The following is a 72089-nucleotide window of genomic DNA, read 5'->3' as shown; positions in this document are numbered from 1 at the left end:
GTGTCAGTTTTACGTAACAGCTGACAACCCAGTCTAACACCCACGGTCAGAGTTAGCTACGATCACAGGTGTTTAACCTGTTATATGCCACTGTCAGCGTGACCGCAACATTTAAGTTTCCCTCTAGGCGTCTCTCAACTACAATCTGTCCCCCTTGATTTTCAACTATAGGGCATAGCCACCCCAAAATGGTTCCATTAGAAAATGCATCTAATCCCCCCCAAAAATTGCATCACATGGCCCCACAAACATACAAACTAACATTTTATAGCCTACAAAAGGGCTCCAGTGAGAAAAATAAACATCAGTGCTTCCATCTACTCCTGGCCTGGGACTCTATCTTAGGGTACATTCACACGCGGTATGCCCGCCGTGCGGACATACCGCCGTGTGCTGGAAGTGAGGAGGAGGTGACCCCTCCTCCCTCCATAGGAAATAGCGGCACATGGCCACACATCCGCCGAAAGATAGAACTTGCTCTATCTTTTTGCGGTGTGCGGCCCGGATCCCCGCCGTGCCGCTATTGCCGTCTATGGGGACGTACATGCCCCACAGACGGCAGTGTGAATGAGCCCTTAGACTTCAGTAACCCTGCTATCCTGCCTACTACCCGGGCTCCTGGTTCTTCCATATGGGTGAGATCTCTCTGATTTATCTTATCTAATTTTGAGATTCTCTCTTTTGTGTGTGTTTTTGCATTATGGCTGCTATATTATGTCTCTCCATCCATTGGTTCTGATGAGATGGAGAGTGGCCTTGGTCTGTGGTATGTTTTAATCGTTTATTGTGCTTAAAAACGATTAAAAGTTACGTTTTATTTAATCATTAGGTCTGTCTTTCACCCTTCTTCTATATAATTTTTGGCTGGTGAAGTCATATCCATCTATGATTGTGTTGTGAACTGACTTTGATCGACCTCTCTTGGTATGTCTAGTTCTCCTTCTTGTACTGCTAGTTTATTTTTTAGGTCCCCTAGGGTACTTTAACTCTATGGGGTCTGTTCACTCCTGCCACACACTGCAATACCACTGTCTCCAAGACTTCTCCTGAGCTACACCGATTCTCTGGTATGCCCTACCCTGGACTATCATACAAACAGGGTGTACTGATACCGGGCCCGTTGCCAGTCAGAGGCCCGCACCTGAACCCTGCGCTGTGCTGATAACTCATTGCAGCACGGCGGGCAGATGTTTTAAATTGTGACAGCCGCGGGCCTTCCCGTTACAGCTCACGGACTGTTTTGCATATGGTCCGTTCACTGGATCAGGGGGGCCCGGAGCTGTCACAATTCAAAATTAAAACGGGCCCGATCCGCCCATCGACCGCATCCATCGACGCCGAGCAGGCTTAATGACGTGTCTGCCTGCGCCGGGTCTGCTGAGGTCTATGTCCCGGGACCTGACCTGGCAGACGCGTCATCAGCCGTCGCCTGCGCCGGATCCCTAGATGAGAGAAGAGTAGCGAAATAAGGTAAGAATTATATTTTTTATTTTGCTTAAATATATGGGGCCCTGTTTCTATTTTTTTTTTGGGGGGGGGGCATAGGTGAAAGTTAGGAAATGGTTATTTGTGGGGATATTACCTATGGGGGACATTTATTATGGCTTCTGATAAGTGGGGGGACAAAAATGATGGCTTATGGCAAGGGGGGCATTTATTATGACTACTGGTGGGGGGCATTGATTATGGCTACTGGTGAGGGGGGCATTAATTATGGCTACTGGTGAGGGGGGGCATTAATTATGGCTACTGGTGAGGGGGGGGCATTAATTATGGCTACTGGTGGGGGGGGGAACATTAATTGTGGCCACTGGTGGGGGGGGACATTAATTATGGCTACTGGTGAGGGGGGGCATTAATTATGGCTACTGGTGAGGGGGGCATTAATTATGGCTACTGGTGGGTGGAACATTAATTATGGCTACTGGTGAGGGGTGGGACATTAATTATTGCTACTGGTGAGGGGGGGACATTAATTATGGCTACTGGTGGGGAGCATTAATTATGGCTACTGGTGGGGGGGACAACATTAATTATGGCTACTGGTGAGAGGGGACATTAATTATGGCTACTGGTGAGGGGGGACATTAACTATGGCTACTGGTGGGGGGATGACATTAATTATGGCTACTGGTGAGGGGGGCATTAGTTATGGCTACTGGTGGGTGGGACATTAATTATGGCTACTGGTGAGGGGGGGACATTAACTATGGCTACTGGTGGGGGGGGCATTAATTATGGCTACTGATGGGGGGGCATTAATTATGGCTACTGGTGAGGGACGACATTAATTATGGCTACTGGTGAGGGGGGACATTAATCATGGCTACTGGTGGGGGGGACGACATTAATTATAACTACTGGTGAAGGGGGGACATTAATTATGGCTACTGGTGAGGGGGAGGACATTACCTATGGCTACTGGTGGGGGGGGGGACATTAATTATGGCTACTGGTGAAGGGGGGACATTAATTATGGCTACTGGTGAGGGGGAGGACATTACCTATGGCTACTGGTGGGGGGACGACATTAATTATAGCTACTGGTGAGGGGGGGACATTAATTATGGCTACTGGTGAGGGGGGGCATTAATTATGGCTACTGATGGGGGGGCATTAACTATGGCTACTGATGGGGGGGGCATTAATTATGGCTACTGATGGGGGGGGACATTAATTATAGCTACTGGTGAGGGGGGGACATTAAATATGGCTACTGGTGAGGGGGGGCATTAATTATGGCTACTGGTGGGGACGACGACATTAATTATGGCTACAGGTGCAGGGGGGGCATTAATTATGGCTACTGGTAAGGGGGACATTGATTATAGCTACTGGTGGATGGGGGGACATTAATTATGGCTACTGGTGAGGGGGGACATTAATCATGGCTACTGGTGAGGGGGGACGTTAATTATGGCTACTGGTGAGGGGGGACGTTAATTATGGCTACTGGTGAGGGGGGACATTAACTATGGCTACTGGTGGGGGGACGACATTAATTATGGCTACTGGTGAGGGGGGGACATTAATCATGGCTACTGGTGAGGGGGGACGTTAATTATGGTTACTGGTGGGGGGACAACATTAATTATGGCTACTGGTGGGGGACAACATTAATTATAGCTACTGGTGAGGGGGGACATTAATTATGGCTACTGGTAAGGGGGACATTGATTATAGCTACTGGTGGATGGGGGGACATTAATTATGGCTACTGGTGCAGGAGGGACATTAATTATGGCTACTGGTAAGGGGGACATTGATTATAGCTACTGGTGGATGGGGGACATTAATTATGGCTACTGGTGAGGGGGGACATTAACTATGGCTACTGGTGGGGGGACGACATTAATTATGGCTACTGGTGAGGGGGGACATTAATTATGGCTACTGGTGAGGGGGGACATTAATTATGGCTACTGGTGAGGGGGGACATTAACTATGGCTACTGGTGGGGGGACGACATTATGGCTACTGGGAGGGGGGGACATTAACTATGGCTACTGGTGGGGGGGGCATTCATTATGGCTACGGGTGAGGGGGGGACAATAATTATGGCTACTGGTGGGGGGGACATTAACTATGGCTACTGGTGGGGGGGGGGACATTAATTATGGCTACTGGCGAGGGGGGGGACATTAATTATGGCTACTTGTGAGGGGGGGACATTAATTATGGCTACTGGTGAGGGGGGCATTAATTATGGCTACTGGTGGGGGGGCATTAATTATGGCTACTGGTGAGGGGGGACATTAACTATGGCTACTGATGGGGGAGACATTAATTATGGCTACTGGTGGGGAGCATTAATTATGGCTACTGGTGAGGGGGGACATTAACTATGGCTACTGATGGGGGAGACATTAATTATGGCTACTGGTGAGGGGGACATTATGTATACATGACTACATTTATGAGAAATTCTCTTCGTACAGGAACATTTTTTTTTTAATAACATCCAATTTTTACATATGGCAAATTAATTCAATTAAATGTAAATGCCCAGATGGGAATACCCCTTAAAGTGTTTGTGTAGTGTACTATTTTTGTATGTAGGTGTGATGTCTGATCTACATGTGAACATTAGGGCACATTTACTAAGAACAGTGCAGTCTGTACTATATGCAGTTTGTCTGTGCATAGGGCAGGGTGCACCAGATTCAGTATTTCTGGTGTGCGTTCTTCATGAATCTGGCGCCTTCTGCACAGCTCCAACAGAATTTGTTTTTTTTGTTGCACTTTTAACAGTGCAACACAATTTTGTCGTACCCTGCATGATAAATCCAGTGCACGGTCCAACTGACCACCGGAATACCCCCTTCAGTGCAGAAATTTGTGTCGCATGAGGAATAGTGCAGCGTAAGTCACAAAGTGTCGCGTCTCAGACACTTCTTAAATACCTCAAACCTGCAAAGTCTGACAGAAAACTGGTGCACGGCCCTTAGTAAAAGTGTCCCATTGTGTACATGTTTATACACATGTATAATATATGAATGTAGTGTGTATCAGTGTGTTTGCTTGTACTGTACCATGGTTTGTGCAAAAACACCCATCCCCCCCCCCGCACGCTATAATACCCCCCTCTGCATTGTACCCCCCTCTGCACTATATAATGCCCATCACCCCCACACTATATAACGCCCATCACCCCCCTCCCACTGTATAGCGCTCTTTCCCCCCCCCCCCCGCCCGCTATTCAAAATGCCCATCCCCCCACCCGCACTGTATAACGCCTATAGCCCCCACACTGTATAAAACCAATCTCCCCTACACATTGTATAATGCCTCCCAAATAGTGTAATTCCAGCCTTGTGCCCCTACACAGTATTATGTGCCACTAAAGTTGCTCAATCTCTTATGCCCTCAGTGCCTGCACATATAGTAGGAGTGAATAGACTGCATGAATAGCAGTCTATTGATATTATCTACAACTATGAGTTATTTATTTGTAGTAGTGAAAATATAATGCTCCTCATCAGCAATAAATACTGCTTTAAAATGGTGAGAGGAGCACTATTACTCTTCTGGAAAAAATTTATTGCGACCTCTAAGCCCTACCATGCTAACGGTCAGATTGAGCCTGATGTTCTTTCCCTTTTTCTCCTTGCTACTCTAAATAAATTCTGAAATTGCCAATGTGTGAAAGCAATTGAAACTAGCACTTTTACTCCTCATCCAGACAGATAAACATACATGAAAATAGTTCTTGAGAGTTGGGCCACAATATGTGCCCTTTACAACAACAAAAAAGTAGCAGATGCATCAATAACAGCTGAACTAAAGTTTTAGAAAAGTCAGACTCTTAGCAATGCTGTTAATGGGAAAACCTCATTTAAGGCAGAATAACAACACTACATACACATATAAGGTAAGGCCATGTGACTCCTCTCTGAAATTGTCACATGCAGTTATTAAAAGGATTGTAAAAATCTGTATGATTTTGTCTAAAGCATGTACATATAAAAAACTGTGTGTGGATCACTGATCTCTGGTTTGTTTTCCTTCAAATCTCTTGAAAACTGACTGCCTGGACTATGTCAGGACTATTTGGGACACTAAACCACCCATAGTTGCTTATGGACCGTTGGCTTCATGCCCCATATAGCCTTTCGAGAACTCTCTTTAGTGCTTCATAACTGGATATCATTGCACCCTTGGAGTGGTTATGTTTCTTTCAGATGCAGACCTTGTTGTTACAACTCTCTGTTGTAAGGAAATGTTTGGCGGATTCCTAACTGGACCTGGGCTGGGATTTATATGCACATACAATGGAATATGTTGTCTTGCTCCTCCTCTACCCCCTGAAAGCAGGAGGAAGAGTGAACATCGGCAGTAGCCGGTGATTGACTGCTGCCAATGTTCTGGGTGTTTCGCAGTGATGTCACTGTCCTTATATGGACAGTTAAATCACGTACGATCAAATACTTTTCATCTGTTTCCTATTGCTTCCAAAGACCTTCGCTGAGTGCATACATAACTGAGCAGGAGTCCTGTGTTTCCTGTAGAATCCGACATATACTAGACAGGCACAGGCAAAAAAAATGCCTCCGCCACTCAGTATATATCTATGGATATATTAAGCGTATACACCAGGAGCTTTTGGTGTGAATGTAGCCTTTTGTCTATTTCTTTTCTACCATTTCTAACATCAAGCATGATAAACCAGGGACACATACTTATAAATCCAGGCACTATGACTGTGGTAATATTCTTATATTTGTTATCCATTTCCATTATTGTCTTCCATTGCCAGTATTAGTCTATGGATATGTTAAGTTTATAACCCAGGAGCTTTCCTGCTGTATACAGGCAGTTTGTTCTTAAGTTGAGTTCAGGGCCGGTTCTAGACAAAGTGGGGCCCTGGGCAAAACTAAAAGTGGGGCCCCAAAATAAAACAATTTTATGACCAGTCACAGTCAGCAAGAGGCTCCTTTAGTATGGTAAAACAAACTGTAATGGAGATAGATAGATGATAGGGAGATTTATGGGCAGCATGGTGGCTCCGTGATTAGCACTACAGCCTTGCAGCGCTGGTCAACATCTGCAAAGATTTTGTATGTTCTCTCTGTGTCTGCGTGGGTTTACTCTGGGTCCTCCGGTTTCCTCCCACACTCCAAAAAATTACTGGTAGGTTGATTAGACTGTGAGGCCCATTGGGGAGGGGGACCGATATTTTCTGAAAGCAAACACTTGCCCCATTTTCAAAATTGCATTTTATAGACATAGGCGCCTTCATGCAATTTTGATTCAAATTGAAACATTTTATTAAAATGTTTAAATGTGCCCTATTGATATGTTCACATGAATAAATCCACATAATATCACTAAAACTGTAATAACTAGATATCTGCTTTTCAGCTAGACATTTTTAAATCCAGAATACTTATATAAAGAAAATCTACTTTCCTAAAACAGTAAGATGTGAGGAGAGCATACATATATATTCACCAAAATATGCAGCAAAGGGAACTGCAGAAAATTCCCACAGATGTATCATTGTATGTTCCTTACACAATGGTAACCCAAATAAATAACTATACAGGCAGTCTCCGGGTTACATACAAGATAGGGTCTGTAGGTTTGTTCTTAAGTTGAATTTGTATGTAAATCGGAACTGTATACTTTATCATTGTAGCTCCAGCCCAAACTTTTTTGGTCTCTGTGACAACTGGATTTTAAAAATGTTGGGTTGTCATAAGAATCAGTATTAACAATAAAGCTTCATTGCAGACATCATTTATAACTGTTATAGCTGTTTATTGTAACCTAGGACTAAAGCACAATAAATTACCAATATCCAGAGGTCCGTTTGTAACTAGGGGTCGTATGTAAGTCGAGTGTTCTTAAGTAGGGGACCGCCTGTATATCCATAAACCCCTCTAATGAGATAATAAAAGTCACGTTTAGATGTGCGCCATTGTATTATCACAATAACAGAACCCTCCGCGCTTCATTAGAATGAAAGTGAGAATGTCATAACATAGGTGTAAATAATGGAGGATGATGGGAAATAAAAACTTTATACCAGGACATGTGTGTGTTTTTGGTGTTACATATAACTTTATGGACATGTTCTGGTCGCGGTATAGTCACATTAGGCGAAGAGGATTGAATGTTCATCGTATCAGTCAATTTTCCCAACAAAAAATAACTATCACAAAATAAAAGGGAATAAGAGAGAAAGGGCCACATTTATCACTTTTGTGCGCCTAAGTGTAGTAGTTGCGCCTAAATTCTGGTGCACTGTTTTCCAGAATTATCACAAGCTACAACCATCTGTGATAAGTCAATTTCCTGCCTCTTATTAATCACTTTACTTTAACACAGTTTAGGCGCAATTTTGGCGCAGTTAAGGCGTAATGTTAGATTAAGGCAGTTACATGTGATCCTGCTACAAGCTCCTCTCTGCTTCTCCCACATCCCAGCATGAAGATAACACTCACAGCAGCACCCAGGTGTGTGACACCCTGCACCCAGTGACCTCCTCAGCAGCACCCAGGTGTGTGACACCCTGCACCCAGTGACCTCCTCAGCAGTGGCTTCTCCTGGAGGGGATCCCCCAGTGCTGATCTCCTGCTGCACCCCTGTAATTCTGCACAGTATCCCCCTCAGACACACTGGTGATACTGTGAAGAATTACATGAGGGACACTTGTCAGTACTATGTGCAACATTCTGTAACGTTCTCTTCTGTCTTGCTTTGAGCTCAGGATTCTGCAGAATGTTTTGTAAATAGAAGGTGATGAACTGTAAATAGAGTCTGTAGCTCCTGTCTGCAGAGTATCTAATGACTGTATTAACTGTACTAGTGTCTGCAGAGTATCTCATGTCTGTATGATCTGTTCTAGTGTCTGCAGTGTCTGGATGAGATTTTCTGCTAGAAATGAGCTGTTCTGCAAAGGGGCTTAGTGCTTTCTTCTCAGTTAACGCCAGCTCCGGGCTGGAGTGTTTTTGCGCCCGTTTTTGCGCCTGAATGAAAAGGCGCAAAAACAACAGAAAAAAACGATTGATAGTGTGTTCTTAGATTTGCATAGAGAAGGGTTAAAAACATGAATATTAGTTGATATTATCCCTTCTCAAAATGTAGTACTACGGTAGTAACATATAAAGTGAATATTTCCATTATCTGTGAGGTGCAGCAGCTCCTGTGTGCAGCTAATACTCCCTGCAGCCTGATGGCTAAGAATCTGGAGATGGGGGAGACATTTCAGGGGGCTGTATCTCTGGTTCTGTGACTCATAGAACCTCACTTCTTTTTTCCTATGAAAGAAGAGAGTCTCCTCATTTATATGAATCTAAAATAGTGTTTCTAAAATGTAGAAAAATGGAGATATTAACTGTTAAACTGCCGTCGGAAGTGATATTTATATATAAAAATGGCACCTGATATTCTCACTTTAAACCTGAATATCTCTGGATCCAGAGCACCTAGAAACAAAATTCAAGATTCATTTGAAAGAAGAGATTCTCCCCTTTCTCCCTGGGGGCCCTGGGCAATTGCCACCTTTGCCTACCCATAGCGCCGGCCCTGGTTGAGTTTGTATGAAAGTCAGAACTGTATACTTTATAATTGTAACCCCAGCCAGAACTTTTTTGGTCTCTGTGACAATTGGATTTTAAAAATGTTGAGCTGTCATAAGAACCAGGATTAACACTAAAGCTTCATTACAGACACCTGTGATAACTGTTATAGCTGATCATTGTAGCCTAGGACTAAAGTACAATAAATTGTAACTAGGGGTCGTACGTAAGTCCAGTGTTCTTAAGTAGGGGACCGCCTGTACATTAAACGTATCCAAAAATTGTCTTATGAATGTATCCTGGCGCTTGTTGCGGGGCTTTTTGATTTCTTTGTACAACCCCCTGTATCTCTGTTTGTAAATAGCTGATTCAGATCTGACTTGACTACTTAAATGGGGTTTACTCACAGATTTATAGCCCACCATGCTCTATCTTAATATCATGCTTTTTGACCTCCGAGAGAATGACTGTTGACCATGAGCAGGATCCCAGATAACACAACTGAGCGCAAAGAGCTATTGTTACATACAACGCTAATAATCCCTTTGAAGGGCACAACATTGTTTAATGTTGAAAACAATGCAATTGCTTTCATTGTAGTTTCAAACCACTGATAAAGTACCTAGAATAACCTATAAGTCAATAAACTGTCAATAGTCTTTTAAAATGCAGGCTACACTACCTAAACAATACAGAATTTTTCTATGCTAATAGAGTGGAAATCATAACTGTAAGGCCATGTTACTCATACTATCATAGTGTACAAGTACACCAGTGTCTGAAATGGTAAGAAATATATAAAAACACAGTATAAAAGAGGACTTCAATATAAACGAGAACTTTAACAACTCTTCACAAGTACCGTAATTTCTTAATTCCTACATACTGGCTTCCTACCTTTGGCTTGGCACAATGAGGAGCTTTTTTGCAGCTCCCACTAGAGGGAGCACAATGAATGAACTGCAGATATTTAAAAGTAATCTACACTCAAAATTCAGCTTAATAAACCAGGGACGCTTATTTATAGACACTGTTACTGTGGTAATCTTCTTATAATTTGCTATCTATGGCCTCTTCCTTCTAAAATCATCTTTTAAAATTAGGCTATTGAGCCGAGGGGCTACCCTAACCCCTCTGTTTCCTGGCTTTATGAGATGGCCCAACAGGCTCATTAGCATTATTGTAAAAGTTGATTACCTCTACGACAGCAGTAGAGCCTTTTAATAGTTTCTCCTACTGGCTTCCCTAAGTATTTGTTTCCTTTTCCTGCAGGACGTCGGGAGCTGCGGTCGTGGTGCCTATGGTACTGCTTGAAGTTTTCTGCTACCATACCATACCTCTGTAAAGAGTATAGTTACACCGCGCTCCAAATGTAATGTGATGTTTGGAGAGAAATGCTGTTCCCCAGTGAGACAGTTGGAAGGACTGCAGTGTGAGGAGTCGGGGGATCCAGGCACTTCTCTGCCTTCCCTGGCATCTTGGCGTACACCTGCCTAGGACTTTTCCCTGCCACAGCTGCCTGGATGTCTGGGGATCCATTTCTGTGTGCGCAGGAGGTATCTCCAAGGGCAGAGGAATTCCTTCTCCATCAATAATGTAGGGGAGAGGGGGCCACCATGCTACATCCACGTAATTTGCTCGCTATTAACAGGGAGGCAGGGGTTAAGCTGAGCTTTGTTCAACATGCAAATATCCTTTTTCAGGTATTTGATTCGGCAGCTTGGAATGGCATTCTGAAGGGGGATGCCCCAATAGCAAAAATCCCAAAAAAGATATCCCTACCTTTTGAGGACATGAGATTATTGCGAGACCCAATGGATAAGAAAGCGGAAGGATTGCTTAAAAAGTCCTTAAAATTCAATGGCCATGTTGAGGCCTAGCATCTCAGCAACTTGTACTGCCCGAAGCCTGGATGCCTGATAAGGCCAGCTGGAAGATCATATTGCTGCAGGTACCCCAAGGCAAGCATCCAGGTTTATGTCAGATGCCTCAGCTGACTTAATCAAGAAGGCAGTTAGATCTGCTTTGCTAGCAAATGTGGCTAAATTGGTTTGGCTCCGACGTTATAATGGAGTTGCTAAGCTTCCCTTTTGAATCAAAATATTATCATCAATGGCAGCCCTTTTGAGGGCAAAGAAGGGACTGTACAGATCTCAAGAGAAGATGAGCCCCTGAAAGATCACAGCAATCAAGAGGTAGAGACCAGGGTTTCCTGTTGAACCCAATCCCTGCCAAAGATAGGCAACCAAATCTTTCACTCAGGCCTAATCAGAAATGACACTATCCCTGTAGGTTAATTACCTGATATTGTCAGGTTACAGACTGGAATTCAGAAATCTTCATCCTCCAAGATTCATTTTCAACAGCTCTTCTTCTGAAAAAGGAGGTATTAGTACCATTACCATCACTTCATATGAGGAAAGGGTTTTAATAATCAATGTTTCTTATAAAAAAAAAAGTAATGGGACTTTCCAAGCAATCTTCAATCTGAAAGACTTAAATTGACAAACAAGCTTCTAGATACAGACCATTTGAATTATGGTCAACATTTTAGAAAAAAAATGTTTCATGGCAACCATGGATCTCAGCAATGCCTACTATCATATTCCGTTCATATCCCTGGCCGTAGGGACTTTTGTATGCCTTTCCCCCTTTTTTTCTTTTTCCCTAGGAAATGCGGGCCCTAGTGATCCTAGTGGCTTCTTATTGACTGAATAGATTCTGGTTTCTGCTTCTACTGGAGATGTTAGGAGAAGATTTCTTCCCTCCTATGTAGATCCTGAATCTCCTACTACAGGGTCCAGTTTGGCATCCGGCAGTTCAGCAATGCCGTTGACAAAAAAGGACTCTCTGACAAGGTAATTTCCACTTGTAAAAAGGTTACCTCGAAAATTACCTGAGGATATGGAAGACTTTCCTGAAATGTGGGACAGTTGGGACTTGATATCTTCAAATATAAATCTTATCCTTGATTTTTTTCAGGCAGGGTTAGATATGGGCCTCAAAGGAAGCCCTTAAAGGACTATTTATTTAAAGCCGCCTCCTCAGCACGTCATCAGTTCCTCCTCTTTCCACTCCTCTTTCCGATATCTCACTTGGCCATCTCGCCGAATTCTCATGCATGTGCAGCTTTTCCCCTCCTGCATGACCAGTGAGGCCGCGGAGGCCGCGGACCGCTCAAACACACACTGCGCATGACAGCCACATGCGGAGGTTGGTTGACCCAGGTGAGAAAACCTCTTTAAGGGTATCAGGAGAACCATTTTACTTCAGTCCCCAGTGGTGTTGCTTCAAATATGTTAATATTTGGGGGGCCTATCCTGGAAGATGGATGAACTGTGTTCCTATAGTGTAAGTACACAGATATATGTTGTGGAACATATATGACAGAAGTGAAGTAAAGAGTGCATTATTTACCACAGAAAGAAGCCACCAAGCACATTCCCATATTGATTAAAAGAAACCTACCATTTGATTTCATGCATTATGAAGCAAACATACCTTGAGAATGCTGTAGCAACACTGATGATATCTTGGTTATGATTATCATATATTGGTTATTCCCTGTGCTGAGTGGTTTTGCTGATAAAACAGATATATAATTATGATAATGAAGCTGTCTCGCTTCTATTGCTCCTTCAGCACTTGGTTCAGCGCTTGTCCTAGTGTTTTTCTCTGCAGGAGAGGATAATGCAATCACTGTTCTCCCTGCCAGACAGAATAATCAATTGCTGCACCATCCCTCAGCTGCTGTGTATGAGTGATCCAGCTCAGGTTGATTAGTCATGCGTGACTAACCATCATTTGTAACTACAATCTCAGTGTCTAATGTGTTGATCTAGACAGCCAGTCTTACCCAACTTTCCCAAGATCCTGAATGTTATAGTTGATTTATCAGCAAAACCACTCAGCTCAGGGATTAAGCAAGATATGATCCTGCATCAGTGTAGCTTCAGCATTCTCAAGGTATGTTTGCTTTATAATGCATTAAATCAAATGGTAGGTTTCCTTTAAACAACATGACAATGTCATGACATTTTAAACTTTTCCTATTCCATAAATACATCATTGTACAGATATACCAGATGTATCTTCCCACAAATGTATGCGAAGGCACACATATGCGGGGTTACACCAAATTAAGCTAGAAAATGACAGAAGTTCATCTCTTTCGGTAACACATAATCCATTTTAAAAATCCACTGGGCTTCTTTGCATAGGATTATGTTAACTCAGTCACCTCATCGCCTGAGTGGTCTCACAATCGCTTGGAATCTGACAGATCAATAATTCCTGTCATGTTTCTCTAGGAAATGTTTTGCGATAGGGGTGTCTTTTTTGTTTGTAACTCGTCTGGGATCGCTGATTTTAGGGCGCAGTTTTCTAATGCTCCAGTGCCAGCCGTGGGAGGACCCTAGGGAGAAGGGAGATACAGTTCCCTTCTTCGCTCCTCACAGCATCGCGCTGAATTAGCATAATGCATACAGGAGCAGAGCTGGCTCCATAGACTTGGGGGTCACCTGACTATTCTAGCTCAACCGAACATGGTCCCTTATTCTGCTTCTAAGTCGGCGTATTGTTTTCCCAACATAATTGAGGGAACTGTCACTGATGAAATGGTACACCACACCTGTTGGTTTTTAAGCAAAATAAAGATAAGTTAACAACGCTCACCTGATAAAGTTCATCTTGGGAAGACTCCCGCTACTGCGGCATGGATCTCCACGTGACCAGCGTGTTTGGAATAGGAAACTTCAAAGAAATCAGTGATCCAGCGCATGTAGTTAAGAAATCTTCCTGGTGTTTTATTGTCTCCAACATGTAAAGTACAACATTTCCTCGACTATAGCACTGCGTCCATAGTATGGGCTGCAATTTTCAGCCTAAGCGTTTCGAGCATGTTAAACGCTCTTAATCATGGCTACAGCATGTCCAAGGACAAGTGGATAAATAATGTTGTGACGGCTGGCATCAGTCAATAATGCTAAAAACACATTTATTGCTAAAAACTAAGATAATAAATCAAATGTGTTTTTAGCACTTTTGTCCCGCATGCCGGAACAGGGGTTGATAAGCATAGATGTCACTGGGCAGGGCGGGTGTTTCCGCTCCTCCCTCCTTCTCACTGACACCAGCCCTCACAACATTATATAGCCACTTTTCCTCGGACATGCTGTAGCCATGATTAAGAGCGTTTAATGCGCTCGAACCACGTAGGCTGAAAATTGCGGCCCATACTATGGACGCAGTGCTATAATCGAGGTAATGTTGTACTTTACATGTTGGAGACAATAAAAAACCTGGAAGATTTCCTAACCACATGCGATGGGTCACTGGTTTTCTTTGAAGTTTCCTACACCACACCTGTTGTAAGAGCAGGTCGCACTGCAGCTCCCACATATGATTGGTTGTGGCTGTGCAATAAATTGATTCAAGGAAACTGTGAACCAGTCTCCTCGGGATGCTAGGAGTTATGTCCAGTGATGTGTGACATGGTCATGTGGCCTAAGGCAACAGAATCATATGGGAGATACTGTAATATCCTGTAGGCTAGTGCTAGGGTTAGTGGAGTCACTCAGAAATCTTGTATGTGCAGTATCCTCGAATATCAGACATACAATAGAGCAGATTTACTTACCCGGTCCGTTCGCGATCCAGCGGCGCGTTCTCTGCGGTGGATTCGGGTCCGGCCGGGATTCACTAAGGTAGTTCCTCCGCCGTCCACCAGGTGGCGCTGCTGCACTGAAGTTCCCTGGAGGCGCGCTGGAATGCCCTGGAATTCACCGGCCTATACCTGGTGAAGGTAAGTGTAATTTTCGCGACACATTTTTTTTCTTAAATGCGGCGGTTTTTCCGAATCCGTCGGGTTTTCGTTCGGCCACGCCCCCCGATTTCCGTCGCGTGCATGCCAGTGCCGATGCGCCACAATCCGATCGTGTGCGCCAAAATCCCGGGGCAATTCAGGTACAATCGGCGCAAATCGGAAATATTCGGGTAACACGTCGGGAAAACGCGAATCGGGCCCTTAGTAAATGACCCCCATTGCCTCTTCCCACAAATGTATGCGAAGGCACACATATGCGGGGTTACACCAAATTAAGCTAGAAAATGACAGAAGTTCATCTCTTTCGGTAACACATAATCCATTTTAAAAATCCACTGGGCTTCTTTGCATAGGATTATGTTAACTCAGTCACCTCATCGCCTGAGTGGTCTCACAATCGCTTGGAATCTGACAGATCAATAATTCCTGTCATGTTTCTCTAGGAAATGTTTTGCGATAGGGGTGTCTTTTTTGTTTGTAACTCGTCTGGGATCGCTGATTTTAGGGCGCAGTTTTCTAATGCTCCAGTGCCAGCCGTGGGAGGACCCTAGGGAGAAGGGAGATACAGTTCCCTTCTTCGCTCCTCACAGCATCGCGCTGAATTAGCATAATGCATACAGGAGCAGAGCTGGCTCCATAGACTTGGGGGTCACCTGACTATTCTAGCTCAACCGAACATGGTCCCTTATTCTGCTTCTAAGTCGGCGTATTGTTTTCCCAACATAATTGAGGGAACTGTCACTGATGAAATGGTACACCACACCTGTTGGTTTTTAAGCAAAATAAAGATAAGTTAACAACGCTCACCTGATAAAGTTCATCTTGGGAAGACTCCCGCTACTGCGGCATGGATCTCCACGTGACCAGCGTGTTTGGAATAGGAAACTTCAAAGAAATCAGTGATCCAGCGCATGTAGTTAAGAAATCTTCCTGGTGTTTTATTGTCTCCAACATGTAAAGTACAACATTTCCTCGACCACGTAGGCTGAAAATTGCGGCCCATACTATGGACGCAGTGCTATAATCGAGGTAATGTTGTACTTTACATGTTGGAGACAATAAAAAACCTGGAAGATTTCCTAACCACATGCGATGGGTCACTGGTTTTCTTTGAAGTTTCCTACACCACACCTGTTGTAAGAGCAGGTCGCACTGCAGCTCCCACATATGATTGGTTGTGGCTGTGCAATAAATTGATTCAAGGAAACTGTGAACCAGTCTCCTCGGGATGCTAGGAGTTATGTCCAGTGATGTGTGACATGGTCATGTGGCCTAAGGCAACAGAATCATATGGGAGATACTGTAATATCCTGTAGGCTAGTGCTAGGGTTAGTGGAGTCACTCAGAAATCTTGTATGTGCAGTATCCTCGAATATCAGACATACAATAGAGCAGATTTACTTACCCGGTCCGTTCGCGATCCAGCGGCGCGTTCTCTGCGGTGGATTCGGGTCCGGCCGGGATTCACTAAGGTAGTTCCTCCGCCGTCCACCAGGTGGCGCTGCTGCACTGAAGTTCCCTGGAGGCGCGCTGGAATGCCCTGGAATTCACCGGCCTATACCTGGTGAAGGTAAGTGTAATTTTCGCGACACATTTTTTTTCTTAAATGCGGCGGTTTTTCCGAATCCGTCGGGTTTTCGTTCGGCCACGCCCCCCGATTTCCGTCGCGTGCATGCCAGTGCCGATGCGCCACAATCCGATCGTGTGCGCCAAAATCCCGGGGCAATTCAGGTACAATCGGCGCAAATCGGAAATATTCGGGTAACACGTCGGGAAAACGCGAATCGGGCCCTTAGTAAATGACCCCCATTGCCTCTTATAGTCATTCTATCTAGGATATAACATTTGTACTTCAATCATATCTTTATAATTGCCTGGGTTACAATTCGGTCAGAACATGACCTTATTTCCAGGAGCGTAACTTGAGGGGGTGCAGAGGTTGCGGTCGCACCTGGGCCCAAGAGGTTTAGGGGGCCCTTATGGTGTCACTTTCCCTTATGAGAGGACTATAACTATAAACCCATACATTATAGTCGGGGGCCTGGCATAGACTTTGCACTGGGGCCCATCAGCTTCTAGTTACGCCACTGCTTATTTCTTTATGTGGGTAAGTAGCTGGTAACCATGGGCACATCCCGATTTGTAGTCTGAGCGTCAGACCATTTATACTTAGTATATTTAGGGACTTTTGTCTGACACTGCACTGCTCACAGATGTTATTTTAACAGATCTTGTTTTAGTATGTTAAAAGTAGAGCACGTCCTAGTCAGAACCATTTTTCATGGATCACTTATAGACGATAGTTGAGAATCTGTAAAAACAGATTGATATAATCTGGTTGTGAAAACAGATGCCCATTTTTCAGGAATGTTTTTGGCATTTGTGTGTAGTAGCTTTATACAGGGGTTTGTGGGCACAGTCACAACTGCAAGCTCTTTTGTTATGGCACTGGCGTCAGTATTGGGGACCTGCTTAAAGTCCATTACATCTAGGACAGTCTGGATGTCTATGATGGAGTAGAGCCCTGGACTCCTCTCCTCCCCCCATCGTTGTGTCTCTTCTTCTATATAGGTATAGACCTGTGATTTCCCCACCCTCTCCCCTCCCCCACTGATGTACACTTAATGCTATGGATCTTAGTTCATTGGGGGTAATCTTACTGCCGTATTTAAGAGATTTCTGGGGGGTGCACCGTACATTTATCTAAGTAGCCTAGACAACTTGATAAATATGGCTGTAAAGTTTGCAGTGGATATGTGACTTTTTAGTTTGGAGCAAACATTTATCCTGGATGAGGAGCAGACTGGCGCCTACATTTTAGTATGTTGTTGTATGTGACAAGTGGAGTGGGTTGGCATAAGGACACAAGTGACACTTGTGTGACATTTTGCAGACAAAAACCTGACCTATCTGCACTTATCCATATCCCCCATGTGTGCTGTACTGCAGTATACACGGTGAGGGGCATTTATTAACCCCTTGCACATTGCAGCAGTTACTGGCACAACTTGTGTGGTACCTTCATTGTAGTAAAGTGATATTCCAATGGGAGAATGACTGAGAGAAGCTGTTCCCATACACCCAGGATTATATGCTATTAGTCTATAAAGCAGTGTGTGCAGGAATCCGCACCATACAGACTACATATCCTCTGTGCCCATCACCCTTCTAGTAACGCCCACCGCCCCGCCCACTGCCGGGATTCCCTATATCCCCTGCCCCGGGCCGGCTGCCCTGTCTCTCTGCCCAGTGAGTTACGTGAGTGTAGTCATGTCTTCAGAGAAAATCTTCACAGAGGGGGAGACCTGCAAATCTTCCTGGCACAACGCCTCTGCTGGCTACAATGAAACGGACACCCACTTGGAAATTATGGGCAAACCGGTGATGGAGAGATGGGAGACCCCCTACATGCACAGCTTAGCCTCAGTGGCTGCCAGTAAAGGTAACTATCTCATCGGGAAGGGCTGGGGCATCATGGCTATGCTTGTGCGACCCCCACTCTATTTACACAGTTGTCTATGGGACCTCTGTTCTCTTGATTAGCAGGGGTCATCACAGGCGCTTGTGCGACCCCCCACCTGCTGAGCACTAGGTGGCAATGTATATCACCTATCCAGTGGGTTTAAAGTGCGAAGCATACCCTTTATATACCCCTTCAATATATGAATGAGAATCTATTGCACAGTACAGCTGATATTGAGCCTTTGAAGTCTCTTACCTTTAGGGTCAGTTCTCATGCTGCAGATATATATATATATGGCTTGCAGAAAACCATGTGCTTGCTACAGTATCATCCAAATATGTTATTCATATTCTAGTATTAACATGTACCCATTAGATCTATTCTCTAGAATGTGCCAATCAATCCAAATATCTTATTCATATTCTAGTATTAACATGTACCCATTAGATCTGCTCTCTAGAATGTGCCAATCTATACAGTATGAATTGTTGTAATGATTTTTAGGAATGAATTGGCCCATGTGGCTGGCGTTTTAGAGTTTCAGCACAAGGTTGTATCTCAGAATAGTTACACTCGGTGACAGCTGTACTGTAGAAAGGGGGAGGGGATCAGGACTCTGCTCTTTTTATAGTCCTTCTAGCACTCCATGTCATATGGCTTTTGGTAAGGGTTAATTATCTGTAAAGCCATATTTACTTTTCACAGTGGAAGGTTGTCTTGAGGACAACAATACAAAGGTGGGAAAATTGAGATTATCATTGTAGCTTCCATCCAGGTTGTCTTGAACTGAAAAAAAACGGGTGCCTGGAGCAGAAGCTCCAAAGACAATCCAGGATAATAAGAATGTTAGACTTAAAAATATAGTGTTATACCCTGAGGTTCCTCGGCCTGCAGGAGGAGGCCTTGTCTGGCAAACTGTTCTGGGATGATGGCCTGGGTGCCACCTCTGGCACCCATGCCATAGGTTTGCCACCACTGCCCTATGATCTTCGGTGCAGGACAGGACTGGAAGCTACCTTGGGCTTACAATGTGACCCTATTCATTTACATTACTTCAGACCCTGCAATCTTTGGTTTTTGGCGATGGGTATCAGAGTATTATTCTCAGCCTTTTGTTCCCATTTGGGTACACCTTGACCAGATTCATGTTTATGCTGCCTTCATAGTTTTCCAATCAATTCCTTTTTCTAGGAGGACGTGTGCTGGAACTCGGCTTTGGCATGGCGATAGCAGCAACTAAATTGGAAGAGTATAACATTGAAGAGCACTGGATTGTTGAATGCAATGATGGGGTGTTCCAGAGATTAGAACAGTGGGCGAAAGCACAGCCTCATAAGGTATAGCATATTAGGTGCTATATGCAGGGTCAATATTATGACAGAGCTGCAGATATTTAATACAATACAATACGATAAAGCTTTATTGATAAACTGTGGTGTACATGGCTCCAGCATATAGAGTATACCAAAGAAAAAAAAAAATCACAGAAAATCAGAAACACATATGGTAACACATCAAATAGTGGTACAATATGGCTTGGGGGGGGGGGGGGGGTTATTAAGTTCAAGGAGCAGCCAAACCATTTATTGTAGAAATCGATGGCTCTTGGTATAAAGGAGTTTTGAAACCTCTTTGTTCAGCAGCTGATCAGCCTGTATCGGTCACTTCTTCTGCTCCTTTGTTGTAGTAGTACTTGGTGCAATGCGTTTCCTGCAATGGAGATAAGCTTGCTATGACTCCTTACCTGCCAAATGCTGTCGATTGGGCTCAGTCTATCACCTTCTGGTGTTTTTGGCCAGCCTATTATATTCCTTCTTTTTAATTGACCCTCCCCAAAAGATAATGGCGTACCATATAATTGCGATAGTTGATTTGTAAAACTGATGTTTATACAGATACTTATAAATTCTACAATGTACATGGTCCCTTTTACTAAGAAACAGATGCCAATGTCTTTAGTTTCTAAGGAGTCAAGGAAAGTGACATCTTCTGGGCACCATCGTTCTTTGAAATGGTGAACCTCAGTAATGCTGCTCTAGCTCTCTGTATTCTAAAACTGTCGTGTTCAGATGTAATTCTGGAGATGCTGTACACAGCTCTATGCCAGACTTGGGTGGTACTTCCATGGCTCTTCATTTCCTGAAATAAGCACAGTACTGCAAACATGCCTTACTGTTTGGGCGGTCCTTTTACTAAACTACCTTAGGTGTGGGCACATAAAACATTTCATTTTCAATTCAAAATACTGGGACAAGCAGGATACCTGCTTCTTTACGACATAAAAATATCCATATTTTTATATCCTATACAGTGCAGCGAAATGGCATGTACTTTCAGGATTCTGGGTCAATGTTCACATAGGATGTGTATTTGAAACTATCGAGTCGTGCTCTCATGAACCCAATTTCCACACTCCTATCTTTCCTAACAAAAATTGGACAAAGTGCAAGGGGGAATAAGGGGAAAGTGAGCAAAGTCATTTACTGGGAATTGCATGGTCAGCATGTACAGAAGTCTTGTGCCGCTTACATATAGATAAAGCAGGTGAGAGTGCACAGAAATTTGCAGATAGTAAGGACTTGACATCCTGTCATGAAAACGATGAGGCCTAGTTTATAGGGTGGCATTAGCAGAATATAATTTGTGATTGGAGGACGCTTAACTTTTGGATACTGTTTACAGATTGTCCCTCTGAAAGGACTGTGGGAAGACGTGGTACCCACTTTACCAGATGGTCACTTTGATGGTAAGAATGTGCCCCCCTGTTTAATTTTGCTCCAACCCATTACGCAACACTGTTGAATGTTAAAGTGTTCTATCTTCTTTTTAGGTATTTTGTATGACACATATCCTTTGTCTGAGGAGACCTGGCATACACATCAGTTCAACTTCATCAAGGTAATGGTTTACATGTTGCAAGTTTACATTGAATTGGTGACCATAAATGTATTAATAGTACATAACAAGAGAACAAACTTTGCTGCCAACCTACCCAATTCCCTGCTATCAAATGCATGAGATGTTTCATAGAACTGCATCAGTCTCTGGCCTCATTTACACACACACATACTCAGGACACAGGCACACATGGCCGTCGTAGAAGTGCCATAGCACAGCGTGCGTCTCCGTACCGTGCAGTCACCAGAAATATGGCTTCATGTGGAGAGGGGTGAGGAGTACTCCCCTTCTCCAGCCACAAACCTTTTTTTTTTTTAGTTTGTCTCGCTGCCTGTGTGCTGGAATAAAACTGCCTAAACACCGAGCAGCTGAACTTAAAAAAAAAAAAAAAAAAAAAAAAAAGTTGCAGGTCTTTCTTGAACCAAGCATTATAAGGATGCATGCCTAATTGACAGATTTATTGCAAGGATGCAAAATGTGCTGTAGAGAATAGGGTTTTAATTTCTGCATGTACATTACAGAATCATGCTTACCGTCTGTTAAAGCCTGGTGGTGTCCTTACCTACTGTAACCTGACATCTTGGGGAGAGTTTCTGAAGACAAAATACAATGATATAGAAAAAATGTTTCAGGTAAGATATCTGTTGAAGATTTTCTTTTGTACTTCTTTACACATGCAGTAAATTACAATGATTGTCATACTTTACAGGAGACTCAGGTACCTCAACTGTTGGAGGCTGGATTCAAGCAGGAGAAGATTAGCACAACAGTGATGGATCTTATCCCTCCTACAGAGTGTCGATACTACTCATTCCCCAAAATGATTACACCCACAATTATCAAGGCTTAAGTAAAGCAAGGGTTCTGTCTAGTAGATAACATGCCTTCCTTTTCACATTGTGCAATAACAGCTCCAACTTTAGGAGCACTAGCCGTTATCCAGATAGTGGTTACCATGTGGTGCAGAGTACTTAACTGCAAAATCTCCGAATACAATATTTGTACTGTTGGTTCTGCCCACATTAAAATGTTAAATTTGTAAAATTAACATTGAACAAAATAAACTTTTTTTTTTTTTTTTTGTCGAGCTCCTGGTTTGTGTTTCTGCATGATAAATTTCCAACTAAATTAAGGTCCAGATTATTTTCTTCTGATGGTACAATAGCTCTATGCTGGGGTTATTTATTTACAGAGTAGGCAATGTATGAATGTGCGGATATTCATGCCTTAATGGAGGGGAAGCAAACCTAAAGTCTATGGACTTTCCTCCCAAAAGTTGTGAGGCTGTGTTCACACATGGCAACTCTACAAAAATGTTCTTCCTTTTCCCATCTCCAAGTTTCTAACACCTGTGGGAATATTGCCTGTAACCACCGAGAAACCATTTGGACAACTGCTGTTGTCTGGCTGGCTGTATGGTACTTCAGAATCTCACAGAACTGTTGCATCCATCTGTTTGAGTAGTGACAGTTTTCTGTTACTTTTCTGTAGTTCCCCAAAGCAATAAAGGAGGCAGAGGCCTGACTAAAGGCATGTGGATCATGCACAGTACAACAGGTGTTGCATTTCCCTTACTTTGCCCCATTTGCTATCACATTTCAGCATGGGAGCTGATCCAGGTGTATTGTGACATAAACATCTTAGAAAGAACACACACCACAGTTCTCAGGTTACAGTTCTCTTTAATGTTCTATACTGTAAGGTGATGAAGATAAGCCGGTCAGTACAGAGGCAAAAGATTGGCAAAAAAATGACCTGATCAAATTTGTGACCAAAACTGATCTAGGCCTGCATCTTCAATAGGCCATACAAAGCATTTCTACGTATAAATAACAGTTAACACACATTTATCTCCGATACCACATTCGGATCCTCTTTTCCCTTTTGATTTTCTTCTGCAGCTGCAAAATACCGTATAGAAGAGCTTCTGCAGTAGGAGGGCAGCCTGGAAATACCACAAGTAAAAAAAAGTTGAAATGAAATGTTATTTACAAGTGCTTTACTTCAGACTAAGCTGTCTAGTGTCCTTCTGTACTGCGCTCAAGGATAATGATTGGTCAGTGCAGCCCAAGGGGAAGCTATAGCCTTCCCATATACAGCATTTTGTTAGGCATCAAAATAATGAAAATTTGCACATAAGAGGTACCAAAATAAACAATCAAGTAAGAGATGAAAATAGAATCTCCAGGTAAGGCCACCCAACATGTGCCTCATCATCAAAAGATAAAAATGAAACTTATTTTTTGCTATCCTCACAACAAAAAAAAAAAAATCAAGCACTTGTAAAATACACTTTTGAGCCAAGCTCAATTACTGGTGGTTTTATTCTTACTAATAAAGGCACTTACTGAAAACTGTGGAAATGTGACGAAAAACTAGTTTTAAATTAAATAAGGCTCCGGCACTCCCGATTAACAATTATGCACACCACCTTGCCAGGAGCCCCGGTGATGTCCGCAAGGTCGCATGCACGTGCGCTTGTCATCCTCAAGTCGCAAGACTTCACCAGCCCTTCCGGCCAGGGCAAGGGGGTGGGCATAATTTTCTTGATCGGGAGCACTGGATCCTCACCTAAATATTTTCTTGCATTTCACCACATTTGCGGCACATAAAAAAATAAGTTTTTTTTTTTAGAAAGAAAACGACTACCAGTAATTGAGCTCAGCTCAAAAGTGTATTTTACAAGTGGTTGATTTTCTTTAAGGATTAAAAGGCTTGCTTGAGGTCTTTCTTTAAGCTTTTTAACTAGATCCCTATAAAACATGTCAGCTGAATAAACATACAATAAAAAATAGCAATGACAAATGTAAAACGTTACCTGGAACGTAGATATCAACAGGGACAATTCTGTCACAGCCTCTGACAACAGAGTAGGAGTAATGGTAGTAGCCTCCTCCATTGGCACAGCTGTGGGACAAAAGAAATAAAGTGTACACCTTAGGCCGGCGCCACACAGGGCGCTTTGTCTGCGCTTGCAAACAAAGTCGCGCCCACCGGGGCGGGCCTCGGCCCGATCGCATCGGCGTTTCCATGGAAACGCCTGCGATCGGGAACGAGCCGCCGGTGTTTCGCGTTAAATTAACGCAAAACACCGGCGGCTCGTTCCCGATCGCAGGCGTTTCCATAGAAACGCCGATGCGATCGGGCCGAGGCCCGCCCCGGTGGGCGCGACTTTGTCTGCGTTTGCAAGCGCAGACAAAGCGCCCTGTGTGGCGCCGGCCTTAAAGGACAACAGGTATATGTCAAAGCAGAAAGTACAGATACAGCGGCTGAGACAGTTTTATGCAGGAAGTCTGCATACATTTTGCATGCAAATTTGGAGACTGAAGATATTGTATAATAGGGGTTCAAAGTTTTGGCCACTTTTCAATAAATCTGTTCCATTAGACCTTTGCCTTGTTTGAGAATTACAGCCTTTCCCAGTTCTCACCATGCTGCCCTCTGAAAATATATCCACACATACACACTAACAAACAGTACAGGCACATGGGCAACTTATGTAAAAGAATGGAAAACCCATTTCAAGATTCTGCTGTGTGAATGAGGCCAATGTCAAATGAAAGTCCGTTATTTAGATTCTTCTGGGTGGAGGACTATACTTCGCTATAGTAAAGTAAAAGCTACTTCAATTGTAGGTTGGCATCTACCTAATTGTTTTGTTTGAATTACGTCATTTGTACAACTTGTGTGTCACTATAAGCAAATAATCTACTTACCTGCCCATTGAAACTACATAACGTGGCTCTGGCATCTGATCATACACCTGTAATGAGGAAATAGACACACTAATGGCTTGCATACAAGACTGGACATGTCTATCTATACGTCACAATCCCTGCAAGTGAAAAAAAACTGATGTGATGATTTAGAAGAGATGCGACAGATACAGTCAGCTCTGACAGCAGATTATCTCCCATCGCAGGCTTGATATTTATCTGTACAATCCTCGTCTATTTGTTGGTCGGCCAAACCTATTGAAATCAATGATTTCAATGAATTAGGGTGGTGGAGAATATATTTCTATACCTGTAGGCTTTAAGGCCGATTCATACTGGAGTGTCAGTTGCGTTTTGTTTCCCTTTTGCTAGATTTTTTTCCTCCAAAGGTTTTATATTAGTTAGAAAACATAACACCTAGTTCCCCAGCATCAGTGGAAAAAAACAAATTGTCAGTTTTTTTTTTTTTTGTGGACCTACATTCACACGAACGTCCGGCACAATGTAGATGAGGAGGAGTGACCCTCCCTTCTCCATAGAGATGCACGGGTGTACACGGGGAAAGAGAAAACACGTTCCATCTTTTCCCCGTGTACGGAGCGTTATGGTGCCAAACGTGTGCGCTCTGTGCGCCCATTGCTGTCTGTGGTGGATGTATGTGCGGTTGCATTAATGTCCCCCAAACATTCGGCCTTAGGCCGGCGCCACACAGGGCGCTTTGTCTGCGCTTGCAAACGCAGACAAAGTCGCGCCCACCGGGGCGGGCCTCGGCCCGATCGCATTGGCGTTTCTATGGAAACACCTGCGATCGGGAACGAGCCGCCGGTGTTTCGCGTTAACACAAAACACCGGCGGCTCGTTCCCGATCGCAGGCGTTTCCATAGAAACGCCGATGCGATCGAGCCGAGGCCCGCCCCGGTGGGCGCGACTTTGTCTGCGTTTGCAAGCGCAGACAAAGCGCCCTGTGTGGCGTCGGCCTTAGCCTTCTATTGCCTTTACTGATCCACGTGTGTTCTAAATTAGTTTTTTTTGGACGATGGATCAGTGGAGGGGGAAAAAAAAAACAAAAAACCTGAAAACACCTATACAAAAGAGTGACTCAGTTTCAGTGTAAATCACGGGTGCATAAAACAGTCTGAAAAAGCTCTTAAAAAGGCCAACTTATTTTTCCATAATTATTATGTTTGTAAATAATTTGCTCTGACAATTTCCAACATAAAATGTGATAATGCAAATGTGAAATAGTTTTCAATTCTCACAAGTGGCATCCACTATATACACAGTTACAATACGTGCCTTTCTCAGGGCAGGCGCCATCTTATTGGTAAGAGTCCCAGCCACAATCATGACATCTGCCTGCCTAGGGCTAGCGCGGAAAACAACACCAAACCTGTCCATGTCATAGCGTGGGGCAGCCATGTGCATCATTTCCACAGCACAACATGCCAATCCAAAGGTCATAGGCCACAGGGAGCTCTGCAGGTAAAATATAAAAAGACAACAGTGACCTTCAATAAACTAAAATAAACAATACCAGCACCCATTATGCGAGGTACCTAAGAAATGATTGTGTGTGTAGCTTAAAAAGGAGTGGGGCTGCTGCTTGACTAGTAACACTTCATACTGAACTGGCCAGTTGCTTGGGAAATTATTTCTTAAGACTGTTGGTTGGTTTCCAGGAGTCAAACACCTATATCGCTAGTGAAGCGAGGTGTCACTTGTAGGGCAAAAACTTTAAGGGTTCACAAATCATTATACCCAAGTTTTCATCGGTTTTACCACCAGTTTTGCGAATAAAAAATAAACAGCAACATGCAATTGATGGAATTTGTTCGACAAAAACCATAATACCTTACCCTTCTTGCCCAGTTGATCAGATCATCAAGCTTAGCGACTATAAATTCTCCTTTGCTGCTCACTGTGGCTGGCTTTGCTGCACTGACAGCACTACTTTTCTGTCTGACTGGTAATGAACTGAAACAAACAAGGCAAGTCACCTGGTTACTATTTGATTAAAATATGGTACATCAATCTGTTGTGACTTCTGCTACCAGTGACCACACAAATGAGTATATTACATATATTATAAAACACACATTGTAAAACACTTTTTTTTCTTTCTAACAGCTGAGGAGGAGAGTGGCCAGCAGAGCTAACTTAATCAAATGTTAACAAAAAATACAAATGAGCTACCACTCACTCAAGGTTCCATACACAGCCAGAATCCAGATGATTGATTTCAATGCAGCCCCCGGTGCACGGATTAGAGCATTCTTGTTGGATAACCGGATACTTCACAAGGAAATCGAAAAAGGTTTAAATCCTACACTCTTTATTCCATCTTAAAATCAGAAAAATTTATTCCATATGATTAAAAAGACATGGTCACATCTTGCATAGTCTCTAAAAAGTCTTTTTAGGAGATTATGCAAGATGTGACCATGTCTTTTTAATCGTATGGAATAAAATGTACCGATTTTAAGAAGGAATAATGAGTGCTGGATTAAACCATTTTCGCTTTCCTTGGGAAGTTAATCAAATGTTACCTGCTTACATAAAAGTGCTTCTGCAAATGGCATTGCACATCTCATTCCCTTCAACCCCTTCCCACTAATGCCCTTTTTCAATCCTGAATGTTTACTTATACATATGCCTTTATAAGGGCTTGTTACCTATGTAATTGTATTTGTCCTAGTTGCAGTATTTCATTCTCCATATCATGTACTGGGAAGCAGGGAAAAAACTCCAAATGCAGTGAATTTGATGGTACGATGCAATTAAGGAGATACCAAATTTATTTAGATTTTACTTGGTTTAGGTGTATATTATGAATGGACTGGTTTGCCCGACCGTATTGCTTGAAAGACGGCTGAACAGCCAATCTGGCAAATGTTCTCCTGGCCAACCATAGCCATGGTTAGTTGCTAGGGGTGTTCACTTGCTGGATTGGCTGTTTGGCCGCCAATCTGGCAATACAGCCGGTTCGTCGAACATCAAGTCAGCGACACGTTTGTTGTGTATTAGGGGGCTCTGCAGAAGCTGAGGTGTGTATTATAATGTTCTGCCACAGCTAAGGATTGTTATGACGTTCTGTAGCAGCTGAGGTTGATACTATGCAGCTGAGGAGGGAAGCACGAGTTTCTTGATGGGATTGTGATTTCATGGCACTATAGAAATAAAGATATTATTTACTCCATATCAGTTTTACTGATTAGTTTTATCTGTATTACTGTTACTCAAAACTAATTGGATCCCCACCATTATCTTTACCTAGGGGCCGCCACCAAACTTAATCCGGCCATGTAATATATATATATATATATATATATATATATATATTAGTCCCAAGTATAAAAGCATATGTTACCTGATGCCATTGTCAGAGTCGGTGGCTGGCTGCCAGACACGAGTGTGCAGGGCTGCTGTAGACAGAGGTCTGCAGGAAAAAGGTCGACACAAGTGGCATGATGCTTGCTCTACAGAGGAAATACTGCTAGGTAGAGATGCATGGATACAACTTACCGAGTGGTGTGCAGCCACAGCAGGGACAGCCTGGGACCTGAGAGAAGACACGAGGATTATCCATAGCAATTCATAATGCGCACAGCACACACGTCACTAGCTGTGAAGGAGGCCAGGACAGTATGGCAACGCTCCTCCACAGTTCACCCTCATGTCCTTCACGTCTGCGACAACTTCATGTTTCCCGTGACCCTCTCACCTGTCAGTGCCGCCATCTTTGCTTAGGACGCCCCCTGCGAACTTCCGGCGAGCATTCAAGTCTGGTCCGTACTGATAAACATTCCCCGGATAAAGTACCCGAAGTCCACGGGTTCCGTCTGGACCGCTTGCACAAACTACGTCCGAAGCATCGCTGTTACCTAGTGAATTGATTATTTCCTACACGTATCTATAACTCTCTGTATATTCCACAATTTCCTGAGAGGTTGGAAATAAAAGCCCCAATGCAGTGGAATGATACAAATAATAAAAGCTGCTATATACCACTGTTATTATATTACCTTGCAGTATACATAACATTACTTTTATACCTGGGGTCAGTGTGATTACGGAAAAACTTGGATTCGTATTGCTCCGATTGTGTCTTAATACCTTTGACATTTTTTGAACTATAAAAAAATAAAAAATTAGACATCTCTGTGATCATACTGACCCTAAGAACGTGTGTCATTTGCATCTCAGTGAAAGATGTAAAAACGTCTTTTAAAGGAAAACAGCCACTCGATTAACTTTCAGGCACTGGGCTGTCTGGAGGTACAGTAGGTTCCGGTGTTCTGTGTACACACAAACGGGATGGAGAACTCCCTCCAGTAGCTACCGCCACTCCTCCAGAGCAAGTTTGATGGCTAACAGTTCTGTCACCAAAAGAGTAATTTCTCTCTGTGGAAGAAAAAGTACCGCATGTGAGAGTTCGGCCCTTAGGCCCTTTCTGAGTGAGCACTGCTCCAGCTCCCACGGAGGATGTATTCACCTCAAGATGAAAGGGTTTCTCAGAGTCTGGCCTAGTGAGAACAGGAGCCGAGGCAAAGGCGGACTTCAACCTGGAGAAGGCTTCATCAGCTGCAGAGAGCCAGGCACGGGGATTGGCACCTTTCTTGGTAAATGCCACAATGGGAGACACCAGAGTGGAAAAATGTGGAATAAACTGCCGATAATAGTTTGCAAAACTCATTAACCTCCGTATGGCTCGTAGACCTTCTGAGCGTTGGCAACGGCAGGGTCCATTTGGAACCACGCAGACGGTTGAAGAGCTCTGTAAGCAACGGCAGGAGGTAGCGTTTATTTAACCGTGACTTTGTTCAGCCTGCGATAGTCTATGCAGGGACACAAAGGGCCGTCCTTCTTGGTGACAAAAAAAGAAACCTGTACCAGCAGGAGAGGAGGACTTGCCAATGAAACCTCTTTGCAGGTTCTCTTTGATGTAATCGGACATGGCAGCCGCCTCAGGAACAGAGAGAGGGTAGACACGGCCTCTATGAGGCGAGGTACCAGATCCACTGGGCAATCACTGGGGCGATGAGGAGGCAAAGTCTCAGCTTGTTTTTTGGAAAAAAAAGTCAGCATAGTCCTAGTAACACATTGGTAGCCCCCTCCAGGGACTTGGGGGCATGGAGGAAGTCAAGACAGGCAGAGGGACCACCATACAGAGTGAATGACATTCTGGACCCCAACGTAGGATCTCCCCCGTCTTACAGTTGAGGACCAGAGCTTGGAGTTGCAGCCACGGAAGACCCAGGGGAAGAGATGAGGTGTAGCGTGGCAGCATGTAGGAGAGTTTTTCTTTATGAAGAGCTCCAATTTCAGAGAGTGGTTCAGTGCGGTACCGGACCAAATCGGACAAGACTTGTCCATTGACTGAAGATATGGCAAGGGACTTCTCGAGAGGAACTACCGGAATGCAGAGACCAGAGCTGCATCCACAAAGTTTCCAGCAGAATCCAAGAAAGCTGAAACTTGCATAGGAGTGCGGGTACCGACACTGTGGAGTACAGGAACTGTCAGGTGTTGAAAAGCTGTATTCACACCTAGGGATGCTTCTCCCAAAAACACGAGGTGCTGGCGTTTCCCGGCACTAGGGGCGGAGAGGACAAGCCCTCCTTGCAACGTCTGGAACGTTCCTTGGCGGAGAGAGATGGACCTTGTCCACTTGCATAGGCTCCTCTGCAGACTTTGGGGACGGAGGCTGGAGTGCTCTTTGGAAAATCGGAAACAAACGAGGTAGATGTGAACGATGGGCCTTTGGTTGCAACTCTTCAGCACGCTCCATGAACCGCACGTCTATCCGAGTAGCCAGGTTGATGAGACCACTCAGAGTAACTGGCAGGTCAAGACGGCCAATGCGTCTTTGACCTGAGATGACAGTCCTTTTTTTAAATGTTGCAGACAGGGCCACATTATTCCAAGAGAGCTCGGGAAGCCAGGGTACGGAACTTAACAGCGTACTCACTTGGCATAAGTTCAGCAGAGCAGTTTCAGCTGAGGAGGCTTGTGTGGGTTCCTCAAACACGAACCAGAATTCAGCCAGGAATGCAGTGTGGGTAGCCGTGACTGGATTGCCTCTGCCCCATAGAGGGGTAGCCCAGGCCAGGGCTTTCCCAGAGAGAAGACTGACAATGAATGCCACCTTGGAGCCTTCAGTGACAAACTGGGTAGGCATAAGCACTATGTACAAGGAGCACTGGGTAATAAAGCCCCTGCACAGCTTTGGTTCCCCATCATACTTATCAGGCATGGAGAGTCTGAGACTTGGTTCAGCGGAACTGACACTGGAGTAGTTGCTGGAGCCTGATGCTGAGTGGCAAGCATCTGTTGCAGCATGGCAGTGACTTGGCCAAGCAGCTTTTCTTGCAGTGCAATCTGATGGGACTGATGGGCGACAACGCTGGTAAGATCACCCAGAATCGGAAGCAGCACCTTGGCAGGGTCCATCGCCGGATCTTACGGTCAGGACCCGGGGACAGTGACCCCCTGGACCACCGTGGGATGGAACTAGCCAACACCTGAGACCGGAATCTAAGTGGCACCTGGTCTTGCGAGATGGTCTTGCTGCGGCAGGGTGCCACCAGGTTGTTCCACAGGTGTGACTAGCCCACGGTGACAGCCAAGGTCGCGGTACAGATTCAGTGTTCAGGCTCAAGGTCAGGTACAGGCACGTAGTCAGGGCTGGCGGCAGAGCTGCAAGGCCACAGGTCAGATCTGAGGTCAACAACTGGAATTCAGGCAGAAACAGGGAACGGGAACTAAGAGCAAGGTACCAGGAAGCTTTCTTTATGGAAACCTGGAAGTGGCCAGTGCCAATAAGCTGTGCGCTGGCCCTTAAAGTCTACGAGCGCCGGCGTGAGCGCGCCCTAGGAAGCTGGGACGTGCCTGCGGCCTAGCCAGGTACAGGTTCGTAGAGAGGTAAGTGGGGGCCGGGAAGTGCCGCGCCACAGAAAGGGGCACAGGTGTACCCGTGATCCGTGACATGGATCGTGGGGGCACCCATGACATTTGGTCCATAATGCATAATCTACAGATAGTAGATTTCTTTTAACCAAAGCTCCAGACAACAACGATCCCAAATAACACAACCTGCGCATCTTCAGGAGTCGTTAGACTGATGAGAACAATGCGTTTCTTTCTCTGACATCAGTATTGTATGCTCGATAATGGGACAGAGATCAAAAGACTGCCATGAATCTGATAACTATGTTTACTTGACCCATTTGTGTATTACAACCATACCGTTATACCTAGGTCTAGATTTATAGGTAGTTTTAGTAAGGGCGAGTGGGTTATAGTTTTTCAGTATCACTGGGCCCAGGGGGAATGGGGGAGGATGGAGATGTTTACTATTGTTAGGATGAGGGAAGTCCATATCAAGGGACATGTTTTCCTCAAGCCTAATATATGGAGGTTGGGGGGACTAACTGTTTGTATTTGTGGGCAGGATGTTTTTCATTTCCTGTTAGAAGGAAGACTATGCATACAAGTATTTGGTACTTATATCTGGCAAAACAAAAAACAGCCATTATGTTTGAAGACGCTTCTATGTTACGGAACCCATGGATAGACTTCAGAAAACTATCTGAAGGGGACCCTAGAGAAAACAAGACACACTGGCAATTTGCGTGGTTTATGGTCTCCCCCTTATATCTTGGACCTTGTTACTATGTAAATGGAAACCATTGTATGGCAGGTGAGTCTCGGCATGGATCATGACAAAAACCTTTTTAGTTGCATATATATATTTCAATGTGTTTCTTGTGTGGCTATGAACTAATAAAAGTGATTTATTATCATAAGTAACAATTTTGTATTTCATTGGGTGTGCAGAGTGCAATTGTATCCTTGTTTTTGTTGCTGATGAGATATACATAGACTACATGACTTAAACACCCCTGAATCAATAAAAGCACATTCTACTACAGCAATCTAAACCTCCGGGGTGGAAAAAAAGAGGGTTCTCTATAGATCAAATATGCAGGGCAGCAACATGGTCTAATTCACTGACATTTGCAAAAGACTATCATCTGGACATCTCCTCTTCACGCGTTTTGAGAGAGAGGTTCTCTAGGCAGAGGTCCCTCCCTTAACATATTAATCTGGTAAATCTCTAGGTGGGCCGTCATGGGGTAGGTGTAGAAATGGGTAAATAGTCTTACCAGCAATTCTGTTTCCATGAATCCACCATCACAGCCATATATTCCCAGACCTATTTTCTCATCTTTGATTATATTTTGTAGCTCTTCTACCTGTCGGACCTCCGGAAGGTTATTTTGAAGACGCTTGCCGTAGGCTGCAAGGGAGGGGCTTTATTCCTTTTTTGCAACTTACAAAAGGTCAAGGTGCATCCTCGAGGTGGGCTGTCATGGTGGACTCATGGAAGCAGAAATACTGGCAAGACAAATTCACCATTTCTTTTTAGTACCTATTGGTAGTACATGTTTGTTTATTTTATGAATACAAATTTTGAAAACCACACATGCTCCTCATTTATTACCATTTACACCTCAATATTAGACATATCAATATTGTGCCCCGTTTGAAACAGATGAAAAACCTTAGCCTCAGAAATCAGGATGCAATATGAAAGCAAAACAAATAACAATGATATTCATAAAGTATGCAGAATTTCACACAGAGAACAGATGCATATAAACATTTATTTCTTCATAACAAAATTATTTTTTTTACTTACAAATAAGAAAAAGTAAACATATAAAGTTCTTTGACAAAAAAAGTTAACAAAAATATGTACAAATAAGAAAGTCAGGATATAGGTTTATTATTCCAGTAAAAGTAATGTGCAAAAACAGCTTGAAATCCTTACTCGTGTATTGGCAGGTAACATCTATAAATCAGAGCCAACTCAATGATGTTTATATATAGATCACCAACATGTACAAGTTTTCCAGAAGAAAGGAGGTATGGCACATAAGGTTTGTGGTCCCTAGCGTGTACATTATATATAAACAGGCATTATCGGACTTGAGGATCTGTCAAGTACAAAATACAGAATGACGGCGCATTTCATTATTGTTGTGCCACTGATCGGTTTGTCTTTTTATATCCATCATCCTGGATGGATTCCTAATGTAAATGTGGATTATACTAGTCAAGGGGGCAGCTTTCTCTGAGTTACCACACAATTGGCAAACGGCATAATTATTCACGATAATGAAATGAGAGATGTCATTCAGCATCTTATATTTGGTAACAGAAGCTCACAACAAATCTAGCAACGGAAAATCTTAAAAGAAGTTTTGAGCACACTCACACATTAACTCAAACACCAGTGCTGGTTTCACATTTACAAAAAAGATCTGTACATGGAGACGTGCCAATCCATGGAAAAACCATGGGACATGTTCGAACATTTTCAATGGATTGTAGAGAGCATGCTGTTATCACATAAACATGAACTGGATAAAAACTGGGATGTGATAAGGAAACTGGGTCTGAAGAACGGAATCCAAATGCTCCAAGGGGGTCAGGAAAACAAAATTGTATTAAATACTGCAGAGTATAGGAGAATAACAGTACTTGTCATCTCTCCTAATGCCTCAGGTCTTGCTTCCTGTGGAAATTCCTTATAGACAATGAACTCTCAGCCAAAGACAAGCTGAAGTGGGTCAACACTGTGGCCTGGGACTGGCTGAACATCCATTTTCTGTGAAAGCACAGGTGGCTTGGCAATCATAGGAGCTGAACAGAACTACCAATATTTTTTATGCCCTGCTGATCAGTATTTAATATAATTTATTTCACATTAAAGGTCTGAATCCAGTAGCATGAGATTAAAGCTGTGAATCAGTCACATTCCACAAAGCTATTTTCTTGATTCCTTTTTTATTTTAGCCTCCAACAGCTTCGATCTCTTCTTTTCCAATATTTGCTCTTCAAAGATTCTTCTTTCTCTGAACAAAAAATAAAACATGTAAAATATCATAAGCATAACTGTCACTCTAACGGTGGATGGGAGTTCTTATGAGCCATGGGGTTCCCTGCTGGCAGACCTTCCCCATCCATCAGATTATTATTCCCTATGCAGTGTATAATTTGTATAATCTCTTGGCATTTCATAGTATATAAGGCTGGAAAAAGGCGCAAGTCCATAAAGTCCAACCTTTAAGAATTAAATAAATGTTTTATCCCCATAACACCTAATATTTTTTCTCTCCAGAAAGGCATCCAGGCCTCTCTTGAACATGTACATAGAGTCCACCATAACAACCTCCTGCGGCAGAGAGTTCCATAGTCTCACTGCTCTTACAGTAAAGAACCTTTGGCTATGGCTATGGTAGAATTGCCTCTCCTGTTGGCGTAGAGGATGTCCCCTTGTCCTGGTCACAGGTCTAGGTATAAAAAGATCTTTGGAGAGATCCTGGTACTGTCCGTTCAGGTATTTGTACATTGTAATGAGGTCTCCCCTCAGTCGTCTATTTTCTAAACTGAATAATCCCAAATTTTGTAATCTGTCATTGTATTCTAATCCCCCCATTCCCCTAATAATCCTGGTTGCTCTCTTCTGCACCCATTCCAGCTCTACTATATCCTTTTTATACACTGGTGCCCAAAACTGTACACAATATTCCATGTGTGGTCTGACCAGGGATTTGTATAAGGGCAAAACTAAGTCTTTATCATGAGAATCTATTCCTCTCTTGATACATCCCATCATTTTATTTGCTTTAGCAGCTGCCGCCTGGCTCTGGTCACTAAAATTAAGTTTACCATCCACCAATACCCCCAAGTCATTTTCAGCTCCAGTTTTACCAAGTAATTGACTGTTTAGGACATAATTATACTTTTTGTTTCCATGGCCCAAGTGCATAACTTTACATTTATCTACATTAAACCTCATCAACCATTTCTCTGCCCACTCCTCAAGCTTCCACAAATCCCTCTGTAATGCTAAACTATCGACCTCAGTATTTATTACCGTATATACTCGAGTATAAGCCGACCCAAGTATAAGCCGAGGCCCCTAATTTTACCACAAAAACCTGGTAAAACCTATATATTTTTTACTCGAGTATAAGCCGAGTTTGGGTTTTCAGCACAATTTTTTGTGCTGAAAAACTAGGCTTATACTCGAGTATATAAGGTACTTTACACAGCTTAGTATCATCTGCAAATATTGAAACTTGACTGTGTAAACCCACAACAAGGTCATTAATAAAAATATTAAAAAGAAGTGGCCCCAATACCTCTGTGGCACTCCACTGGTAACGTCAACCCAATCTGAGAATGTGCCATTAATGACCACCCTCTGTTTTCTATCACTAAGCCAATTACTTACCCAAATACACAGATTTTCTCCTATTCCCAGCGGTCTCGTTTTATATACCAACCGTTTATGTGGCACGGTGTCAAATGCCTTTGAAAAGTCCAGATATACAACAACCACAGCGTCCCCCAGATCCAGTCTTGAACTTACCTCCTCGTAGAAACCAATCAGATTAGTCTGACAGGACCGATCTCTCATAAACCCATGCTGACGCTGGGTTATAAGGTTGTGCACAGTGAGATACTCGAGGACAGCATCTCTAACAAACCCCTCAAATATTTTCCCCACCACAGAAGTTAGACTCATGGGTCTGTAATTTCCAGGCTCGCCATTTGATCCTTTTTTGTATATTGGTACCACATTTGCTATGCGCCAGTCCTGTGGAACATAACCAGTCCTCAGTGAATCTTCAAATATTAAAAATAACAGTCTGTCTATCACGGTTCATAGTTCATGCAGAACCCAGGGGTGTATGCCATCTGGCCCCGGTGATTTATCTGTCTTAGTGGTTGCGAGGCGGCGTCGTACCTCTTCCTGGGTTAAACTGTTGACATTCCAAAGAGAACTTACATTATTCCTCATTGTGTCTTCCACCAGGGGATTTTCCTGGGTAAAGACAGTTGAGAAGGCGACATTCAGTAGATTGGCCCTTTCCTCATCTCCTTCCACCATGACCCCCATGTTATTTCTAAGGGGACCCACACTCTCTGTTTTTAGTTTCTTATCATTTATATACTTGAAAAATAATTTGGGATTATTTTTGCTCTCCCTGGCAATTTTTCTCTATTTTTGCGGCCTTTATCTGCTTTTTACAGGATTTATTTTTCTCTCTATAATCCTGTAATGCCTCATCGCTACCTTCACGTTTTAGCACCTTAAACGCCTTTTCTTTCTCGCTTATTGCTTTCCTTACAAGACTAGTTAGCCACATTAGCTTTTTCTTGTTCCTCTTATGCTTTTTCCCATAAGGTATGTGTTTCTCACAGGATTTTTTCAGAATATATGAGAAAAAGTCCCATTTTTTTTGGGGGGGGGGGGGGCTTTTGTCTTTGAGAACATTATCCCAGTCTATGCCTTTAAGGTCTTCCCTTAGTTGCTGAAAATTTGCCCTCCTGAAGTTTAGAGTGTTGGTTGCCCGTTCCCTAACGTTCTTAGTAAAGCGTAATACAAAATCAATGATATTATGATCACTATTCCCCAGGTTCCCCCCAACCTGTAGTTTTGCTACCCTATCAGGTCTGTTGGTAAGGATAAGGTCCAGCAGTGCCCCCCCTCTTGTTGGCGCCAGGACTATTTGCGACAGGTAATTGTCTTTTGTTGTTGACAAGAACCTGCTGCCTTTGAAGGACCTGCATGTTTCTGCCCCCCAGTCAATATCTGGGTAATTGAAGTCCCCCATGATAAGTACTTCATCATGCTTTGAAGCCGCATCCATTTCACTTATCAGCATTTCCTCTGCTGCCTCCAACATATTTGGAGCCTTATAACAAACCCCTAGTAATATTTTATTATTCTTTTTCCCTCCCCTTTTCTCCACCCATAGGGACTCCACATTTGCATTTGCGTTACTGATGTCATCTCGCAAGACAGGCTTGAGGCAAGAATTCACATATAAACATACCCCTCCCCCTTTTTTATTTATACGATCCTTTCTAGAAAGACTATAACCATCTAAAGTAAAAGCCCAGTCATAGCTACTGCCCAGCCATGTCTCGCTGATACCCACTATATCATATTTCCGCTCCAACATCAAGAGTTCCAGTTCCTCCATTTTGTTTGTGAGGCTTCTGGCATTTGTGTACATACACTTTATATGGTTTTCCCTGTCCGTATTCCTTTTGTTCTTATTCCCCAATCTCATTCCAGCCCCCCTTCCTACCCCATGGACTATGACTCTTCCCAGCTCTGTATCTACACCGTCTATTTGCACTGCACAAGTGTAGTTGCCCTCCCCCCAGGTCTCTAGTTTAAACACTCCTCCAACCTTCTAGCCATTTTTTCCCCCAAAACAGCTGCACCCTCCCCATTGAGGTGCAGCCCATCCCTACTGTAGAGCCTGTAGCCGACAGAAAAGTCAGCCCAGTTCTCCATGAACCCAAAACCCTCCTTCCTACACCAACTTTTGAGCCACTTATTTACCTCCCTGATCTCCCGCTGCCTTTCTGGTATGGCACGTGGTACAGGTAGTATTTCTGAGAAAACTACCTTTGAGGTCCTTGCCCTGAGCTTATGGCCTAAATCCCTGAAATCATTTTTAAGGACCTTCCACCTACCTCTTACTTTGTCATTAGTGCCAATGTGGACCATGACTGCTGGTTCCTCACCAGCCCTTCCCAGTAATCCGTCAACCCGATCCGCAACATGCCGAACCCGAGCACCCGGCAAACAATACACTGTTCGTTATGCATGGTCTTTGTGACAGATTGCCCTGTGTGTTCCCCTAATAATCGAATCTCTGACCTTGCCTGTGCTCCCATTACCCTTCTTACTGGAGCAGACAGTCCCCTGGTTGCTAGAGGCCACGTCTTGCTGCAGCATTGCTACCCCAGAGCTGATATCCCCCACATCCGCCAGCCTGGCAAACTTATTGGGGTGCACCAGATCAGGACTAGACTCCCTACAACTCTTCCCTCTACCCCGCCTTCTACATGTTACCCAACTAGCTGCCCCCTCACTCTGCACCTCCATACTTCCCTCCCCACACCCATCTTCCCCAGAGAGTTTGTGCTCTAGGAGCAGCAAACTTCGCTCCATATTGTCAATTGCCCGCAGCCTTGAAACTTGCTCATTTAGATCCAGAATCTGGGCTTCCAGATGAGCAATTTTCACACATCCCACACAGCAGTATTCCCCCTCGAACGGCTGTTCAAGGAAAGCATACATGGCCACTTATGGAGTCCATTGTTCTAATGAGGATTACAATAGAAATATGCACGGAAAGAAGAATTTACAGTCAAAGTAGCACAAAATACAGCAGTTACCTGCTAAAGTCCCTCAAACTTAAGTCCCTTAAAGTAAGTCACACTTAGGACTCTGCACACTCGCCACCAAGCTCCCACACTCGCTTTTCTGATGCTTTTTTGCTTTTGTGCCACAAAACTCTGCTGAGCTCACTGCAACAAGATCTGGCTGCAAACCTTTTATTACCTTTTAGTGATAGAAGGTCCCTTTCGGTATTTTTGTTCAGCTTCTTCATAGCTCACTTTTTCTGTGGCGGCAATTGCAAAAATGACAGCCTAAGAAAAATTTAAATAAAAATATAAAAAGCAAAACATTAGTCAACTAGATTTTTACTGTGGTTTGATCATATCAGAGACCAGCAAAAATCACTCATACTGTAGCCTGGCCAAATATGCATGGTTTCAATGTGTAATGGATGCATAGTAATATGTGTTTTTTCCTGCACAACTACGTGCATCCTGTACGTGTGAAGTTATTCTTAATGTTGATGTAAAAAAGTAAAAGATGGGTACAGTATAATTATAGCAACGACAATGATGAGAACAACCATGGTAATAATTACACAATGACCCCTCACATACAAGAGATCCCTGTATGAAATGTGTACAACACACCACACCACTCTAATAGGTTAAAAAATGTGCGCTAAACCAGCAGGTGTGGCTTGAGAACATTTATGAAAAGGAAAATAATAATTCTCATATATCCCCCCCCCCTCAAAAGTATCAGTGCTCTTCTCTATTGCAGCTGTGCATGGTCCAAAAGCCAGCAGACGTGATGATGTCATTACATCACGCCTGTCCGCTTCAGGGCTGCGCACAGCTGCTGGGGAACAGGGAAAAGGGAGCATAAAAAATGGAGGGAAACAAGGCATTAGATAAGGGTGCTGGAGAAATGAGCATATAAGGGGGGGGGGGGGGGTTACAGTAAGTGCATGCCATTTCAACCCTTCCACCACTTATAAGTGAGGGGCTCTAGTGAGGGACTTTATAAATGGGGGATACAGAAAAGGGTCATTATAAGCGTAGAGGGGGCGTCACTAAAAGGGCCATTATATAGCATAATTGACCATATTATCAGGGCACACAAATGGTGAGGTTCAGTGGGGTGGGTTTAAATAAGGTTTGGGATTGAAAATTTACTTTTTTTTGGAACATAATTTATAGGTGAACTCCTCTTTCTGTAAAGTGTTACCTAAAAGTGAGAGACTGGCTTGGTGTTTACATAGAGTACCATCTCTACCTGACAATACTGTCATGCTACGACTTGGTAAGTTATCAGCTGTATATTTTACTTATACACACACATTTTTAAAAAATCAGCTAGGAGTAAAACTCATTACAATTTACCTCAGGGATCAAAACTTCAAAGATAAACTGTGTGTGATCTCCAAGCGTTAGCATTTTAGTTGCACTGCTCATTTTCTTGCAGAGGGTTTGCAGGTAGCCCACCATGAGCTCTATCTGGTCTTCATCCTCAATGTATGTTTCTAGGCAGTTCAAGCGCCGGTTTGATGACTGAAACCTTTTTAACCATTGTGACTTTTTATTCCCTGATAGGATGTCCAGTAGGTGATTTTCTGCCTCTTTGGCATTCACAATAAACTCTACCAGCTTTTCATTTGCGCGGTCCCTTGCTGCCCGGGCTCGATCTGGCAGGAGCTTTCGGTTGTTCTTCGACTTACTGCTAGTCACCTCCTCTTGAGCTTCTGCTACTTCTGAGCTCACCACAGGGAAAATGACTTCTGTTTTGCCATTTGCTAGTTCTCTTCGTACAGGCAAACCTAAAGAACACAACACGCTTATTACAACATGTACAAACATACCTTCTACCTAGTATTGAGGTAGTGTTTATGTGGCCATATTTGGAGATAAAAAGGCTGATTCATAAACCAAGGTTAGCAGCACGCCTTTACAAACAAGGAGCGATTTGGGACTCAAAATCAAACTACAAGCCCTTGTGGTTTAGTGTCCCAAATGGCTTTGTTATACGTCAATTTCTGGCCAAATTACAAAAACAAAAACTTTATCTAGAGCGAAGTCTGATATTTCTGCTGCACTCTGGGCCAACACTGTAATTCAATAAAGTGTTGTACACCCCAGCCATTGCTCATGTACCATAACTGTGGATCGTGTATTACGCCAACTTAATTCATTGGCACAGGTGCAATGGCTCCAGAGCGCTATATTATTTATATATTATATATATATATATATTTTTTTTTTATTACGGACATAGATGTGCAATTACACTGATACCATATTCCTATATTTTGAAACATTTTTTTTTATAAATGTTGCAGAATAAAAAATTACATGGGCATTCCCAATTATCGCTCTCTGTATGTTAACAGGAAGTGTCCCCAGAAGTTTGAGCTCATCTGGTCCAGATGGTGTATGAATCCCCATACTGCTATATAAATCCATCAGGTCTTTATGTAACACCTTGATTAAAGAGATTGTGTGTCTTGGTATGTATGTGTGAGTGTCTGATTGTCCGGCGTCGTAGCTAATGATTGTTCTATCAATTGGACTGGCTACAAGACCTTACCTCTTTGAAGTTTGTACAATATACCATGTGCATTTCATGGCAAATGTAGTACACTGAATGTTACCTTCTCATGATACTTCCTACTCCTGCAATGTGGTGATGAATGTGCAAAAGCCAGTACGCTTGGTATTTAATTGTTGTTTATTGTACAGGCGGTCCCCTACTTAAGAACACCTGACTTACAGACGACACATGGTTACAAACGGCCCTCTGGATGTTGGTAATTTTCTGTACTTTAGCCCTAGGCTACAATAATCAGCTATAACAGTTATCACATGTGTCTGTAATAAAGCTTTAGTGTTAATCCTGAGTCTTATGACAATCCAACATTTTTAAAATCCAATTGTCACAGAGACCAAAAAATTTTTTGACTCTGATTACAATAATAAAGTATACAGTTCCGACTTACATACAAATTCAACTTAAGAACAAACGTGCAGAAGCTATCTATTACGTAGCCCGGGGACTGCCTGTATTTGTACAGAAATGTAAAACTTGCAAAAATAAAATCTTAAAAAAAAAATAAAAAAATTATGTGGGCGCCACCAGATTGGATACGATCACGAGGGTTCGATTGTTTGCCATAACAGCCTCAGGTCTTCCAAAGACCTGAAGCTGTCTGGGTTTAAAAGATTCATTAGAATGTGCAATTTGCACATTGTAATGAATGAGAAGGAAACTCTCCATAGTAGGATCAATCAGACCCTAGGGCAGTGATGGGCAACCTTTTGAGCTTGGTGTGTCAAAATAACTCGGGTGGTGTGTCACCTTGACAAAAAAAAAAACATAATTTTGTGATATTTATAGTTTAAATAAATATGTATACTATTTAACTTCTAGGGTACTTTAACTGTAGGTTGTCTGATTGATCCTACCATGTACTGCCATTCTACAGTATGGCAGTATATGGGGATTTTCCCAATCAGCTATTACTATGTGCAAATCACACATTGTAATAGATTGGTTACAATCAGACAGGTGTGGAAATGCTTAGTAAGCTGTGAACTTTCAGTCATGAAAGTTCACAGGTTATAGCGAGGGCGCAGGCGCCGCTGTCTGCATCTCCCTTATGCCCTCAAGGCACTGATGACTGTCTTCTATCATACAGTGCACTGACCTTACTTACTATATGATGAGAGTGGTTGTCCTCCCTTGCCCCTGTTGTGGAGATGGTCAGTGTAGAGGAGGCAGCTGCTGGGATATCACACAAGGCAGCAGCGATGTGACCTCTGACTGTGCTGCCATCCTCCCCCCACCACAACTATCAGGAGCTGCAGAGGAGCCTCCTGGGTGTATGGCCGGGTCACCTCTCCTGCTGTGCCCCATGCTGATACCTGTTCTGACTGGAGACACTAGGCACAGCTCACAAATGGGGAGAGGTCGGCCCGGGGAGGAGGAGGGGGGAGTGCTGGAAGCTCAGTGCAATCTCTCAGCCTCCCGGCTACTGCACCTGGTCATGTAGGATGAAACTTAACTCTAAGGCAGCCGCGTGTCAGTGAAAATGGCTACCTGTGTCAGCACTGACACGTGTGTCATAGGTTAGCCATCACTGCCCTAGGGGGTCTGAAAAATAGTAAAAAAATAAGAAGTTGAATTAAAAATCACCCTCTATTCCCTAGAACTGACATTAAAAAAAAAAAGTAAAAATCATAAACATGTTGGGTATTGCCGCTTCCCAAAATATAGTAACTGTTATTCTCGATGTTTAACCCCATAACGGAATATAGCGCTCACCGTTGAAAATATATTTTAATTGGCTATTTTGAAAAAAGTAAATATTCAATAAAAAGTGATCAAAAGGCTGTACAGTCTTAAAAATGGTAGGATTGAAAACGGCCTTAATAGTGGCAAAAAATTGACACCATACAGCTCCATAGACCAATGTATGAAAAAGTTATCAGCACCAGAAGATGGTAAAATGAAGAATATTGGGGCCCATTTACTTACCCGGTCTCTCGACGACTATGCACTAAGATTGTGCGCCCGATATCCTGCGTGTGGCGCTCCCCGCTCAGGTCCGACAGAGTTCACCTTATTCGTCCTGGTGTATGCAAGTGCATTGGATGCGACAAAGTTTGAATCTTAAATCCCGCGCTCGGTCCAAATCAGTCGGATCGTCCAACGCCCCCCCCCCATTTCTGTTGCATGAAAGCCGGTGCACCTGCACCAAAATCCAATCGCGTGCGACACGATCCCCTGCTAAATCCCGGTCACAGCGGCACAAATCCTGAAAATGTCGGGAAGTCCGCGGATCCCTAGTAGATAAGCCCCATTTTTTTTTTTTGTACAGGTTTACATTTTTTTTAAATGTATGAAAACATTATAAAACCTATACAAATTTGGTATCTCTGTGATTGCACCGACCCAAAAAATGAAGTAGACATGTCATTTGGGGTGCACAGTGAAATCTATAAAATCCAAGCCCACAAGAAAATGGCGCAAATGCAGTTTTTTTTCACCATTTTCACTGCATTTGGTATTATTTCCCACTTCCCAGTACACGGCATGGAATATTAAATAACGTCACTATGAAGTGCAATTTGTTACGCAGAAAATAAGCCCATACACAGCTCTTTACATGGAAAAATAAAGTTATAGATTTTTGAAGGTGGGGAGTAAACAATGGAAATGCGAAAATAAAAGGGCCTTGGTGGGAGGGGGTTAATTCTAAACAAGTAGTAAAAAAAAAAAAATTACACACATTTTAGGGGGAGAAAGTCACTTACTAATATCTGCAGTGCAGTAATCTATAAAAGACCCAGAAAAGGAACCACAGCCTGTAATAGTAGATGGAGAAAAGTTATACGCCAATAAGTACCGGAGCTTTCATCATTCAACAGTTTCTCTGTGGAAAGTATTTTATGCATTAAATATATGATAGATATGGTAGATAAAATATGTGTGCACATAAAAAAACATTATGCTATACATCCTTTACACAGATGGTACTCAAGCAAACAAAAATAAAGTAAAAAGGTTTACACTACCGCAATGGAAGAGAATACTGTAATAGACAACCAATACAAATAGTAAACAGAAGCCCTGAAAGAGGACCTGTCACCAGATTTTCACCACCCTGACTAACAATGCCTGGTGATAAAGGGTTACAAGTCCACCCCCATATCACCTAAAATTAGCTGCCAGTGGGGCTCTGTACCCTAATTACAGACGTTTCTGATATGCAAATTAGCTTTTGTGACTCATGTCTGGTGTTTGTGACTTTTCTCCTCTCCTAGGCTGACAGAGAGCCACACCCCATTATTCTGACTGACAACTCTGTGCCTCTTCAAATCACTGCTCTGCCTCCTTGTACTTGGGGACAGTCTGCTAATATTCAACTACAGACATATAAAGCTCTATGTACAGATGGGAAATATTGTGTCAATTTTTTTTCACACAGTGCCTTGTGTTACATTCATGACATGTGACCAGTAAATTCATCGCAGGTCCTTCAGCCTTCTAAGAATAGCAAACTGGATCCCATTGTATGTGATTAAAAGAAATCACAGCAGAGAGGAGTAGAAGTCAATGGAGGCTGCTGTGACTTCATGTGGTCAGATACATGCATGGTGTACAGTTTGCTATTGTTAAGAGGCTAAGGACCTGAGATGATGTCATCCTGGTCACATGACATAACCTGTGACCAGTAAAAAGGCAGAAGGCATGAGGAGGATTAAATAGGAGGGGCCGGATGAGCAGGACGCGCCTCCACTGATGCCAGGTAATATAAAACAAAAGGTGATTTATGAGGATTTGCAAATATGGTGACAGGTACCCTTAAAGTCACCTTAATTTTCTTATTCAAGGTTACATGAGATTATTTTGTTATGTTTAGGAGTAGGACCCAACACTTCTACATTGTATATTTGCTCTCTTTAAGGCTACACTAAATCATAAACCACTCCACTATTAAACACAGCTGAAGTGTGCGTATGTATGCATGCACGTAGTCCATCCCATTTAGCAAGAGATCTACAAATCAATATTTACCTAGTTATTAAAATCTCCATATAGACATTGCCCCAGGGGGGTTACAACCAATAACCAATGAAAATCTGAGTAGGAGAAAGGAACTCACCCAAGCGGATTCTGTAGTCAGAAATAAGTGCGTCACACCAATCAATGGACTTGCCATAGTCTTTACGAGCATCTGCCTTAGATTAAAAAAAAGGAAAAAAAAAAGCCCCAGAAATTTTTTAATTCAGAAGTTAGAAGTGATTGTGTAATAACTTGTGTAACAATCACAAACCATATTACAAATGCATTTTGGGATGCATTTTGAATAGCATTGTGTGAACACGGCCTAAAAGTTTGTAGAAAACACAAGATAGAGGTTCTCAACACACTTGTATACCCCGACTGACACACCCCAGATGTCTACAAAGTCCTCACACTGTCCTTTAAATGGATTCCCTTGTATTTTATTTTTTATTGTTCTCCTGCCCCAAGGGTTACATATTTTTCCTTTCTAAACCTAGATGTTGTTATGTATTGCTTTGTCTTTGCAAATTTCAGAGATTTTTATTTTAAATAAACCTTTCAATGAAAATGCATTCCGTTCTGCAGCAACATGTTATAGAGAAGGAGGAGCCAAGTTGACTGTACACATTGACTGTCCTATCTGTAGGCACGATGTTATAAAGCAGGAGGTGCTAAGTAGATTAGCTATTTGAAGGTAGCAAGTTCTAGAGAAGGAGGATCTTTGCTCAGCACCTCCTACTCAATATTATGCATTATGCACCTCATACAGCATTTTCCTGGAGACCGGTTCACAACAAATACATATATGTACATTGTTGTGGAGAAGGCCACTATGCCTCAGATGCTACAGGTACGGGTTAGGAGAGCTGTGTTTATTACCAAAAATGAATGGTAGTCTGTCTTCTGCACTTATTATACAAGTTAATTCAAAAATTGATCTGACTTGGCAGTTGATTAGTGTAAAATAATCAGAATTACAAAATAACATGCAAGTAACGGAAAATAGTTAGTGAAACAAAAAAAAAAACCAGCAGCTTGATCTAAAAATGATCACCCTGCACTATATACAAGCTTCTCACCCACTTACCAGGAACTGCTGCTTTTCTGGGCAATCATAATTCTTTATGGAACCAAGTGCAACTTTAAAACTACATAAAGAAAAAAAAAAATGTTGTCTTACACTTTGTAAGATTATGAAAGTAAGAAGTAAAAATAAAAAGGCTCTGACTACCCAGGAATCAAAAAAAATTAATCTATCATTTGTTTAAGTACCCTATATAGTAGAATATGAGTCGACCCAAGTATAAGCCAAGATACCTAATTTGAACACACAAAAACTGGGAAAACCTATTGGGAAATGCATTGGTCACAGCCTCCAGCCAGTATATAGCCGACTATCACCCTGCCCCCCCAGTATATAGCCTGCCAGCTCCTGCTCTCCAGTATACAGCCTACCAGCCCATGCCCCCTAGTATATAGCCTGCCAGCTCCTGAACCCCCCCCCCCCCCCAATACATAGCCAGCAGCCCCTGCCCCCCAATATATAGCCAGCCCACCTCCCTAGTATATAGCCGGCAAGTCCTTGCCCCGAGCATGCTAAGCCTATTAAAAAAAATTAACACTGTACACACCTTTCCAATGGCCCCTGCAGGTTCTCTTCTTGCTTCAAGTGCTCTGGCTCAGTCTTTGGGTCCCCATGCGCAACCGGCACACACACAATGAAGTCAACCACTTGTAGGGACCCAAAGAGGAGCCTGAGGAACCTGAAAAAGAGGACCCGAAGCAAGAAGAGGACCTGCGGGGGGCATCGAAAGATGAATAGAGTGTAAATTTTTTGTATAGACTCGAGTGTAAGCCAAGTTAGGGTTTTTCAGCACAATTTTTGTTTTGCTTTAATAAGCTGCCAAACCGAATTCTGAGGGATCTGCCTTTGACATTCTATGATGCAAAGGTAGGATTAGTGTAAAAAAACGGCCATGTGCTTAACAATGAGGTCTCGTTCACATGTTCCCTTTCAGTAGTGTTATGAAAAGAAATTCAAAAGCAATGGGCTTGGCCCAATCACCACACAAAACACCTGATGCTCGTTACTAATCGCATGCGTTTCAGTGGAAATGAATATGCATTTGGGCCAATCCCCTTCCTGTTTTGTTTAAATGGCATTACAAAACGCAATTGAAACAAATTGGGGCACATTTACTAAGGGTCCGCACACAGCATTACCGTTGAGTTTCCCCGACTATTAAATGCGCCGCATTTAACAGGGGTTTTTGGCGCATGCGATCGGATTTTGCCGGAATCGCGCTGACTTTCATGCAACACAAATCGGGGGCCATGGCCGTCTGACAACCCGACTGCACTCACATACGCCGGGAAGAATGTGAACTCCGGCGGATCTCAGCGGGGAAGCGACACATGCAGGATCTCCGGCGCACGATCTTAGTGAATTGGGCCGGACTTCATCCTCGTCAGGCAACGCACCTCGGGGATCACGACAGGCCCGGGTAAGTAAATGTGCCGCATTGTAGCCTGACAATAAAGGCTAGATCCCATCTGCGTTTTTGATTGCGTTTGCAGATGCGTTTTTGATTTGATTTCAATAACCTTGCAATAGTGTCCATTAGTATTCATCTTCTGTCATGTCTAAGTAGTCAGAAGTAACAGAATGTTAACAGAAGACTCCTTTCTGTCATAATATTTACTTTGTTTGCTATGTAAAACAAATGGTCTTGATTTGTATCAAATTGCTCCAACCGTTATCCATCCAATTTTTCAGCCTGCTCTGATTTTACATTTCAGAGTTTCAATGTGTCTTCTAGTGGCCAAAGCAAAGAAATAAAAAGAAACGGGTCGCTATAAAATAACAAATAAAACAGAAACTAACAGCAAAACATCCATTTTTTTTTTTAACCCTTTCAGGACCTGGCCCTTTTTTGTTTTTTCATTTTCATTTTTTACTCCCCATGATCAAAAATCCATAACTTTTTTATTGTTCCATGTACAGAGCTGTGTGACGGCTTATTTTCTGCGTAACAAATTGCGCTTCATAGTGATGGTATTGAATATTCCATGCCGTGTACTAGGAAGCGGGAAAAAAATTCCAAATGCAGTGAAATTGGTAAAAAAACGCATTTGTGCCGCCTTCTTGTGGGCTTGGATCTTACGGATTTCACTGTGCGCCCCAAATGACATGTCTATTTTATTCTTTGGGTCGGTACGATTACGGGGATACCAAATTTGTATAGGTTTTATAATGTTTTCATACATTTAAAAAAATTAAAGCCTCCTGTACAATAATTTTTTTGGGGATTTTGCCATCTTCTGGCGCTAATAACTTTTTTATACTTTGGTGTACTGAGCTGTGGGTGGTGTCGTTTTTTGCGGATTTTGATGATGTTTACAATGTTATCAATTTTAGGACTGTTCGACCTTGTGATCACTTTTTATAGAATTTTTAAATTTTTTTAAATGACAAAAAAAGTGCCATTTTCGAATTTGGGCGCGATTTTACGTTACGGGATTAAACGCAGTGAAAAACCGTTATCATATTTTGATAGATCGGGCATTTTCGGACGCGGCGATACCTAATGTGTTTATGATTTTTACTGTTTATTTATATTTATATCAGTTCTAGGGAAAGGGGGGTGATTTGAGTTTTTAGGGTTTTTTATTATAATTTATTTTTTTTTAACTTTTTTTTATTTTTATTTTTAGTGCTTTTCAGACTCCCTAGGGTACTTTAACCCTAGGGGGTCTGCACGATCCTATCATATACTGCCATACTACAGTATGGCAGTATATGGGGATTTTACTACTCATACATTACAATGTGCTGATAGCACATTGTAATGCATGGGTTAACCAGAAGTAGCCTCGGGTCTTCGCGAGACCCGAGGTTACCATGGCGACGGATCGCCGCTCCCCGATGACGTCACGGGGAGCGGCGATCCTTTTGAAGCCGCCGGCTTACCGGGTGTAAGCCGAAGGCTTACCGGGTGTTACCGGTAAGCCTTTGCTGCAATATGCAGCAAAGACTTACCGGCTATGGAGAGGGTCAGCGCGTGAGCCCTCTCCATGCACCCGCGGCGACCCGTGACGTGCTATTACGTCACGGGTCGTGAAAGGGTTAAAGGATACATTTCATGGATCTGTTTAAAAAAACAAAACAAAAAACAAATACCTTTTATTTCGGTTGGGGTTAAGACCTTCAGGACCAAACCCTATTTCTCTAATCTGCCATGTGGAAATATACATGCAATTATTACTGTAGAATGCTTTAACTTGCCCAGGTGATTTGCAGAATGTCTTTTCATGGCCTCACATTAGTGGTAAAAATTGTTCAATATATTTTGCATTACCAACCCAAATTGGTAACCGATTAATATTTACCGTATATCTAGTTTACGTTGGTATCAGTATTTAATACCTTAACGCCATAGCCACTTTTCACCTTACGCCACATTTTTTCAAATCTGCCCTGTGTCACTATAGGTGGTTATAACTTTGGAACGCTTTAACATTTTGAAATAGTTTTTTCGTGACACTTTTTACTTCATGTTAGTTGGAAAATTTTGGTGGTATGTTTTATGTTTATTTATGAAAAAAAAATTGATATTTGGTGAAAATTTGGAAAAATTCAAACTGTTTTAATTTTTCCACACATTGATAACTAAACATTATCCGAATTTCTGGTTTATGTGGACATGGTTTTTTATGCATCCTCTCATTTTTGTAAGATGTTATGGGGCGATTTTTCACAAAAAAAAAAAACCCAAAAAATCCTGCTATTGAGGGACCTGCCCAGATTTCAAGTCACTTTAAGAGGCCTAAATAAAAGTAAAACCTCATAAATTACCCCATTATAGAAACCACACCCCTAAACATATGTAAAACAACTTTCATGAAGTTTGTTTACCCTTTAATTGTTTGACAGGGGATAAAACAAAATAGTGTGCAATTTTGACATTTTTAAAAAATGTACAAATTGTTAGTGGATAAAATACGAAAACACTTCAGAGCTTGATACCCAATTTCTCCTGAGTATGCCAATACTTCTATGTGGTGGTAAACTGTTGTATGGGCACAGGCCAGGGCATTGAAGGGAAGCTGCGCCATTCAGAGCAGATTATGCATTGTCCCTTTAGAACGGCTATTCTATCTATATTTTTTGGCAATTTGAACAAATAAGGGCTTATTTTCAGCGACATTAGATACACTTTACAAAAACGGAATTCTAGTTGGTCATTAGCTTATTGATGAAATTTTATAAACTCTTAAATGCATGTAGGGAAAGAAAAATCAGAAAATTTGGCTTCCTTTCTTCTTTTATTTTTAGTGTACGGTGTATGGCCCCTAAAAAAACACAAGAAGAAAGGAAGCCAAATTTTCTGATTTTCTTTCCCTACATACTATATTACTTTTATTTTATAAATCACTAGGATTGTGGGGGATTGGGGAAATCCTACACATGCAATTCCTGACTTGCCACTTCTGATTTGGATGGCATCACTCTAGGAGGCACATTCTTGTATCTTTACTTGTAAATGCGAAACCTGTGGGGTATCCCGATGTGATCTTTCACAATTTTTTTTTTATTTTTGATCAACTCTTTATTTTTGGTTGTCAGACTCTTTCACAATTAATTCTAACAGAATAAAAACTAATTCGGCAAAAACACACAAAAACAGGATTAATTTTTGCTTTCAATGTACAGGTACAGTAATGGTTTTATTTTATTGTTCAGGTTGTTAAAGACGCAGGCCATACCAATTATGCAGAAATTATGTAGAGGAATATAACAATAGTCAACCTATGCAATAGTCAACCCACATGCATTGTCTGCATTAGTGTCCTTCATCAGACCCGAATGCTGACATGTAGACGATCGCTCTTTCCAACAATGTCCCGGCCACAACATTGTTGGCGGTTGCTCGAACGCTCAGGGAGCCAAGATGGCCCATGCGCATGTGGAATGTACCCCTCCTCATCAGAAGGAGAGGCAGAGTCAGCCGCAATCGCTCATCCTAACGACTCTAACGGGGGAGACACTGGGAAGCTGTCGAGGAAGGCCTGAAGGCGCTTCATATTGCGGCAGAAATGGCGTCAGACTGCGATTTCCTGCAATCTCGGTGCACAGCTGGTCTGCAGCTGTCAGACCGCAACACAGACGAAAGGACGGAGTTCCCCTTTGACCACATTGCTCCTTGACATTGGGGCTGAAATGGACTGTTGCATCACCCTCAGTAGACATGCCAATGTGGCCCCTTTAGTACCATACCGAGTTGGCTGCACACCAGGGACTGGGGTTGCTGCGTCCCCACATTCCTCTGAGGGAAGCTCCCAGCCGGCAATGTTCAGTTGTACATCGGGACCTTGCCCTGGTCTTAGTGGAGACCCCCTTATGGGACCGCTGGAAAATATCCCCCCTCTCAGTCGCCACTTCACAATGGTGCTCTCAATGTATGTGTTGGAGAAGGATATCCTCCGGGAGACTCCACTTCCCGCCAACACCCCCACCTACTCCATCCATCCCAATGACCCATTGGCCAACAACAGGAGACACCTTCTCACCATGCACCATCAGCCTCAGCCTCAGCTTCTTCCTAGCCTGGCTCCCAATCACCAGTCCTCCCTCTAACGCCAAATCAGGACCAAATGGATTTGCCTTCGCCACTGGTGTTCGGTCCTGAGGATCCTTCAAACTGAAACCCGCACTCACCAGCTATGTATGCTCCTCAACAAGCAGTGCTAGTTTCTTGCTGTAGCTACACTGATGAAGGCACATATCTTGCTTAATCCCCAAGCTGAGTGGCTTTGCTGAAAAAACAATTATAACATTCAGAACTGTGGGAAGGCTGGATTGCTTCAACCTGCCGTGGATAAACACATTACACAGAGCTCTCTGAACAGTCCAGACAGGACAACAATACTCAATGTCATTGGTAACAAAAAGGAGCTTAAATAATTTGATTTTATGATTTACAAAATTTATGGCCTCTCTAAAGTAGGTGGAGTTATCACTAAGATGGCCGCCACTGGAAACTACAAGTACCATGATACTTTAGTTCTCAGTAACTCCTTCTCTCTTATGCTCTGCTCCCAGTGATGATATAACAAACTTTCTTGCTCTGTTACCATAGTAATGATGTGTAACTGCCATCACCACAACACTGGCCATACTGAATGCACTGCAACCAACCAACTACAGCCAAATGTAGTGGTGATCACACGACCTTCCCAGGCAGGTACAGGACATGTGATGTGGACATGTGACCAGCAGCCATCTTCTGTCCTGCAACGGACTGATTAAAGGGCCAGTAGCATTTTAATTCTTCATTACAGTCTATGTCGCCAGCATTTTCTGCTAAGGGGAGCAAAATTTAAATAATTAATTACACATTAGCTTATATTTTGAGTGCCCACTTGTATATGAATTATGCCGATTCCTGGAATACCCTTTTAATGTGAGAGGAGAAGCGCCCAGCCCCAGCACAGAAGTGAAAGAGCTTCATCATCATAATTTTATAATAGTTTTTTCAGCAAAACCAGGCTCAGGGATTAAACAACATATGTTCCTGCATCAGTGTAGCTACAGCATTCTCAATGTATGTTTGGTTCATAATGCATGAAATCAAATTGTAGATTTGCCATTTATTCTATTTTGTTGTACAATCACCAAAATGGTAGCAATTAAAACATCATCTTGGCCAGCAAAAAAAATTACACTTTGTTCACATACATATGAAAATGTTATAGAATATGGAAAAACTAAGAAATTTTTTGTTATTAGAACATAATAAATTCTATATAAATTTTGTATCCATTTGGTTGTATCACACAATAATAAAAGGAGAGGTGTCATTTGGAGTGCACAGTGAAAGATGTAAAATCCCCACAAGAAAATGTCGCAAATGTGTTTTTTCATCAATATCACATTTGGATTTATTTCCTCAACTTCCCAGTAGACATCTTGCAGTTTTAAATACCTTCACTTGTAAGCCTTTATAAAGCTCTTTATACAGAAAATATGCGTTCTTGAAGTTTTTTTAAATTGGGGAGCAAATTTTTTTTAAAAAGGTATAATAGTTGCTGCTTCCCACACGCCAGTCCTTATGGTCTCCAACCAAATAATTGGTTTCAGCCCCCAGTGTGACCAACAGGTGGATAGCCCCATACCATTTATTCTGGTCAAGGACCACCTACTGACATTAAAGGAAACCTACCACTTGTAGTGGCAGGTTTCCGATGGCAATACCGAGCACCAGCTCAGGGTGCCGGAGCTTATTTTAGTTAGTGTTTTAAACCGCGGTATCGCGGTTTAAAACACTTTTTAAACTTTATAACCGCCGCAGGCAGGTACGCGCTCGGTGCTTACCGTGCGCGCGGCTACATAGGAAGTGAATGAGAGCCGCGCCCATGGTAAGCGCCGAGCGTGTACCTCCATGCGCCGGCTATAAAGTTTCAAAAGTGTTTTAAACCGCGATACCGCGGTTTAAAACACTAACTAAAATAAGCTCCGGCACCAGCTCACCCTGAGCTGGTGCTCGGTATTGCCATCGGAAACCTGCCACTACAAGTGGTAGGTTTCCTTTAAAGAGCCTAAATAGTATACTGGGTGCTCGAGTCGTTTTTATACCAGAATACTGTAATTCTCGATACTAAAAAGCATAAACACAAACAAAACTTTTATAGGACTGTAAATGGTTTTTTCATTAATTTTTTTTGAAGCCCCTAATTTGTAGCGACATTTATTCTTTAATGAATGTGCTGGGCGGTGGCAGTGTAGCATAGGGGCTGATATTGCGGTGAAGCTGGAGTCCTGAAGTGTTCTGCTAATAAAGGAAGGAGCAGCTGAAATATTAAAACAAAAATATAGGAAACATGGGTGGGCATAACCCTATGTAACATAGCAGTTTGAGTTGGAAAATCATGGTGACAAATTTCCACCTCTTCTTTAAATAGGCAGCAGCACTTTGACACAAGAACAACCATCCAGTCATGTGACAAGACCTATTGGACTATTGCCATCTAGCTCACAGACCAATGCCGAAGAAAAGTGCATCAGTATCTCACCTCTCTGGTTTCTTTGTAGGATCAGAGATAGACTCCACTATAAATATGATAGACACTTTCTTCATTTTTGAATACACTAATTTGACCTGTTGGAAAACAATTTCAAGTCTCTGGTCAATATAAAGTAGCATGAAAAAATAAATAGATACATAAATAACATCTCGGATCTTACCAATGATGGCCAATAGGGGTAACGTTGAAATTTACACCAAACAAAAGACCCTGGAGTTATTGTAGTTGGCTCTAAATGAAAACAAAACGATGGAAAATTATGGCAGTATTAAGTCATGAAAACAAAAAGAAAAGAAAGGTGAATCAAAGAGGCATTTAGGGACCGCTGACCTATCCTCAGACTTTTAAAGGTGAGCAGAGAGGGAGAACAGACATGCTAGGATGTTCCCTCCTGGCTTAACTGATGTCCCATAATCCAGGTACGATTTTATATTTGAAGGTAGGTTATAAATGATGATTAACTTGTCCTATGGGACATAAGTCAAGCCCGAAGAGGACATTCTAGAGCAGTGGTGGCGAACCTATGGCACGGGTGCCAGAGGTGGCACTCAGAGCCCTTTCTGTGGGCACTCAGGCCATCACCAGAGATGATTCCAGGTATCTTCCTGCAGTCCCAGACAGACCAGGACTAGCTGTGCACAGAGCTAATTTAAAGTGGCAGTGCTACCTGGGACTACTCGAGGGAGTGGAAGGTGTGGACAGATCTGGATTATCACTGTAGCTCCTTCTCTGGCCCTGACAATTCTTCCTGTTTAGGGGACCATGGAGGGAAGCAATGATCATCCAAATGTCTTCTATTTTCTGCTTTATTGGTGTCCTCAGGGTGCTGATATGAATGAAAGCTGTGACAGAGCAGGGAGTACACATTACTCATTACATTTCTGTGTTGCCACTTTGCAATAAATGAGGTCAAGGTTGTAGTTTGGGGTCTCGGTCACTAAATGGTTCGCCATCACTGTTCTAGAGAGACTTTTCTCCAGAGATACTTATGACTTGTTCCCTTTAAGAGCTATTTATACCTCTGCAAACTTTTCTCCCCTTTTCTCGTTATTTATTATAATGTAACGTGTAAGAAAAAAAAATAAGGAAGCGAGTTATGGAAATTTACCTCCATTCAATTCACCTCTATTTTTTTGTGTGCAATGTATGGGAGAAATCATAACAGTCCCCAGCCTTTTGAGAGTAAACCCATATTATAGGGATGTATTAAAAATGTCCAACATTTGTGACAAGGGCATCTACAGACACAATCCTGGTTCGATGTTAAAAGGGGGTATTCTTGTTTTTAGGAACCACAGTTCAGAAGATAAAGCCGTCAGAAGTGTGCTGCAGTCATGACATTTATACACTTGCTATCCGTATGGGGTATTTACAAATAGGACATTTATAACCATATGGCAGTCATGAACTGGTTAAATGGTTTAAAGTTATTAATTTCACATTCAAATTACATTCTCGCCAACTTAAAGGGGTATTCTCGTTTGGGCATTAACAGTCAGTTTCATTAATCTGCCATTAATAAACATTTCTTCAATTAGATGTTATTAAAAAAAAAAATGTTCCTGTGTGAAGATAATTTTCCATAAATGTAGTCATGTGGTCCCTTAGAAACGATATAGCTTCCTCGGATACGGCCACCTCTGCTGGAGGGATTGCACAAATAAACAAAAGGTTATTGTATATAAAATGTCCTGGAGTTAATACAGGTCGCACAGCCGTCCTGTGGTAATGATTGCTGAATCCTGGTAGTCCGGCAGGACCCTATAGCGCAAGTCTGGCCACTGCTGCCAGAGTGTTACGTGGTCGTATCCGAGGAAGCTTTCTGGTTTCTAAGGGACAACATGGCTACATTTATGAGAAATTATCTTCAAACTGGATCATTTTTTTTAATAACATCCAATTGAAGAAGTGTTTATATATGGCAGATTAATGAAACTGAATGTGAATGCCGAGACGAGAATACCCCTTTAAGCGTGAATACCCCTGGTACATATTTGCCAGTCTGTCAGGAGCCATATACCACGTTGTGTGAATAAAGTTTCTACATGATTATTGCAAGTCAAGTTTTGATTCCCAACCTGAATTGCATTTAAAGGACACCTGTCATCAGGTCTCTGTCACCATTTCTGTCACCTCTACCTGCTGGAGCAGCTCACAAGGATTCCATCCCAGCCTTTATCTAGTCAATTCATACATTAATCATTATAAAATCATCTTTTCTTTATTATGTAAATGATGCTGGTCACATGGTCAGAGGCAGTGATGTCACCTATGTTACCCCTCCTCTCTCCTCCCCCTGCTCATGTCTGTGTGTAATGTATAGTAAAGCATTGCTAGTGTGTGTGCTGTATCTGCTGATATGCTCTATCCTCCTAATACACATGTATGAGACACAGACACCAGCTACACAAGTTCCTGACATGTTCTTCTATAAGATGGCTGCCTGGAGCTGTTGTATCTCTCCTATACACACACACACAGGCTGCAGGGGCCCCCAGCAACAAGAAGCACATGGAGGAGCCATGAATATGGCTTGAATTTGATAAGGACTCATTGGACATCTCACAGGTCATTTGCATACAGCTTTAGGACCTCATTGCTTAGGTTTACAGGCATGTAGAGGGACAATGAAGGGATGGAGGCAATGCTTTCTAATGGTAGTTTATGAAAATATATTTAGTTTAGGTGGTTAATTTGCCTGACGGGTTCTCTTTAACCAGACAAGGGGAAGAAGCAACCCGACTCTCTTTCCCAGAGCACCATATGATTTAATTTCCCTTTTGAACTACATCCTAACCAATCCATATATGCAATGGAAATGCCACCTATGGTTTTATTCTAATCTTTTATAAATTCAATGAAACCAGCACACTCCAGCATAATTAAACAACCGCTTAGAAAAACGATTTAATCCTTAGGTATGTGAAATTTTCAGATTGTCGTAGAGATATTTGCTCAAATGGCAAAATTGTATTGTTGTCAATCAGTGCAGCTACTTGTCGAAAACCAGCATTAAAGAGAGTTTAATATGTTAATATTTGGAATGCAGACAGCGAGTACCGGTATGTAATTTTATATCAAAGGGATATAAGAGATATACACAGAGGTTCGCAGGGGGGAGGTTAGGTGGCAGCAGTCATGTTAAATAAGAAGCTGTAAATTATGCACACAAATGCTGCACCCTTTAAGTAGCTGCTTCTTTCTCCATGCAAAGCCGTCACATGTATGTAAGAGGTGGCAGTCCTGTGTCAGATTAGAAAGTGGATGACTCCATTATCTGCAGGCTGTATATTTGTAGTGTCCAGTTTGTGGGACTGCTCTTGTTAGGGTGGGAACTGATGAGCGGGGAACAGGGACAGTGAATAGCTCTGTCTTTGTGTATGGTGTACTATGGGGATAAAGGATATACCAGATCCATTATGCACACTAATACCTAAACCACCAGACCCAGCTTCTAATTGTCAGTATTGGCAAGACCATGCTCTTCTTTACCTTTAGCAAGGTGCCAGCAGGCAGCTGTCTTGAGTACCAGTGGTCTGGTATGTACGGTCTTTTTAAATGAGCACGGTTATGATTTAGGGTTTTTTAGTTAGAATGCATTAAAATAACATATACCTTCCAGTATCAAAGTGTTTATATGCCTCACAATTTTGTTGGTATCCTTTAATGTGGCTGACCGATGTAGTTCAGTGAACTGTTTTCTCGAATTTGAAGGCTTTTAGATCTGTAGCACCTAGAACAGTGATGGCAAGCCTTTCCAAGACCAAGTGCCCAAATAACAACTAAAACCCATTTATTGCAAAGTGCCAACACAACAATTTAAGCAGTAACTTATTGCTCTCTGTTCTGCCACAAATTCAACAGAAGAAGGACCTCCATCGATAAACCACTCCTGTCCATAAGTTCTCACTCTTTCTACAGTACGAAGAAACCAAGGATGTGTTGCCTCAAAATAATGTTGAGAGCACCATCTACATTCTTTGAGTCGTGTCTGGTGAACCGGTTGGGGCAATGTGGCCTGTGTGCTCACAGAGAGGGCTCTGAGTGCCACCTCTGGCACCCGTGCCGTAGGTTCGCCACCACTGACCTAGAACCGTGAATGATGCAGTGTTATAAAGCAAAAGATTCTCATGTTTAAAATGATACCCAAAACAGCAATATACTTCTTTAGCTACTGCACACGCACCCTGCTAGGAAGTATGAGGCAAGTCCTTGGCAGGTGATGTGTTATAACAAAGAGTCTTACTATCCAAAGACCGACATATAAAAATTACTGTTCCTTACCCCTCTAACCACTCTACATGCTTATTTATATTCAGGGCAGTTTTTACCGCCAGCTTCTCTTTTTACTTTCTGGGGCTGCCGTGTTAAGAGTAAACACAGCAAAGCCCCAGTGACATCACTAGAGTGCGCCCCGGGCGTATGAAGCAGCCAGAAGCCAGACTTTGCTTTCTACACCAGTCAGCTAAAGATCCTGAGTTGGAGAAGGAACAGCAGCCCAAACATAGTCAGCCCAACAGGAAAATTTCTGGTGGTTTACACTGCCAGTCCGCCCCTAGCTTCAGCACAGTACTTGCTATTGCAACGTAATACCATTCAGCTGAATGAGACAGAGCTACAAAATGGCCATGTGACAAGTCCTCACTGGTTTGAGAAAATGAAGCAGTGCTCGCACAAGCACCACTGACTTTTCAAATGGCTGATCAGTGGGTGTTCTGGGTGTCAAACCCTTGCCAATCTGATACTAATGACCAAGATCCTAAGGACAGGTCATAAATGATAATTACACATTGTTGAAGCTTATATTAGCTTTTACATTAGTCAGCTGATACTAGCAGACAGCATACCTTTCTGGAGGATAACAATCGGTAGTTGTATATCTTCCTCTGTATCATCATGTGGTGGGGACACTCCATGCACATCTGTACATTCAGGAGAGGTCATCTCCAGAGAGAGTTCAGATGACGATAAACCTGTTAAAATGCGATACATTAAAAAAAAAAGAAAATTGTGTAAATAGAACTGTGGAGAGAAAGAAAACAGTTCACAAAGTCTGCAAACATAATAGAGATAGCTACTGCTCTTTTTTCTTCTCCTGTCATATTGCCTCCTACCAACTGGTAGAACAATGTAAACTTCAGCAACTGGTGTGGCGCTTAATTTCACATACAGGAGGCCCCTGACTTAAGAACACCTGACTTACACCACTATGTCCTCTGGTGAAGCTCCCAGGATGTTTTAATTAAAATATATGGGGGCGTGTCCTTGGATGGTTTAAAGGATGCGGCAGTCATCACATTATTTTAGCAAGCCCCTAAAAGGGCAGGGTGCTGTCACTTGTTTACAGCACTATAAGCACCTTTCCTGAATAAAATGAATTAATCAGCCTTTTACATCTCACTCCACACTAAAGTGTATTCTGCAATGTAAGAATTAAAGACTATCAATATTCAAATATATATCCAAGGCCCCTTTCACACCAACGTATGATTTCCCCAGTCCTGCATTATTATGCTGTATGAAACCAGAAATGGTATGAAGGCTGTCTGACAGCATGCACCTCCCACCGATTATGGTCTCCCTGGATACTGCATATACAGTAGCATATGGTGCACAACTGTATGCAGCATGTATTTTAAAAATCCCTATAGATTTCACGGTACGGTGGACAGTAAGGCCATTTAGATGGATGGCTGTATTGTCCATTAAAGTGAATGTGGCTGTATGAGTAGCTCAATAATAATCTTTATTTATATAGTGCCATCATATTCTTTAGCGCTTTATAGATTATGCGGTAGATATACAAAGTAAGACATTACAGAGTAAAACATAGTCATATGAAACAAAGGGAGTAAGGGTCCTGCTTGCAAAAGCTTACAATCTATGACAGTGATGGCGAACCTATGGCACGGGTGCAAAAGGTGGCACTCGGAGCCCTTTCTGTGGGCACCCAGGCTGTTGCCCCAGGACAGAGTTTTGCAGACAGGACTGGAATCTTCCTGTTGCTCTCAATGCTCTTTTAAGATGACACAGCCTTGACTGATTAGAACTGCAGAAAGAGTGAGAAGGTGTGAACAGGGCCAGGTTATCTTTTGATGGCCCCATGATCCTTCCAGTACAGAGAGACCCTGGAGAGAAGCTATAATGAGGTCTAAATTTACCCTCCTGCTTTCAACTATATTGGTGTAATCGTATTGGGGACCAATACAATTGAATGTTGCGGAAGAACAAGGAGCAATAAGTTACTGTTTAAATTGTCAAGTTGGCACTTGATGGTAAATAAGTGGGTTTTGGTTTTAGTTTGGGCACCCAGCCTTTAAAAGGTTCGCCATCGCTGATCTACAAGGAGGAAGGATGGACTCTAGATATAAGAGCTTGTATAATGGTCAGGCCTTTTTTGTAAGGGAACATAATATATATTTAATAAATGGATAATGCTGCTGAAACCAGTGGTCATTAGTTGGCAACTTATATGCATATATGAGATTTATCAGAAGTGTGCTTGAGCAGAACCGTTCTGATTTATCATGACAACCAATCAGTGCTCAGTTTTAACTACTGGAAAATTAAAGCTGACCTCTGATTGGTTTCCATTGGGCAACTAGAACAGTTCTGTTCTAAGACATTTGTAATAAATCTCCCCACGTGACACAGTCCAAGGTCAATGGGACCACAGTGAAGTAACTTGGTATCTAGTGCTTACAGGATTACATAAATGAAGGAGGACAGAGGACGGGTTAGTAAAAAAAAATAGCGGAAGTTTCATGCAGTTAGGGAATGTGATAGGCTTGCCTAAATATATAGGTATTAAGAACACATTTGAAGCTTTGGAGGTTTGGCAATAGTTTGATAGTCTAAATGTCCTGCATCGGTTCCTGGAAAGTGAAGCCCCCAGGTTCAGGAATGCAAAAGAATGGCAGCCGATGAGCTGAAAGACATTTCTGAATCAGGAGCTTTAACTTACATTTCAGGAAACATTTAATGTTCAGTGCAGAACATTTGATATATGTATATTGGTAAAGGAGTTAATATCCTGACCCACACAAAAAAAAAAAAACGAAGTAAAAAGACAAATCACTTTAAGGGCATAAAAGTCAAGTGAAACAAGTAGAATTGTGGAAAAATTCTGAAGAAGTTCTTATGCCAAAGAAACCGCAACAAATACAGAAAATTCTCCAACAGAATCTGTGTCCGAAAACAAAAGCCCTAAGGCTAGGCCAAAGAGGTTCTCCGTCAGCCCAACATAAGGTCTGCACGGGTCCCTTCATTCTGATCCAGCTGTTAACCAATTCGATCCTGCGGTCAATGTTGTGACCGCGGGATCTACGTACCTGTAGAGGGAGGGGGCTTCCTCCCTCTCCTCCCGGGACCCACGATCGTGCCTTATTCATAGCTGGGGACCAAATGAACGTACCCAGTCTGCCATCGGCATCTGGCTGGACCGAGTAGCTGCCTGTCAGCCTATGCAGAAGCATAGGCTGACACTTCTAATGCACTTCAATACACGGTTATTGCAGTGCATTAGTATGAACTAGTGATCAGATCATCACTAGTTCATATGATAGTATTGTAAAATTAAAAAGGTAAAAACAAAATAATAATTAAAAAAATTTAAAAATGAAAAATAAAAATTCATAAAAATGTCCCAAAAGCGCCTTACACATATAAAACAATAAATGATAAAAAAAAACTGGAAGTAAAAAAAAAACACAACATATTAGGTATCAATGCGTCCCAAATTGTCCTATCTAAAAAAAACTGTTATTCCTGGCGGTGAACCTCGTAACAGAAAAATTTGCTCAAATGTCTGAATCAACACTTTTTTGCCATTTCAAAACACATATAAAACACAATTAAAAAAAGAATTCTAAACGCTGTACAGTTCCCAAAATGGTATCAATGAAAAAGTCAGCTTGTCCATGAAATAAATGACACCTTAGCCAACTCCGTTCTCCTAAGTATGAAAAAGTTATTGGAGTCAGAATATGGTAAAAGTAATAATTTTTTTCTGGTACAAAAGGTTTGAATTTTTTGTAAAATCTATTAACACGTAATAAAACCCTGCGATCATACCAAACCAAAGAATATATTAGAGATGCTATTTGGAGTGCCTACACGAAAATGGCGCAAATGTGGTTTCTTGTCAATTTTACCACATTTTGAATTGTATTTCCATTTCCCAGTAAACAACATGAAGGTACAATATCTTATGCAGAAAAAAACCCTCATACAGCTATGTACAAGGAAAAATAAAGTTATTGATTTTTGAAAGTGGGGAGTGAAGCAGAAACTAAAATGGAAAAAGCCCATTATTGTCAAGGGGTTAAAATGCCCCCTATACCACATTATAAAAAGTTAAAAAAATTCTCTGAGATACCTGAGGCCATGTTTACACGTGGCATTTTGGTTGCGTTTGGAAACGCAATCCAAAGTCTCCATTCGTGAACACATGTTTTGGTAACATTGTGTATTCAACATGTTAATTGAACGCGAAGGAAAAGCAATCTTACCTCAACATGTTATTGCAGATGGAGCCTTTGGATTGGGTTACAAAGCGCAAACAAAATTCCACGGGGCTCTAGAAACATGTCATGGCACCTGAAAACTTTTATGTCCTACAAAAGCTCAATGGCTCCTTCCCTTCCACGCCCACGATGTGCCCTGACAGTGGGTTACATCCACATGAGGAGTGTCCTCTTACGCCGAAGAAACTGCACAATGTATTTGCGGATGCATTTTCTACTTTTATTCAGTTAACATGGGTACATTTTGCAACTAAAATGAATGTATTAATGATAAATACGCTAAGATAGGATCAACAAACGAAAACCATCGAATAATACAGATTAAGATTCTTTATATGCTGTACTACTCCCCTATTGATTTGTACAGGATGAAAATCAGGGAATCGTCCCTATGTTTCAAATGTGGAGAGGTTGGAGCTGACTTCACTCATGTAATATGGTCATGTCAGGCAATCCATGAGTTTTGGAGTAAAGTATTCCAGCGGGTGAATACTACCTTAGAATTATCTCTTATTCCTTCCATCTCGATAGCTATTATTGGGAAATGTAGCTCCGTGGAAAGTAAATCAACCCTTAAAGCAACTATTCTCAAATTAATGATGCTGGCGAAAGTGCTGATTGTAAGGGAATGGGGCAGTAACAGTGGTAAGAAAATAACAATCAGGAGGTGGATAAATCTATCCTTAAAGGTTAAAGAATATGAAAGAATACAGGCTGAGAAGAGGGGTACTATGAGGAAATGGGCTAGAACTTGGGACAAATGGAACTAGACAAACCAGCATACGGGAAGGTTAATACTCTTAAGAATCATCCAAGTTTGAGGGAGAAGAGAGGGAAGAAAAAAAAAAAAAAAGAAAACATTTTTTTTATTATAGTTAGTTTTTTGAGTTAGTTTTTTTTTTCCCCTCCTGCCAGGGGGGGGGGGGGAGGGAGAGGGGATGTGGAGAAAATGGAAACTGTTTTGTATTTATCTAGAGACTCCATTCTTTAGGTTAATGTTTGAATATAGATGGCACTTTAATATTTGGGTCTATTTGACTTCTGTATAGATTATAATGTAGTGCTAAGATTGGAATGTAAATCAAGATGCACATAAGTACCTTTCTATGCATGGAATCTATTATATGTAAGAAATGTAGGAAATATTGGTGCATATATGTATTTTGTGTATAATTTATGTAAAAATCAATAAAGCTTTCTTAAAAAAAAAAAAAAGTTTGAAGTTCTGTAAAATAATTAAAAGGTTAATAAGCTTCCTATGTACTATTTTGAATAGTTTGAGGGGTAAAGTTAATAGAACGGGGTGAAATGTTGGGGTTTCTATTAAGAGAACTTCCAAAACCCCTATAGAAATAAAATGGCCCCTAAAATAATTGATTCTAAAATTTTCTTGAAAATTTGAGAGAATGCTGTTTGATTTGTGATATTTCTAGTGTTGTAATAAAACAAATGAAAAAACACTTCTAAAATGACGCCAACTTAAAGCCGAGACATGGCGTAACTACACAAATCAATTACTATCAGTTTAAAAACCTTAACATTTTGAAGTTTGAAAACAGCAAGTTTTTTTTCAAAATGTTTACCAAATTCACCTTTTTTCATAAACAAAATGTTAAATAAATCAACTAAAATTTCCCACTATTTTAAAGCCTTCTAAAGTTATAACCGGATAAAGTGACACATTCTGGTTTTGAAAAATAGGCTTTGGTCATCAAGGCGCAAATGAGCTTGGTCACTAAGGGGTTAAGGGTGGCCAGCGCCAGCACCGTTTTGTATATTGTATGGCAGAGTGCATTTATACTGCAATGATGACATGATGAGCTAAGAGGCCAAATAAATAATAATATTTCAATATAAATAGGAATAATAAAAGTTTGCTGAAGCTTTGTACAAAAAAAAGAACATGCAGAATTATTACAGGTTACAACGCTACCTTTATCCTCTTCAAAATCTGGCATGTGATGCTTCAAATTCTTGTGCACTTGGAGACCATTTCCTTGCTCTGTGTCCGTTTCTGAAGACTCTGCCTGTAAATCGGCATCGGTTCTTTGAGTTTTCTTAGGAAAACGTACTTTACGCTGTACAGGACGCTGCTTAGTTCCTTTCTGGCCTCTTATTTTTTCAGTTATGGTCAAAGACTCCAATTCCTTGTCTGTATTGGTAGAGCTCTTTAATCTGCGCCTTAATACACTACTTTTGGATTGTTGATCATCTCCAGGAGATACATCACATACTGTTTCTTCTTTCCACGCAGGTGGATTTAGTGTTTTGTCTGCTGATGCTCTTCTGTTTCTTTGAATACTTTGTGGAGTACTGCATTTAGTTGGAGAAATTCCAGTGTCACAAGTAGGAATTTCCTGAGCATCTTTAGAAACACCTGCTTCTGCTTTAATCTGTTTCTTATTACTTTCCTCCCATTTCCCTTTATCCCTTATTTTAGTTGGTCTAATAGTAGTTCTAGAAGATTTATACTTTTTTTTGTCAAACATGAGATCTTTCTGCTCATGTAACTCTGTCCTGGGTGGACATGAACTCTGGGATGCTGGTTTGATTATTTCCTCAGCAAGCTTCAGAGACTTTCCATAGTTTACTTCTTCAGTGTTTGGGACACTTTTTTTAGTTCTACCTGTAAAATAAGCAAACAATATTTTAAGCACACACAAAGTTCTACCTGTAAAATAAGCAAACACTTTTTTTAAAGGAAATGTACCATTTGTTTTTATGCATTGTGAACCAAACATACCTTGAGAACGCTGTAGCTACACTGACAAAAAAAACGTATCTTGTTTAATCCCTGATCCTTGTGGTTTTGCTATAAAACAATTATAAAATTCAGGACCTTTACTTGATTCTGATTCTTCAGAGACCTTGATGGGGAATCCCGTTATACCCTCTACCCATCAGATAGTCCCGCCTTCCCCCTTCCCTTGTGTGTATCCCGTCCTGTACCCTCCCCCACTCTTTTTCTCTGTACTCTCTTTTTTAATTACCTATTATTCCAGTCTGAACATTGCCTCTTAGTTGAGGTTATGCAACATCATAATGAGCAAATTCTTATGACAACGTAGTACTTTAAACTAATGTCATGTTATATTGCCCTGTATTTGTGAGGCCCGTTTCTTTCATTCTGTTAGAAAGGTTGGTCATTTCTCAGCTCTCAATTTTCTCTGGGCAGACTTAACAGCTATCAAGCTCAAGCCCATTTATTGTATCTTTATGTGAGATTGTTGCCCATTAACCATGTACAATTATTGTGAAATTGTGTTGTACACGGATCATATGTGTGCCTGAAACATGCTGTTGAATTTTGTTTACACTTTGCCTTTCTTCTCAATAAACTATATTGAATATAAAATTCAGGACCGTGGGAAAGCTGGGTGCAGACTGGCTGCCATACATAAACATATTATTGCCACATACACAAGAGCTGCCTGAACTGTCCAGACAGGACTAATCAACCTGAGCTGGATGACTCATACATCACAGCTAGGGGGTGGTGCAGTGATTGATTACCTCTGCCTGTTGGGGACAACACAGTGAATATTGTTCTCTGCAGCAGTGCATAATTAGGGTTAGGAGGAGAGGCAGTGGGACAGCCAGAGGAGAACAGATCCTCATGATCATAATTTTATAATTGTTTTTTTCAGCAAAACCACTCAATTCAGGCATTAAACAAGATATGTTTTTTTGCATCTGTGTAGCTACAGCATTCTCAAGGTATGTTTGGTTCATAATGCATAAACGCAAATGTTATATTTCCTTTAAAGGGGTATTCCCAGGAAGAAAAGTTTCTTAAATATACTAAAGATAACAAAATAACACATTATCTAATTCATTGCTATTAACAAAAATACAGCATTTCACTGATGACTCCAACCTGTCTCTATCAGTCCTGGTGTACACAATTTCAGTTGCCCCTAGACACGACCCTGTAACTTCTGACTTGGGGTCGGCGGACACCATCTTGGATTTCTGAGCCAAGTTTCTCTATCTCTGCTTCCTGCACTCTAGCCTCGCCCCTGTGCAGTCCAGAGCTGACAGACACATACACTGACATCCTCCCAGCAGCAGTCTGAGGGGAACTACAAGCTACAGACAGATAAGAAGGCACAGCAGATCTAGAGTGTTGTAGCAGAGATGTAGGAGAGCTGACTGTCATCGTGTGTAATAGTTATCTCATGGATCTCATCATCTCATGGATACTAGTACAATGTTCTAAAAAAAAAATAATGTGTATATAAACCTTGAACCCTGATAATCTAACCATACTGTCAGCTCACAGATCTAGATGGATCATAATGTGTCTGCTTATAGAGTCCCGCCCACACCCTAGAATTTTACACTGACCATCACTGAGTTATAGGAGCATAAAACAGCAATAAAACTGAGTAAAATTGTGAAGTAAAGGGTTAAAAATTACCTTTATTGTGTTAACATGTTATTTGAGAATTTTCTTTAATGGGAAAGCCCCTTTAAGGAAAAACTTAAGAAATATCAAAAACAATGTGATTTTCTGATTTTTTTTTCTTTAGATTCGTTCTCTAAATTGAATTCAAAATCAGCACGGGATCAAAAACTTATTCCCCCCCCCCCAATGTATATCCATTGACCAATCCAATGACATAACAAGCACTTTTAGATGTAAGCCATTGCATTAGCAGCGCAATAACAGAACCTTCATAAGTATTTCAGTAAGAACGCCATAACAGAGGGATGGTTTGTAATAAAAACTTTATTAAAGGATGTGTGTGGTTTTTTTCATGTTACATACAACTTCTTAGACAAGTTCTGGGTTGCGGTGTTAATATGTAGCCACATAAAGTGAAGAGGATTGAATGTTCATTCTCTCACTCAATTTACATTAAAATAAACAATCACGCAATAAGAAAATCAGAAAAACCTGACATTTTTCATCAGAGTTCAATCAGTTTTCAGTCAGAGTTTGCTCAGTGTCGTTTTCAATGCAATTTCAATGCGCTTTCACACGCAGATAATGTGCGTGAAAAGGACAAAGGTCTGAGGTCTATCTTTTCTCAAGTTGAAAAGAAGAAATTGTATTCCAGCACTCGTCTTATCTTCTTAAAAAAAGGTAAATTAATTCCATATAGTTAAAAACGCAAGGTCACGTCTTGCATAATAACCAAATTACGATCTACATGTTTCTGACTTTTGTTATTTAGTCCTTAGTCATGATCATGATTAGATAGATCATGACCAAGTACTAAATAATAACAGTCCGAAACACGTAGATCGTAATTTGGTTATTATGACCTTGCGTTTTTAACAATATGGAATAAACTTACCTCTTTTTAAGAAGATAAGACAAGTGCTGGAATGCTATTTCTTTTCAACTCGAGTATTTTCCAGTCTTGCCTGATTCCTTGCACAGCACATTGATTGAATCTACGTTGAATCAAACCGTAAGTGAGCGGATACCTTGCTACAAAGCATTTTCTGTCTATCTTTGGCAATTAATGCGTGAAAACGCATTGCACTTGCATGTTTCTCAGAGTGCAATGCGTTTTTGATGCATCTCTGTAGACTTGTATGGTGCATATTTCATGCACGCGATTTGCAAAAGTAGAGCATGCTTAGATTTAAACACGCGTTAAAAAAAAGTGTGTGCGTGAAAAAAAATGCAAGTCTGAAAAGGCCTGTTGATTACAATGGGTCAGAGTGCAGTGCAAGTTCAGCACGTCAAAAGCATGCGCAGAACAAGCGTGTGAAAAATACAAGTGTGAAAGAGGCCTAAATGTGCTCTTAGATTGTTCTGGATAGGAGAGGGTTAGTAACATGAACATTAGTTAGCATATTCCTTATCAAAATTTAACAACAGATAAAGTCAATATTTACTTTTATTGTGAGAAGCTTCTATGTACACCCTCCTCCAAGCAAATCCATGTAGCCTGTCAGTTACGAAACTGGAGACTGAGCACACTTGCAGTTAGGAGTGATTTAACATAGATTTTAAAAATAACTTCACCCAAATTGTTAACGTAAACATGAATATATATTTTATTCCTTGGTACCTAGAAACATAACTTTAGATTCCTATGAAATAGCAGATTATCCTCTTTCAGGGAAAAAACACTGAAAGATTACAGGTGCCAGGGATCCACAGTTCTGGCTCCTAGAATCCAGGCCGTATCTTATACATCCTCGGCCATAGAGATGCCACCCTGTGAGGAAGTATGATATATGTCCTTGGTAGTGAAAGGTTAAAGGAACATAACAGAAGCTAAAAATGATGGGCAACAACTGAATACACCTACATCCATATACGTCAGCCATGAGAAAACGGCATGTGGCTAACGGCTCCCAGAGAGGTGCATTATGCGCATGCACAGTGTGTTGAGCATTGTGTCCAAGCCTTGTCGGGTACTACTTATGCCCAGATTTGCGGAGGAGGTGAGCAGCGCTGCTCACCCACTCCTTCACTCAGTTTGCTTCTCATGGTTGCTCACACTGATGTATGAATGGGGCAAAGCAGACACATAAAAAACTGCACCCACCTTTGCTGGCCATAGCTGATTATTCCACATACAAAAGACATACTCAGAAGCATTCATGGTATTGCTTCTTGATTTCCATTCACTTGTTTATTCTCCAATCACTGTTAGCTAAAAAAAAAAAACACACCAAAAGACATTGAAGTACAGAATAAGAGAATAATGTTATACCCCCGTACCCAAATCCATTTAAACATTCTCATATATTTTACAGATAATCATAATGGTAACAGGACAAGCACTTTTTACCAGACTTGCCTACAAACAGGCACATGTACTCTGGCGCCATCCCACTACCATGATAGACATATGAGGGTGTGTTCACATGGCGCTTGCATTAGTTGATGAGCATCCTGTGTTTTGCACGTAAACATTGCATTTCTAAACATAATAAAAACGCCATGTTTGGCTGCACTGTGAAGCAGTGCAATACTTTATCAGTTTGTGGTCAAAAGGGTATGTTGCTGTTCCTATTAAAATTCCCTACATAGAACATCAGGTGAACAAGCATTTACAGTTCACTATTTTGGATCAAGGAATAAATCATCATATGGATGTGCTTCATATCATATAGCCGCTATGTGATGGCTTTCGGCAAGGGTCCTATGTAGGAGATTCCCTGACAGACAAGAATCCTTTTCTGCAGTAAAGAGGAGTATTCACACACATAGCGTATTATTACGCAAAAAAAAAAATTGTAATACAGTAGCGTTGAAGTGTATAGAATGTATCCAAATTCCATACACAAAACAAAGGGGAAACAGCTCTGATTCTGATCATGGCACAAACTCTAACCTGAACTGACAAAAGCTAGGGTCATGATCCTACTTATGAATGGAATGGCGTTGAGCATATGCATCCCACCACTCCTTGCACTCCCAAATATTGTGAGCAGGGAGCACAGAGTTATCTATTCATTTTTTGTTCATTCATTCATCTTCTGTTCTGGACCTGTCATTAGTTGGAATGAGATCCCAATCCCCGAGATGGGGGGGTTACTAGGTTATGATGAGTGAAGGACCCTCACATATCACTAGAAGAGTGCCATTAGAGTAGTACACAGCCACTGTAGCTTCGGCTTATTGATATGATGAACTTTCCTGGCACCTCTGCCAAGTGGCTGTGATGATCATCAGCGATCAGACTAGTCAAATCCTCAGCAGTCAGCCAACAGCAGCTATGCTTCAAGTGGTTCCTCTACATTACACAGGCTGGATGATCAAGTGATGGGGGTCCTGAACAATCCTTTCACTTTAGGGATCTGACATTAATCCCCTATTTACAGGGAGACTTCACTACTACAACCCATATACTACACCCAGCTGACACCTTCCATCTACACAGTATACGGGTCTGGAACTTGCATGTATCCAGACATATAGGAGTCACCGCAGTTAGAATCACACGTTCTAAAAGTTAAACAGGATACAAGGACACAGAGGCAATAAAAACATCAGCGGAAAGTAGCGGACACCGATCACCTACGTACGAGCAGCAGAGAAAACGCACCAGTATACCGCACACGACCCGCCCCCACACGGTCCGTACTCTACAGGCCAGCGGGTTGTCAGCTCTCAGAGGGTCTGCGGTTACCAACCGGACACCGCCCAACAAGTGACGCCTGGCACAGCCACGCCCACTTCCGACGTCCCCTCTTTTCGTTCGCATGTGCTCTGGAACGAGGGCGTGAGCTACGTAATGTGGGAGGAGCCCTCACTTGCTTTCTCTTAAAACGACCAATGAGACTGAGGGGGTGGGTCGCTCTCTCTTTTTTTTTTTGTTTTGTCGCAGGCGGTGCCTTGTGAGATATTGGTGGGTTGCTGGGAGGCGCGGGTAGGAAGTTCCCGCCAGAATACGCGCACATGTGTGGACTGTTTCTTTTTTTTGCTGAAGTTCTGTTTATGGAGATATTGTTTGTACCCGTAAGCTGAGACGTTGGTTCATTTTGTGCAATGGAGACAGAATGGCTGCCTGACCTAATGTCTCCAATGAATTCTGCAAGTGTTTTAGATAGCTGGTCTAGGTTCAGACGGGAGCTGGAGCACCACATAACTTCCTATAAGTCACATTGTTCCTCAGGGTGCGGACACAGTTTTTCAGATGCACTTTTTAAAGCCAAAAGCAGTTGTGGATGATAAAGGGTGAGAACATATAATTGAAAGGTACTTCTACTTTTTTTTTTTTTTTTTTTACTCCACTCCTGTTTGGACCCCAAAAACTGAATCTAAAAAACCTGAATGTGTGTTTGCACCCTTGGGGTGC

General features: G+C 42.0%; 3 protein-coding genes across 6 annotated transcripts; 1 reads left to right on the top strand and 2 right to left on the bottom strand.

The window, feature by feature from the left end:
* The first annotated feature begins 18064 nt into the window (after positions 1-18064).
* Positions 18065-22289, top strand: GAMT (guanidinoacetate N-methyltransferase). Its single transcript, XM_072111865.1, has 6 exons — positions 18065-18289; positions 19502-19647; positions 20993-21056; positions 21141-21208; positions 21730-21840; positions 21918-22289. Exons 1-6 carry the CDS (start codon positions 18118-18120, stop codon positions 22056-22058), a joined length of 702 nt encoding a protein of 233 aa, XP_071967966.1. The 5' UTR covers positions 18065-18117; the 3' UTR covers positions 22059-22289.
* Positions 22290-22870: 581 nt separating this feature from the next.
* On the bottom strand, positions 22871-28774 carry NDUFS7 (NADH:ubiquinone oxidoreductase core subunit S7). The gene is made up of 8 exons (XM_072111879.1): positions 28646-28774; positions 28447-28483; positions 28292-28360; positions 26781-26898; positions 26221-26400; positions 24925-24971; positions 24027-24115; positions 22871-23153 (listed from the first exon to the last, which is right to left on the bottom strand). Exons 1-8 carry the CDS (start codon positions 28659-28661, stop codon positions 23056-23058), a joined length of 654 nt encoding a protein of 217 aa, XP_071967980.1. The 5' UTR covers positions 28662-28774; the 3' UTR covers positions 22871-23055.
* Positions 28775-33490: 4716 nt separating this feature from the next.
* On the bottom strand, positions 33491-71528 carry PWWP3A (PWWP domain containing 3A, DNA repair factor). 4 transcript variants are annotated; one of them, XM_072111852.1, is made up of 12 exons: positions 71309-71528; positions 69831-69938; positions 65252-65944; positions 59641-59766; positions 54954-55024; positions 54782-54867; positions 46797-46857; positions 45807-45882; positions 44455-44505; positions 40528-40961; positions 39365-39453; positions 33491-34844 (listed from the first exon to the last, which is right to left on the bottom strand). In XM_072111852.1, the coding sequence occupies exons 2-12, from the start codon at positions 69841-69843 to the stop codon at positions 34757-34759; spliced, it is 1788 nt and encodes a 595-aa protein (XP_071967953.1). In that variant the 5' UTR covers positions 69844-69938; positions 71309-71528; the 3' UTR covers positions 33491-34756. The 4 variants fall into 4 exon arrangements, with proteins under 4 accessions (XP_071967953.1, XP_071967944.1, XP_071967934.1 ...); XM_072111843.1 differs by having other exon boundaries at positions 71313-71528; XM_072111833.1 differs by having other exon boundaries at positions 71317-71528.
* Between the last annotated feature and the right edge of the window lie 561 nt (positions 71529-72089).

The sequence above is a fragment of the Engystomops pustulosus genome, chromosome 1 (genome assembly GCF_040894005.1).
Source record: "Engystomops pustulosus chromosome 1, aEngPut4.maternal, whole genome shotgun sequence".
NCBI lineage: Eukaryota > Metazoa > Chordata > Amphibia > Anura > Leptodactylidae > Engystomops > Engystomops pustulosus.
Note: the sequence above shows the minus strand (reverse complement) of the source record. Positions and strands in the feature narration are given on the sequence as shown.

Excerpts from the sequence above, each read along its gene's own strand:
- GAMT (XM_072111865.1), top strand. The coding sequence starts at position 18,118 with ATGTCTTCAGAGAAAATCTTCACAGAGGGGGAGACCTGCAAATCTTCC. Across the intron at positions 21,057-21,140 it reads ACCAGATGGTCACTTTGATG|GTATTTTGTATGACACATAT; the intron begins GTAAGAATGTGC and ends TCTTCTTTTTAG. Across the intron at positions 21,841-21,917 it reads ATATAGAAAAAATGTTTCAG|GAGACTCAGGTACCTCAACT; the intron begins GTAAGATATCTG and ends CATACTTTACAG.
- NDUFS7 (XM_072111879.1), bottom strand. Across the intron at positions 28,361-28,446 it reads CTGTGGCTGCACACCACTCG|ACCTCTGTCTACAGCAGCCC; the intron begins GTAAGTTGTATC and ends TTTTTCCTGCAG. Across the intron at positions 23,154-24,026 it reads TGTTGATATCTACGTTCCAG|GCTGCCCTCCTACTGCAGAA; the intron begins GTAACGTTTTAC and ends TGGTATTTCCAG.
- PWWP3A (XM_072111852.1), bottom strand. Across the intron at positions 54,868-54,953 it reads ACCCCTATTGGCCATCATTG|GTCAAATTAGTGTATTCAAA; the intron begins GTAAGATCCGAG and ends GTTTTCCAACAG. Across the intron at positions 44,506-45,806 it reads TGACTACAGAATCCGCTTGG|GCTGTGGTTCCTTTTCTGGG; the intron begins GTGAGTTCCTTT and ends CTACTATTACAG.